The 72,089-nt window shown below is 35.1% G+C and overlaps 4 protein-coding genes, 1 long non-coding RNA gene, 1 other non-coding gene and 1 pseudogene across 7 annotated transcripts in view; 4 read left to right on the forward strand and 3 right to left on the reverse strand.

Annotated features, from left to right (window-relative positions):
* LOC131179170 (uncharacterized) overlaps positions 1-241 on the reverse strand; it is a 41,253-nt gene extending 41,012 nt beyond the window's left edge. For both annotated transcript variants that reach the window (XR_009148156.1, XR_009148155.1), the window contains exon 1: positions 1-241. This exon is cut by the window's left edge and continues 90 nt beyond it. This is a non-coding gene — a long non-coding RNA (uncharacterized LOC131179170).
* Positions 242-8,100: 7,859 nt separating this feature from the next.
* LOC110638411 (uncharacterized) lies at positions 8,101-9,403 on the reverse strand. Its single transcript, XM_021788959.2, has one exon. It carries the CDS (start codon positions 9,097-9,099, stop codon positions 8,125-8,127), a length of 975 nt encoding a protein of 324 aa, XP_021644651.2. The 5' UTR covers positions 9,100-9,403; the 3' UTR covers positions 8,101-8,124.
* Positions 9,404-12,515: 3,112 nt separating this feature from the next.
* Positions 12,516-19,024, forward strand: LOC110638423 (purple acid phosphatase 23-like; annotated as a pseudogene).
* A 1,010-nt stretch (positions 19,025-20,034) lies between these two features.
* LOC110638424 (cytochrome b5) lies at positions 20,035-24,002 on the forward strand. The gene is made up of 3 exons (XM_021788971.2): positions 20,035-20,400; positions 23,275-23,341; positions 23,444-24,002. Exons 1-3 carry the CDS (start codon positions 20,314-20,316, stop codon positions 23,692-23,694), a joined length of 405 nt encoding a protein of 134 aa, XP_021644663.2. The 5' UTR covers positions 20,035-20,313; the 3' UTR covers positions 23,695-24,002.
* Positions 24,003-25,439: 1,437 nt separating this feature from the next.
* LOC110638408 (probable voltage-gated potassium channel subunit beta) lies at positions 25,440-29,963 on the forward strand. Its single transcript, XM_021788958.2, has 5 exons — positions 25,440-25,910; positions 26,629-26,824; positions 28,065-28,208; positions 28,807-28,971; positions 29,552-29,963. Exons 1-5 carry the CDS (start codon positions 25,543-25,545, stop codon positions 29,663-29,665), a joined length of 987 nt encoding a protein of 328 aa, XP_021644650.2. The 5' UTR covers positions 25,440-25,542; the 3' UTR covers positions 29,666-29,963.
* A 9,532-nt stretch (positions 29,964-39,495) lies between these two features.
* LOC131179525 (UPF0481 protein At3g47200-like) lies at positions 39,496-41,438 on the reverse strand. The gene is made up of 2 exons (XM_058146404.1): positions 41,150-41,438; positions 39,496-40,781 (listed from the first exon to the last, which is right to left on the reverse strand). Exon 2 carries the CDS (start codon positions 40,779-40,781, stop codon positions 39,510-39,512), a length of 1,272 nt encoding a protein of 423 aa, XP_058002387.1. The 5' UTR covers positions 41,150-41,438; the 3' UTR covers positions 39,496-39,509.
* Positions 41,439-70,336: 28,898 nt separating this feature from the next.
* Positions 70,337-70,444, forward strand: LOC131179712 (small nucleolar RNA R71). The gene has a single exon (XR_009148599.1). It is a non-coding gene; the product is annotated as a small nucleolar RNA R71 (small nucleolar RNA).
* The last annotated feature ends 1,645 nt before the right edge of the window (positions 70,445-72,089 follow it).

Consider the following 72,089-nt stretch of genomic DNA (forward strand, 5'->3'; position numbering starts at 1 on the left):
TTCACGGTTTTTGAGAAATCTAGCCCAAAAGTCGAAATGGGCGAAAATCTTCCCGAGCAAAAATCGGACAATCCGCTCGATGGATTTCGGCGTTCTTGGTGTCTATGGAAAGCTCTCGCCGAGTAGATGATTTTAGACACAAGACCCGGTCCAATCGGTGGCCGGATCGGCCGGATTTGGCCGGAGAAACTGGAGCGACGCGCGCGCGCAGGGGAGGGGAGGAGAGAGAAAAGAAAGAGAAAAGAGAGAGACGCGCGCGGGAGAAGAAAAAGGAAAGGGAGCCGGTTCGATTCGACCGGTCCGATCCGGTCCGGTTCGATTCGGCCGGTTCGATTCGAAATACAAAATTTTAAATTTTTACTCTGCCTCGGGACCGAAAACGAGGTCCAAAAATTCCGAAAAAATTCCAGAAAATTCAGAAAAATACGTAGACTCCAAATATATTTTTAGTTTTGCCACGTGGTCTTTAAATTAATTTTTAAAAATCATCAAAGTTTATATTTTCGGAAAATCGAACCCGATTTTTAAAATCCGAAAAATCTCAAAAAAATTCCTAAAATTTAAATAAAATTTAAATATCAAAAATACTCATAATTAATAAAATTTTGGGGTGTTACATTCTTCCCCCCTTACAGAAAATTCGTCCTCGAATTTTTACACAAGGCAGAATAAAGTACATGATTATACATTGAACAAATAAGAGTACTTGCTACGCATGTCCTGCTCGACTCCAGCTGCACTCTTCCACTGACTGACTCCTCCACAAAACCTTAACCATAGGGATCTGTTTAGATCTCAGCTGTCTCACTTGGTAGTCCACTATGGCTACAGGCTGCTCCTCAAATGTCAAATTTTCCTTTAGTTCTATCACATCCGGCTGCAGTACATGAGAAGGATCGGGAATGTATTTCCTGAGCATGGAGATGTGAAACACGGGATGAACGTGAGAGAGGTTGGGTGGTAGCTCCAACCGGTAGGCAACTGCTCCAACTCTATCAGTAACCTCAAAAGGTCCGATATACCGAGGTGCCAACTTGCCTTTCTTTCCAAACCTCATGACTCCCTTCATTGGAGAAACCTTCAGGAATACATAGTCGCCCACTGCAAACTCCACATCCCTCCGTCTGGGGTCTGCATAACTCTTCTGCTTCATCGAAAGCCGCCTCGATCGTTCCCTGATTAAAGGAACTACCTCTGAAGTGTACTGCACTAGGTCTACATCATGCACTTTCGCTTCCCCCATTTCTGTCCAACATAGAGGAGACCTACACTTTCTTCCATATAGTGCCTCATAGGGTGCCATCCCTATGCTGGAGTGATAACTGTTGTTGTAGGCAAACTCCACTAAAGCTAGCTGCTCATCCCATTGACCTCCAAAATCCAAGACACTCATGCGAAGCATGTCTTCCAGTGTTTGGATTGTCCTTTCGGACTGTCCGTCTGTTTGAGGGTGGAAAGCTGTACTGAAGTTCAATTGTGTGCCAAGTGCCTCCTGCAACTTTCTCCAAAATCGAGAAGTGAACTGGGGCCCTCTGTCAGATATTATGGAAGCCGGAACTCCATGCAATCTGACTATTTCTCGAATGTAGAGCCGGGCATACTGTGCCACAGAGTAGGTAATCTTTACAGGTAAGAAGTGAGCTGATTTGGTCAAGCGGTCCACAATTACCCATATCGAATCATATCCTCGCGTGGTACGAGGCAACCCAGTCACAAAATCCATAGTGATCATTTCCCACTTCCATTCTGGGATAGGGAGCTCTTGCAGCTTCCCTGACGGTCTCTGGTGTTCAAACTTCACCTTCTGACAAGTCAAGCACTTGGACACAAGGTCTGCTATGTCTCTCTTCATGCCATTCCACCAGTAGCTATCTTTCACATCATGGTACATCTTGGTGGAACCTGGGTGGATACTGTACAGTGTGTAGTGTGCCTCTTGCATGATTTCATTCCTGAGATTGTCCACATCGGGCACACATATTCTAGAACCTTGCACTAGGGCGCCATCATTGGCAAATCCAAACTCACCACCATCACCCTGCTGTACTCTTTCTATGATCTTCATCAATTGTTGGTCTCTGTGCTGGGAAACTCTAACTCTGTCCCTCAAGTCTGGCCTCACTGAAAAGTGAGCTAACAGTACCCCATCATCCGATGGATCTAGGATTAAACCTTGATCCATCAACTCATGTACCTCTGAATCGGTGGTCTCTTCTCTCGAAATGTGCGCCAAACCGCGGAAGATTTTTCTGCTCAAAGCATCTGCTACAACATTGGCCTTCCCAGGGTGGTACTGGATGGTGCAATCATAGTCTTTCAGAAGCTCCATCCATCTCCTCTGTCTCAAGTTTAAATCCCTCTGTTGGAAGATGTACTTCAAACTCTTGTGGTCGGTGTATATCTCGCACACTTCACCATACAGGTAGTGTCTCCAGATTTTTAGTGCAAAGACTACAGCCGCCATTTCCAAATCATGGGTGGGGTAGTTCTGCTCATGCCTCTTCAGCTGCCTTGAAGCATAAGCCACTACCTTTCCATTCTGCATCAAAACACACCCTAGGCCAACTCTGGAGGCGTCACAATACACGGTGTATCCTTCACCACTCACGGTGTAGTGTCAACACGAGGCGATGAGTTAGACACTCCTTGAGCCTCTGGAAACTCACCTCACGATCATCTGTCCAAATGAATGGAACATTCTTCTGGTCAACTTAGTTAGGGAGCCGCTATCTGGAGAAATCTTGCACAAATCGCTTTGTGTAGCCACTAAACCCAGAAAACTTCGCACCTCGGTGGATTGTAGGCCTAAGCCAATCGATTCTGACTTCAATTTTCTTGGGATCCGCTTGAATACCGTCACTAGAAACCACGTGTCCCAAGAATGAGATGCTTTCTAGCCAAAATTCACATTTTGAAAATTTGGCGTATAGCTGGTGCTCCCTCAAGGTTTGCAACACCATCCTCAAGTGCCACACGTGTTCTTCCTCGGTCCGAGAGTATACCAGAATGTCATCTATGAATACGATGACAAAGCGGTCCAAAAATGACTTGAACACCTGTTCATCAAGTCCATGAAGGCTGCTGGTGCATTAGTGAGTCCAAAAGACATCACCAAGGACTCATAATGACCATATCTTGTCCTGAAAGCCGTTTTGGACACGTCCTCATTCCTGATTCTCAATTGATGGTAGCCTGACCGCAGGTCTATCTTGGAAAAGAATCTAGCTCCTTGGAGCTGATCAAACAAATCATCGATCAGGAAGTGGATACTTATTCTTCACGATCACCTTGTTCGGTATGCGTAGTCAATACACAACCTCAATGACCCATCCTTCTTTCTCACGAATAGAACAGGAGCACCCCAGGGTGAAGTGCTCGGACGTATGAAACCCTTGTCCAAAAGCTCCTGTAGTTGCTCCTTGACTCTTTCGATTCTGCTGGTGCCATTCGTAAGGTGGCATTGAAATGGGGTTTGTACCCACACAACATCGATGCAAAACTCTATCTCCCTTCTGGTGGCAACCACGAAGCTCCTGCAGGAAGACATCCATATATTCTCCGACAACAGAACATTTTCCTTACGCGACACCTTCCACAGAGGTATCTCTCACCAATACCAAATACCCTTGGCATCCACGCCTCAACATTTTCCTAGCACTAATTGCCGACACCAAGTTATATGGAGCCACGCTCCTGTCACCATCAAAGCTAACCTCGTCCACACCAGGTATGTGGAAGTACACCTTTTTGTTCCTGCAGTCTAAGGTGGCGTAATGAGTTGCCAACCAATCCATCCCCAAGATAACATCAAAATCCATTACTGGTAAAGGAACCAAGTCTGCTGGGAGGATCTTTCCATCCACTACTCTTTGGGCTACCGGAAATACCATGTCTACTTCTATGTTGTCACTAAGTGGGGTAGCTCTTGACAAAGGGCACTCTAAAGTTGTAGGGTTTCTACCCAATCTCATGGCAAACACGGGGAGACAAATGAGTGCGTAGCACCGGATCTATTAAAACACGAGCCTCATAAGAATGACTGGAAGAATACCGCCACTCGCATTTGAAGCTCGAGCATCTGGTGGGTCAGGGTGAAAAAGCGAGATTGACCCCTACCCTGAGTGGCGTAACCACGTCGACTTCTACCTCCGACCGCCTCCAAATCCACGTCACCGTTGTCCTCGGCCCTGTTGGCCACTGATCTGACTGCCTGCCATGTTGGAAGCACCTGATACAATTGTCGAGGAACATTTGCAATGTAACCACTGTGACCCCATCGTGGCTCATCAGCAGGCGATCTCTAGCAAAGTGGCCGGTTGGCCACACACAAGCATACTCCTGACCCCATCAAACAAGGTCCTGAATGTCCTCTTCCACACTGTGCACACGGTGCCAAAGAGGATCTGAACGAGCAGGCGCCTTGCCTGAATCGTACCACTTCTGGATCCGTACCACAGTGCGAACCCTCGGATTTGTGTCTAAAACCACTCCTCTTATTTACGCTTCTTCCTGTAAGTAGTTTGACCACCACCGTAGTAGCCATGGGTGGGACACCCGAGAACCCTACGCTTTGTTCTTCTTGGCTCTTCCGCTGTCATCCACAGCGTAACTGATCTCGATCTGTTTGGCTCGATCAACCACCACATCAAAAGACTGATCAGACATCATGGCCAGGTTCGCATACCTCCTGTCAAGCCCCTTTAGGAATCTTTTCACCTTCATCTTTTCTGTAGCTACTGCTGCAGGGGCATATCTGCTCAATTCCAGAAAAACTGTAGCATATTAATCTACATACCTGCCGTTCTGTCTTAAGGCCTCAAAGGCCCTTGTTTACGATCTCTGAAGCTTTACGCGCACCGATTGATGAAAAGTTCCACAAACTGAGCCCATGTCAAACCCTCCATCCGAGGTAACACGTAGTCATTCATCCATTGTCTAGGCATGGGCCCCATGACGTGCTGCATACACTCTATCAGTCTTCTATCAGTCAACTGTAATTACATTTCTGCTCTGCGAGAATCCAAAAACCGATATGCATCGTCTGACACATCATAGGTACCAGGCACCAACTTCTTGAAGTTGATGATCTGTTTGTAAGATTCCTCTCTTGGTGCTGTGGACTGCTGCTGCTGTGGAGGATGGACCATATACTGAGCCATCATGTCGATGGTTCTCTGACCAGCTAGAGTAGCTGCCATGGGGTCCATGGGACCCTGTGCCATAAAGGACTGTTCCTGTACTGGGGTTGGCTGCTCCTCTACTTGAGCAGCTCTAGGCCTCCTACCCCGCCTCCTCGGGGCAGGCGCCTCATCCTGTGCCGACACCTCGTCAGGCACATGCAGTTCAGTGCGATGGCGGCTCTCTCACCTTCTACGCATTTTCCGAAATTCAGCAGATTAGCCCACAACATTCAAAAGCGCACATTATACTGACTCTATAGACTCATATTTATACATAACATATGGAGCGAAACTAGAAGCAAAGATGACAATGCAAGACGAATGTGGACCCTATATTTCGCATGTGACTCCTATTAGACTCTTCCCAACACTTTAGACAACATTCCCTAAGAATGCGGAGCCTAAGCTCGATACCACATTTGTCACGACCCAACCTATGGGCGGACTGGCACTAGGACACAGGCGACCTAAAGCCCCGAGGCCCGTAGTAAGCCTTAACTGTTCATTTACCCACTCGAGGCCCATTGGGCCCAAATTCAAGAAACCAAGCGGACAGTCCGCCATAAAATGGACTTTCCAACGGGGAGTTTTGACTCACCCGACACTGTAAACACAATAAATACTCAATTGGGGAGCTCGGCTCACCCTCCACATACTCATCAACATAAAATAAAGGGAGCTCGGCTCCTCATCCAATCCATCAAACATACATAACATATTTAAGTTTACGGTCCAACATGATAAAAATATTACGGACCAAATTCAAATAAATCTCGCTAACACATGCAGAAATTCTAGGAGTAATTAAAATTACACAAACATGGATAAACAACTGCGAAGGATAAGCGAGTTAACCTGAACAAAATATCCTCCGTGGCTGTAAAAATTTTTGAACAGAGTGAGCGTTCGACTCGAGAGTAAAATATCAATCTTAACTATAATCTCTATAACTATCTCAAACTAATGCAACTTTGTAGAGTGAAATGCAACATTAACATCATATTCACGTCATAGCATCAAAAAGGTAATTTGGAGCACTCACACACCTGTAACATCATTCATAGTATATGGGCCGATCCTATCTGACTCTCTTAAATCCAATCGGTGCCGTGAAGAACTCATTTCGGACTTCCACTTAAATACCAAATCGGGGTCCCGTGAAGAACTCAAGCCGTGTCTACCCGAAGGACCCGGTCCCAGAAGAACTCAAGCGTGTCTACCGTCCTATCCATAGTCCACACCACATCACACGCACGCCAGCATACGCTGCTGCTCCAAATTACCACAACAACACTCATGGCACATTAATGATTATCAATGCAACATAATTCGTGCCTAGAGAGTTTAACTACATAAATATATGCATATAAGTGATGCATGGGCATCTTGAACATATAATAATATCGAAATTACAGTTAAAATTAATATTTTACTCACAAACTTGACGACAAATTACTGTGACGGCTGGGCGGAGGAAGAAGGCTGTCCCGGCTCACCTGACAATTATATTACAGTTATTTAATACAGTCTGACTCAATACAAACAAAGAAAAAGATCAAGTACGTCCTAAGTCGTTAGAAAATCACAGAGTCTCCCTATACCTAGGACCTACCCAACTGAAAAAGGGCTAAAAACGCACTTCTATATTCACAATCCATATATCAACAGTTCAATCATATCACAGCCCTCCTGGGCCCATCAAATCAATCATCCATCACAATACGAAAAATTTCAATTTAGTCCTTATTATTGATCATTTTTGCAAAAAACTGCCCAAACAAGCTCTAAAAATTATAAAACTTTGCCCCACGGTCCTTAGCAATATTACTAAGCTATTGCAAAAAGAATCGTAATTTTCTAAGCTACCACGAATATTTTATGGATTTTTAATCCTATTTAAGCACTAGAAAATTACGAAAAGCAAGGTTCGGGTTTACCTTTGCCGATTCCGACTTGAACGCGCCGACGTCGACAATGGGGCTAGCCAAAACCTCGGTCCAATTCGAGACTTTTCAGAACGGTGCATGCGGCGAAATTTGCAGACCCGGTCAACTGTCGAATTTCCGCGAATCGAGGATACCTACACGAAGCCCATAACACGGGGGTTAGTACATAAATTTTTCAGAATTTTCTAAGCTCATTTAATGCTCGAAATTACACTGCGAAGTTCCGTGGGACCCACCGAAAAACGTTGTCGGAAAATTTTGAAATTAATATCCCGCGAAGCTCTCGTCGAGTGGAGCGTGCTGGTAGCCTCGGTTTTCTCGTGGGATTCACGGTTTTTGAGAAATCTAGCCCAAAAGTCGAAATGGGCGAAAATCTTCCCGAGCAAAAATCGGACAATCCGCTCGATGGATTTCGGCGTTCTTGGTGTCTATGGAAAGCTCTCGCCGAGTAGATGATTTTAGACACAAGACCCGGTCCAATCGGTGGCCGGATTTGGCCGGAGAAACTGGAGCGACGCGCGCGCAGGGGAGAGGAGGAGAGAGAAAAGAAAGAGGAAAGAGAGAGACGCGCGCGGGAGAAGAAAAAGGAAAGGGAGCCGGTTCGATTCGACCGGTCCGATCCGGTCCGGTTCGATTCGGCCGGTTCGATTCGAAATACAAAATTTTGAATTTTTACTCTGCCTCGGGACCGAAAACGAGGTCCAAAAATTCCGAAAAAATTCCAGAAAATTCAGAAAAATACGCAGACTCCAAATATATTTTTAGTTTTGCCACATGGTCTTTAAATTAATTTTTAAAAATCATCAAAGTTTATATTTTCGGAAAATCGAACCCGATTTTTTAAAATCCGAAAAATCTCAAAAAAATTCCTAAAATTTAAATAAAATTTAAATATCAAAAATACTCATAATTAATAAAATTTTGGGGTGTTACAACAGTAAAAAATTTACAGAAGTTATAAAAATTTTCTTTCATAAAAATTCATTAGTTCTGTATGACTACTGATCTAAACTAAATCGACACAAGGGGCAAAGGTGGCTCTTGTTGAGCCATTCTTTGATGCAGTCTCGATGAAACATGTGAGAACAAGGCAATCTGCTCACATAACTTTTCAGCTCCACTTCTTGTATGCATATTGAACATCGCCCCATTGATTCAACATCCGAACCCTTTACTCTTAAATATTCTATTGCTTTTTCAACTGATGATTCTAAGGATGATCTTCCTCGTTTCTGAGTCCACATAAATGTCTGCGAAACTTGATTCGCCAACGACTCCAAGGAACTCCAGTCTAATGTTGCATTCTTCTCCCTCAGTATGATTCTGAGTCTCAGCAACAATTCAGTTCTTGACAATAACCTCCCCGTTGCAACTTGATATCCAATTATTTCTTTCATCGCCGTGGCTTTGATCATCTCGACACGTTCTTGATCCTCTATACCCTGAGCCATTGTTTCGTATTCCTGTTGAGACAGAATTATCTTCTTTTCAATATGAATATACATCTTGAACTCCTTGCGGCCAGTTTTCTCGAACCCTTTAATGGTGTAACGTGCAAGATCAAGTATGTGGTTCGGTAGATCATCAGGGTTCTCCAATAGAACCCAAGGTTCGCACACATGCTCTCTCCACTGGATGTTTTCCAGAGAGAAAGGGATGTTCATATCAGAAATAATGGAGGACACGGTTTTACCGCCATGGGTGGATATGAAAGAGTCGCATGGGAATCTGAAGGTGTGTTCCGTTTCATGGGCAGTGATTTTCTTGGGTATTGATTTAGTAGGAGCAGAGACGATGGATTTCAGTTTATGGGTGATGATTGTTGAGATAGCTTCTGATTGGTAAGAAAGCTCAACCTTACAAGTAATGAATAAGTAGGAAGAGGACAAAGTATTGTCTTGGACAGGATCACCAATCTCCCAGGCTGAGACATTGATGTGGTAACCATAGCCGCAGTCTGTTGAAGACGCCATTACAAGTATATACCTTCAACTAGAAAAACAGTGTCAAGGGTTTCTAATAGCTTCAGAAAACGATAAGATGGATATAGAGGAGAGGACAAGTCGTTATATAAGGTTTTCCATCTGTATTCAAGGACTTTTATGCTTTAGGAATTAATCAAGGAGAGGGCAACTGGGAAACGGATTCATCGTCTGCCAAGTATTTTAATTTTCTCTTTACAAAATTGTTTGAGATTTGGTGGATTTTGGATTTAGGCGAAATTCCTTATTTGAGAGTTCAAAATAAAAAGAGATTTGAATTTGCACGGAATCTCAAATAAATATGGAGCTCAAAAATTGAAGATATTTTAAATCCTAAATTCCTGATATCTCTCTTGTGAAGCATCTTGTCTCTTCTACCCCTAAGGTAAGGTCTCCAATGTAATGATATTTTAAATTTATTATTTTTCATTTATTAGGATGCCAAAGTTATGTTATGCGTCTGTAATATAAAAAATATTAATTAATTAAAATTTCATGTTAATTTAAAAAAAGTAATTTAAATTTTTAACTTTAGTAATTGTAGAAAATTTATTATAAATTCAAATAAAATTTTAAACTCAAGATTTGAAATTCTCTTTATTAGCTAAATAGAAAATTTTTAAATTTATAAATTATAAATTTTAAATTCAACATTTCAAACTCAAATTTCAAATCAAAATTGATGCATTTAAATTAAAACAGTTGAAGAAAAATTAAAGACTCAACGTATAGATTCTAATTCCAACACATGATTGTAACCTATATTCATATAATCCTAAGTTCTCCACCATATTTAATATAGTTTGTCTATCATATAATCATATGAATAATATGAATTATGTAAATTAATTCATAATTTATATGTATACTTTCTTTATAAAAAACAATTACTCTATAAATAAATAAAAAAATATTATTTTAAATAGCCATGAGTAATGCCATGTACAATCACTTGCACAATTTCTTATCTCACTAATGAGGACAAAACTTGACTATTTATAAAGCTATTATACCTTTTGGTTAATAAGTACATCACTTCACACACACATATATAACTATTAATAAGAGTTGCATATATTCATGTAGTTATATCTTTTGATCATATATATATATATATATATATATAGCTTTTAGATTTTGTGGATTCAAATTGACCCATATGAATGATCAGATCATATTTTCAAGCTCCAACAATATTCTATATATGAATAGAAAAATAAACTAAAGATGGAAAAAAGTTACCATCTTATTAAGAAAAATATCAACTTCATAACTACAAAGTTAATATATCTATAATTTATAATATATAAAAATACATGTATATGGGGAATGGATAAAACTGCCTTTAATGTAATTGTAATATTATTATTATTTAACTATTTATTTAATTATTAATTTTAATAAAATTGTAATAATAAATATTTATAATAAACCTAATTATTTATATTCTCTATTTAATTTAACTTTCACATTCATAATCATTTACAGACTTAGAATTTGCTTATAAATATAAAATTAAAATTTTATGTTTCTATTTAATAATTTTTTTTATAATTAAAAATAAATTTATTTTTAATCAATCATTATAAAATTAATTACTTGTGAAACATTAATATACCATTTTTTTTTTCATTAGCACGATACAAATGCGGTTCTTATTAAAGCATTATTATTATTATTGAAAAAAATGAAGAAATACGTTAAGATTTTGCATCCATAAGTGAAAACTAAATATTATATAATAATCATTAATATATTAAAAATTAATTATAGCGTTTTTCATATTGTGATAAATGATAGATCCTCCATACATAATTATATTGAGCCATTACCTATTCAACATATAATAAACATTTGTTTAATAATTATAATATAATAAAATTTGAAGGTTTTTTATTCGTTTCATGTTTTTTTTTTTTTTTATTATCTTCTATTTACACAGTGTGTGATTATTATTATTATTATTATTATTATTATTATTATTATTATTGAAAAAATGAAAAAAAAAATATGTCTAAGGTCAACATTCTTTCATTAGAAATTTTTATCATAATTTTATTTAGTAACTATTATTAAATAAATTAATAAAGTCTAATAATATGATAATTAAAGAAATAAAATATTTTTAACATTATTATATGTTTTATAAAATTATACATGATGATATATGAATTAATAAAAAAAATGTATGTCCAAAAACTTGAAATTATAAAAATATAAATTTTAATTATAAAACTTTTAAAATAAAATTAATTTTCTCTCATATTTATTTATAGACTTATAATTTCTTTTATTTAATTGATATATATACTATCTATAATAGTGTATTTTAAATTCTACATAAAACTTATATAAAAACTTGTTCTCATAATAATTTATAATTTTACAAAATAATCTTCTTTTTATTTTAACCTAACAACTATAGTTTCGTGAGTAAAGATATATTAATAGTTTTAAATTTTCATGCAACATTAGAATATAGATTAATTTTAAAAATATAATAATATTTAATTTAAATAATTAAATTTAATATATATATATAAATAAATAAAATAATTGTGTAATATTTAATGCACACACTTTTAATTTTTTATATTATTTATAATATCAAAAAATTTATATTATCTTTATATATATATATATATATATATATATATAGTAAATTATTTACAAATCCCAATTTTTAAACAGTATTTCCAAAAATAATATTAATTATATAATAATTTTTATTTTATTATATTGTATTTAATAACAATATTAATATTATATTATATTAATTAAAACATAATTATTTTAAAAAATAATATAATTAAATATATAATAATTCATAATCTCTATAAATCATTAGGTAATCTTATTTATATGATTTGTAATCTATCCATTGGTCACCAAGAGGTCTGATCTTGTCACGTGTAGCTGCCATAACTAATAGCTGTTTGACATTGTTTTGAATGCTAAAATTATTTTTATAAATGAAAGTATTATTTTACGTACAGTTAAAAAAATAATTTAAAAAAAATAATTTTATTATTTTAATATTATTATAATTAAAATTAATTAAATTTAATTTTAATATTTTTTAATATTTTTAATTAATATATTTAAAAAAAATAATTTTCTCAACATCCATTCTAATAAAAATGTCAAATGGGCGTTAGGAAGCTTATTTCGCCTGCTGTAAACTTAGGCCTTTTTAATAAAATTAAAAATAATTTAAAATTAATTTTAATAATATTATTATTATTAAAATAGTAAGATAATTTTTTTTAAAATTACTTTTCCATAGTTTCGTTTGTTTGAAAAAAAATTTATGTTTTAAATTTTTAAATAAAAATATTTTTTATAAAAAAAAAATCATTTTTAAAGAAAATAGTTTGACTCCAAATTTTCATATATAAATTATTTTTTGCGATCACCAGCATATTCCACTGTCGATTTTGCAGATGCCAAATCTTATTATCAACCCATAAATACCCGCCACCATTGTTTTATAGTTTCACTAAGAAAACACAACTAGAAATCACAAGCCCAGATGAATTACTTAAAATTATGGATACCTGTAACCCTTTTCTTCACAATTATTACACAGACAAAGCTTGCTACGAGTCAGATTCCAACTACTCTTGAAGGCCCATTTAAGCCAGTAACTCGCACATTTGATTCTTCATTGCGGAGAGGCAGTGATGATTTGCAATGGACCATCCACTTCTTAAGAAGAATGTGACGGGAAACTTTCCAGAGCAGATAGCACTGGCTATCTCTTCACCAACTTCAATGTGGGTTTCTTGGATCACTGGTACTTGTCTTTACTGTTTCCTGCCAAAATTTGCTGATTTGTTTTAACGATTGCTTGGTTTGTTAGAATTCTCGAATTGGGTCATCTTTACTATTTATAGATTCTTGCTTGTGTTTTGGTAATTGTATTTCAGGTAAAAGAGTAATTTTCCGGATTCCTTAATTGGTTTGGTTTGTTTTGTTTGCATTGTTTCAGGGGATGCACAGATCGGTTCAAATGTAACTGCTCTTGATCCTGCTTCTGTGGCCAGCGAAGTTTGGTATGGGAAGGAAAGTGGAAAGTATACAAGCAAACGGAGGGGGAATTCAACTGTTTATAGTCAATTATACCCATTTGAGGGACTTATGAATTACACTTCTGGCATCATTCACCATGTCAGAATTGACGGTAAAGAAATCTTTCCGTTTTGATTTCTTAAGTCATCATGATTATAATGATTGAAATTCAACTAGGAATTTTGATAACTGACTGAATTTGGGATAATTTGTTGAGACAATAAGGTTAATAGTGGTTTATCCAGATTCAAATTGATGCATTAACCATTTCATGGAAATAATATGATTGTACCTGCCGCGAAAATAGATGATTAACTTGCTATGCAGATAATGTTAATGGTGGCATCAAGTAATGCTCATCTCCTAGTTGCAAACTAAATAAGCATGTCTTTTTTGCAAATGTTGCATTTAGAAGTTATTTTCCTTGCAGGTCTTGAACCTGGGACAAAATATTATTACAAGTGTGGAGATAGCTCTATCCCAGCCATGAGTGAAGAGCATGTCTTTGAAACTTTACCATCATCTAGTCCAAATTCATATCCTCGACGAATTGCTGTTATTGGAGATCTTGGCCTTACAAGTAATTCCTCTACAACCATGGATCATCTGATCATGAATGACCCGTCATTGCTTTTAATGATTGGAGACTTAACTTATGCAAATCAATACCGTACAACTGGTGGGAAAGGAGTTCCATGCTTCTCTTGCGCATTCCCTGATGCACCTATCAGAGAGACATATCAACCCCGCTGGGATGGCTGGGGAAGGTAATCTCTCTGGTGTCTTTAAATCATAGTATGTGGATGGGCATGACTTGGAATAAAAAAAAGTTGATAATTTAAACATGATTAAATCTTTTACTTAGAAATTCAAAATTTTCTTCTTTCACCAATATGGTTGATTGTATTATGGATGTGTGTGTACCTTGATGAAATGAATTTCACGATGTTTTATTGTTGAAATAGCTTAATGGGAATTGCAGGTTCATGGAGCCGCTGATATCAAGAGTTCCTATGATGGTTGTTGAAGGGAACCATGAGATTGAACCTCAAGTTGCTGGGATAACTTTCGAATCATATTTAACTAGATTTTCACTTCCATCGGAGGAGTCTGGATCTGGAAGTAACTTCTACTACTCTTTCGATGCTGGTGGCATACATTTTATCATGTTGGGAGCATATGTTGACTATAACAGTACTGGTAATGAAGCATTCCTTTTCTCCATAAATATCATAGTTAACACCAGTTTTGATTTTTCTGCACCATTAGAATTTTGGGATACATGTCTAATTTCTGACACTTGAAGGGCCTTTTTAACTAGTAAGTTCCATTGGTGTCAATTCTAGTGGTGTAGAACAAAGGGAAGAAGAATAAAGAACTAGGAGAAATCAAGGACCAATCCTTGAAAATATAACTAATTCTTAATAATTTTATTTAATCTCAATAATAATCGTAGTCAAAACTACTAAATAATAGAAAATTAGTTCTATTTATAGAGTTTACAACCCTAATCAAATTAGAAATAGAAACCTTAATTTAATCCTAATTAGCAATACTAAATTAAATCAAAATAAATTAGGAAATAACAAAATTCCTAAATAATAAACCTAATAAGATAAAAATTCCTAAATAATAAAACTCTTAAATTTCCTAATTTTACAATAGGATAATTCATAAATTTTATCTTTCTATACTGCATTATTCTCCTATAGTTAGAAAAAATCATCCTCGATTTTTGAAGTGTTGAAGGATCAAGAACCAAGCAAGGAGAATACACAGTACGATCTTCTTGAATGGTAGCAACAAGAATGATTTGAAGAAGCTTGCGCTCTCTTTTGTATTCCTGAAAACATCTAGGCAAATAAAATTAATTAGAATGATAGTTGATACTTGATTGACTTTTTGCTCTAAAATAGACACTTCAATAGGTGAAGGCTCAACAACTACAATTTTGAGTTCTTCAATTTTCCATTATCGGCTTTGTAGCTTGATCATCAATTTCAAGTTGCTCTTCTTCAATTTTATCTTCAACTTGCTCTTTTTGTTCTTCAATTTCAAGCTGCTTTTCTTGCTCCTCTTGTAGTTTCCTTGCATTTTCAAGACTTATTGCTTTTATATTTTCAATACTTTTTCTTGTGTCTAACTGCGCTCTCAATTGAAACACATGTGCTTCTTTCCATGCTTCAAACTCGTCAAGTTCTTTCTCTTAACTTGTTGATGAGCCTGTTCATATATTCTTGAAGTGCTTTCTCCTTATATTGTAAGATTATTTGTATATCTTGATACTCATCAAATAAATTATAACGAGCATAATTAGGATTACCATGTAAATCTATTAAATAAGATATTTCATCAAGTTGTTAATAATAGTTATTGATTTCAGCTTATATTTTTTGAATTATATCCCACAATTCATCTGATTGTACCTTAGAATCAGTAATTTCATTATGTAGTCCTTCATTATTGGTCCAGTGGATCGTATTCAAATTAAAGAAGCATATCTCATTTAAGAAAACACAAATTTCTCCTTTTAGTTGTGGCACAATGTGCTATTGGGGAATGATGTGGGAGGCAAAGGGAGCAACAAAGAAGAGAATCCAGTGCAACACAACTCAGAGTAAGCTGCGTGAGATCTACTTAAAGTTGTGGGGGGTTCAAGAGTTGGATCTGACCCGACTTGGAAATTTCAAGCTAATAGAGTATCAGATAGAAGGTCTGACGGTGGGAACTAAGTCTCTAGACACCGACGAGGTGCTGGGGAGGTTAGATAGCCAGAAAATCTGAAATTCCGGCGGGTTAATATTCAGGTCGAAATTCGACCCATCAGATTTGGAGTTTTGGCTAATGTCTGGCGACCGGAAGGACAACTCTGGACTAGCCACAAGCCGGCAAATCTTCTGGTAAGGGCAGCTGTTAGGTCTGATGACCGGATGGCGATGGGTAGGTGCGAGGGGTGTGACAGCGTACTCTGCTTCTCGCAACTATTTTTCTTTTTTTAATTGGAAAAGTAAGGAAAAATTTCGAAGGACAAAACACATGTGAGAATCTTAAGAATCTTAATTTTGCGGAAATCGATCGAAAGTTGGCTCGATTTTAGGTTCTAATGCCAAATTGATGTAGAACAAATGGAAGAAGAATAAAGAACTAGGAGAAATCAAGGACCGATCCTTGAATAAAGAACTAATTCCTAATAATTTTATTTAATTTCAATAATAATCATAGTCAAAGCTACTGAATATTAGAAAATTAACTATACTTATGGAGCTTACAACCCTAATCAAATTAAAAATAAAAATCATAATTCAATTCTAATTAAGAATACTAAATTAAATCAAAATAAATTAAAAAATAATAAAATTTCTAAATAATGGACTTAATAAGATAAAAATTCCTAAATATAAAACTCTTAAATTTCCTAATTTTACAATGAGAATAATTCCTAAATTTTATCTACCTATACTGCATTATCTAGGTTCTCAGTATGCTTGGTTAAAGGAAGACCTATATCGAGTAGACCGCACGAGGATCCCTTGGCTGGTGGCTGCATGGCATCCACCTTGGTATAATAGCTATTCTGCACACTATCAGGAATTTGAATGCATGAGGCAGGAAATGGAAGCACTTCTTTATCAATACCGTGTTGACATTGTTTTTTCTGGTCATGTAAGTAGGTTCTACTCTATTTTAAACTCACATGATGACTTTTTACTTGCAACTTTATTATAATTTGTGTGCTAATATGATTGAAAGTGGTTGAATAAGATTGATTTGATGCAGGAATACTCAGCCATGTCTTCTCAACTATAAAGCCTTAAAAAATGCGGTCTTATATCATATCTGACTTCTAAACAAAATTTCCACAATATGAGATTCGTCTCGAGTATTTGAAACGTCTAAACAAAATTAGTCCAATATGAGATTGTTCTTGAGTATTTGAAAGCACCGACATTTAATTCAAGCTTATTCTGTCTTGATATTTCACCTCCAATATGAGATTGTTCGTATTTGAATTTTGAAAGCACCTCCATTGAATTCAAGCTCACTAGTTGTTTGAAATTCACATATTTTGTTCATAGTCTATATTCAATTGTTTGGAAACATAAAAACATTGGATAGTTGACTTCTCAGTTGCTGATCTTGTTTGTTCTTTTCTATCAACTTAAAGAACTACAATTAGCCTCACTAGTTGTTTGAAATTCACGTATTTTGTTCATAGTCTATATTCAATTGTTTGGAAACATAAAAACATTGGATAGTTGACTTCTCAGTTGCTGATCTTGTTTGTTCTTTTCTATCAACTTAAAGAACTACAATTAGCTTCTCTAGGTACATGCCAACTTTAGCAAGGTTATCACATTTTCAATAATGGAATGAGAAGGCAAAATTGATTACATAATCTTAGAATTGATACCTTATGAAGTTGCCTTTATGCCAATATTATCTTCTTCCATATCATATGAAATATCAACCATCTGCTTTGCAGGTGCATGCTTATGAGCGGATGAATAGAGTCTATAATTATTCATTGGACCACTGTGGTCCTGTTCACATAACAGTTGGAGATGGTGGAAATATTGAGCAAGTTGAAGTTGATCATGCAGATGACCATGGAAAATGTCCTTCAGCTGAAGATAACATGCCAGAGTTTGGAGGGGTATGCCACATCAATTTTTCTTCTGGCCCTGCTAAGGGAAAGTTCTGTTGGGACAAGCAACCAGAATGGAGCGCATTCAGAGAAAGCAGCTTTGGACATGGAATACTTGAGGTATGGTCTAAGCCTAAAATGTCGTGAACTCCATCTGGTGTCTACCATATAATATATCCCATAGTACACCTGGTAAGTTTCTGTGCTGCATCTCAGACTTATAACTGGATAGAGCACATGGAATTGAGTTTGCTTTGCAGCATCATTCAGAGGTGACTTGTCTTATTATTTTGTTCATATCTAGACAACGTGGACTTGGAGTTAAATCTCAGCTTTATACTTGAGTACATCATATGGGAGTGAGTTTGATTTGCCACATTATTAAGAGATGATTTGTCTTGTGAATTTCTTCATATCTAGGCATCATGAAGTCTCGCAGTATGGATCAAGAATCAAGAAGTTCAAGTTTTTTCTCCTTTTTGAGATATCGGTTTTTGTCACTTGTGATTTTATCAACCTCGAATATTGGTGTTGTATGTTTGTATCTGCAAGACTGAGATATTTATTAGCTAAAATAAGTTCATGTTTGTCTCTGTGCACGTGCACGGATGTGGATGGCTTTCAAAGGATTTCATATATTTGATCTATTTCACTATTTTGCTTAAACTTCATTTACTAGCAGTTTTTACATCTGTCTTGGTTAAAGAACATCTTTTATTTCTGATGCAGGTTTTGAATTCAACTTATGCTTTATGGACATGGCACAGAAATCAGGATATTTACAAAGACAATAGTCATGGTGATCAAATATACATTGTGCGACAGCCTGAACTGTGCCTTCCTTCAACTTCTTCCAAAGTGGTTTCCATATCCAGCATTTGATTCCCCATCAACCACAGTATATTCTTTTCTTTTCCCTAAACCAAGAGAATTGAATACAACATTTTGATTCTACGTCCACCAAAGTATATTCTTACAGTCTTTACTAATATTTTTTCTGCCGCCTTTCTTCGGGTGATAGGGTGATAACAAGACTCAACTGGGAGGAATCAGAAATGAAGCCTCTGACATGTTTAAGCGAGTGTGGTTCCCATCAGTAATAATCATGGTGGCCATTGTTGTAACCTGATCAAAATCATACTGGTTCAAAACTTTATACAATCAATTACTTTTAATAATGCCAATGGTCACATTTTATAATTGTGCTTTAGGTCCTTATTTTTCTTTAATTATTTATTTTTTCTTGAACCCAGAATGAGAATGTGTATGTATATATATAATTAATAGATGTTTTATTTAAAATTTATGATTAATATAATTAAATCAATTTGAAAAGTGAGATAAAAATTCATTTTTCGCAACAATTGTCATCAGAATTTTGTGATATATAAAGAAAAAACTGATCTTAGGCTGCATTTCATACCTAACCTGAAGCCATTGAGCAACTATGAATTTCCATTTAGGCATCATCTGTTGTCAACAGATTGGGGCAAATTAATGCATTGAATACGCTAAAGTTACGCATTTGTTGGTAATAAAACATAGTCAGGTATTTTGGTACATCAACAAAATAAGGTATTTCTATAATTGAATTTTCTCTTTAAAAAAAATAATAATAAAGCAAATCTGATCCACCGCTTACACTAAATTTGGATGAACTTTAGAGTGATAAACACTGGAGGTGACACCTCATTTTTCATGGATGATTCTATATATATAGATTCCAATTAAAAATTAGTAAGAGAAACAAGGAAACAAAGGACAAAAAGTAGAATATATTGGTATAGTAATAGTAAGCACCGGAGAGGAAGCTCAATTTTGTCTTCAGAGTTTGGTCAATGTTTGAAAAAAGAAAAAAACTGATTTTTAATTTTTTTTATTTAATTAATTAACAAATTTCTATTTAAATTTAAATGGATCTTATTTTTTGCTAAGAAATTAAAATAATAATTTTTAATCTTTTAAATAATAAAAGATTAATATATTTTTATATAAAATATATAAAATTTAATTACAAAAATTTTAATTTTGATTTTTTAATAAAAGATTATGCCTATTTAAATTTAAATAAAAAGTTATTTAAGATTAAAATTTAAAAATAATTTATGTAATCATGTATTAAAAGTTGAAGAGCAAATTTGACTTTCATCACAGACAGTAAGCATCTGCTGCTACCAACTATTTTCCAACAAGAGATCTTGGATTCTTTAAAACTTCATAAAAAGTCAGCATCCAGCACACCCACTTGCTACCAAAACTAATTCAATCACCTCACCACTCGTTAAATTACTCAATTCTCTTTTCTCTCTCTTCCCACGCCCACCCTTTCTTCCAATTTCATTGTGCTGCTCAGGCCCAGCCTCCTTTTTGGTTCGCTCTCGAGCAGATCCATCTCCTATTCGTATATCCCTCAAAAGTTGTCTTTTCCTTGATACCAATCGCACCCAGTTTATATCTCACGTTTTCGAAGAAAAGGGAATAGAAAACAGATGGTTGGTGAAGGGAAAGTTTTCACCTTGGCTCAGGTGTCTGAGCACAACAATCCCAAGGACTGTTGGTTGATTATCGACGGCAAGGTGATCTGCTTATTATGATTATTCTTATTTGATCTTTTTTATCCATTGGGATTTTACAATCTTGGCTTGTGATTTGCTTGATGGATACTTTTGTATTGGGTCTTTCATGTATTGGGTTTTTGCTATCTGCTTATCTTGTCTTGTTTGCCCTCTGTATGCGTATCCTTGATGCTTTTTTTTTTTTTGCTATTATTATTATTAGTATATCTTCTGTATCACCTGTTTGATTGTCTGGGATTCCTACTTCTAGCTATTGGATCTTCTACGAATTCTGTATCCCGCTTTATTCATAATGGTTTTTCTATGGTGTATTATATTCTGATCTATGAATATTCTTTGTGTCCATTTTGCTTAATGCCTTCAAATGTTGCTTTCATGTTTATTATTGTAGTACACAAAGGAACTTCTGCATATTGTATGAGAGTCGCATATTCGGACATATCAGCTGGTAAGAGAGGGGAAAGCGGGTGCTTTTGCTATTGATGTAAAATATTTTTTAGCTTATCAGATTTCTGAAGGAATTTTGTTAGCTTGTGCAGCTAAAACTCAACATGATATGTTCGCTTTAATAAGACAGTCTAATTAGGGCTTTGTTAGTTCTACTGCATTCTGAATTGATGTTAACTTCATTGATGGCAATTCATATGTAGTTTCGGAGACCTTTCATTGTCCAGTCTTAAGCCCTCTTGACTTATGATTATTTTTTTTTTCCTTTCAATATTTTGTGGGAACTCATAATCCTTCTACTTTTTCAAACCAGCTATTTGAATATTTTAGTTGTACTGCTTTTAAAGTTATCATTGTTAAGTGAAGTTACCATGACGAACCAATATAAAGATTATTTTTTATATAAAGTCTGATGGTTGGGCTTATTTCAGGATGCTATGCAAATCATATGATTTTTGGAACATCTCACTTGAAGATGACTTTCACCATTGTGTTTCTGGAAGTTTGTTGTTCTCTTTGACTTTTCCATATCTAATTGGTTTAAATCGTAGTGCTTGGCTGTGATCTGTATGTACAAAAAGCAAGGTGTTTATAGAAATTTTGTACCTATGGGCCAATATATAATGTGGAACATAAGGAGGTGGTGACTTATTGTTGAATGTGTTTAACTTCTACCCATATATCTTTCCAATTAGTCCTATACCATTTAAATTTATGGTCCAGGGTCCTTCAAAGGATTAATACCTACATGAATGTTTGCTGTTTTTTGGTCTCTCTCTTCTCCCCTGTATCCGATTGTCAACTCATGTGCTATATAAAGAACCGTAGGATGCATATATCCGTATGTAAGTAGATATAACTAAGATTTATCTCAACACAACCCAATACGTTATCGTAGCCATGAAAGAGTCTAGAATTTTGATTTCTGTGTTGTTTTTCTAGGCTAAAACATCACTTCTGAAGAATTTTGGGTTTGAAGACAGTGAGCAAAATAAGATATGCAACTGCAAATGAGCTTGTTCTGTCTTTGGTTAGCTTGATATATTATATTTAGATTAAAAGGAGGGCAGCATAAAAGGATTGACGTCAATTAGTTTAGGAATATTCTAGTTTTAAGCAAACGAATAATAATTTGAGAAATTATCTTGTGACTTTCTATTTTAGATTACTCTATATGGGGAGCTTGGAAATCTCTCTAAAGTTATTTAACAGGAAGTTATTTATTTTGGAAAGCCTGGTATTTTCTTAATTAGTCGGAGATTTTTATTCTCTAGTTAGTATCGAGGCTGTACCCTATAAATGGGGCTTCCCCGCCTTTTGTAGTTTACTTTTCGGCATCAATAAAATTTGAGAGTTTTCTTCATATTGTGTTTTCTTTCCCTTTTTGGTGGATTTCTAGGGATTTTGAGTGTAGTTGTTCCCTTGGAGTGACCTAACAAGGTGACAATTATGTTCGTGTTCTACCTCTACTTTTCGTGGAACATCCATAGTGGGGTTTTCAACCTTGCTAATATCGGATTCTACCTATAACTGTACCTTTACAACTTTCTATCTACCGACTATAGTTCATAGTTCTAACATTGTTCTACATTTACATCCCATATACGTTCATTCTATATTTTCTACAATTTCACAAGTTTTACCATTTGAAGTACCAAATTCTACATCCAAGACTTTAGTGCCTATCCATACTGGTGTCAGGGATAAAAATAATTAATTATATATAGAGAGGCAAAAAGGAGGGAAAAAAGAATATGCTCATTTAAAGGGCAGGGCTGCCACCTTAATATAGATTTGCCCAATGATTAGTTAGTGCACTGCTTATTCTTGGTCTCCTTCATCTCATGGAAAGTTGGAAATGAGGGCCTTTTAGCTAGTTTTGCTTTCTACTTGATTCTGAGCTTAATCGAGGGGCTCTTCAGTTTTATGAGAATGTTAATCCCCATTGTTAGCTGCTAAGCTAATTTTTGTCAGAATATGGAATTTCTTTTTTTATCTTTGATTGTTGGGAGTAGATGATTTTGTGATGAGAGTATCAAACAGTTTAGTAGGACATCTTGTTTTTGCTTTTGTTAATTAGTATAATTTTCTTTTTTATTTTTTCTACATTTCAGCAATAGCATATTGTTCTGCGTTCAATATTTGGAAGAAATAGGTGTTTCCACTACTCTGCTGTCCATTCAATTTATGTTTCTCCTCACTTCCTATTTCAGATGATGGGTATCTTTCAGGCCAACTAATGGGAAAGCTTTATCCTTTTTACATCTGTCCAAATTTCTTCTGCGCCTATCCATTTAATCTTGGGGAAATAATGCTAACTTTGAAAATTTTGTATGCCCAGTAGTTTTGCAAATTTAGATGTTACTTCAGGTATGATAGAAACACAGTATTATCTCATCTCTGAACCATTATGATTTATTGAAACAGGTTTACGATGTGACAAAGTTTTTGGAAGACCATCCTGGTGGTGATGAGGTCTTGTTGTCTGCCACAGGTGCGGTCTCAGCAGTACCCCTTTGAAGCAAACTACAAATAAGATTGAGTCTGTCACTTACCAAGACACTACAGAATATAAAACACTATGCTTGTTTTGCAGGGAAAGATGCAACTGATGATTTCGAGGATGTGGGCCACAGCACGAGTGCTAGAGAAATGATGGATCAATACTATGTTGGAGAGATTGACTCTTCAACCATCCCTAAGAAGGCTGCATATAAACCTCCAAATCAGCCTCACTACAACCAGGATAAGACCTCTGAGTTCATTATCAAGCTCCTGCAATTCTTGGTTCCCCTTGCTATATTGGGTTTGGCTTTTGGCATCCGCATCTACACAAAATCAACCTAAGACCATGAATCACCATGGTCTGAAAAACACTTAAGAATTTATTGCTGGTGTTAGAGCCTGTGCCTTGGTCCTAGTTTAGTGTAGCAATTAAAGCTTGTTTCTTTGGTGTCTCTTAGGAATCATAGAGCAGACAATCTGTGGTTGTGATGCCTATCCTGACTTCTGTGCCCCCGTTGTGCTATTTACAACTGAGTTATTGAAAATGAAAGACGATGATAGGTGTTATTTGTCATTCTCATGTTTGTTTTTTAAGTTGTAATTTGCAGACTCTTCCATATCAAATTGCATTATTTGACTTTTTGCTGTGATTTTTTTTAATAGATGATATTCTTTTAAATGATCATTATTTAAAAAAAAATAGTAAATCATATAATTATATTGTCTAACTAGTGGTTACTATGGTAGCAAACGTGGCTTATGGGACTTTTTGCTTTTTGTGTCACTTTCAAGTTCTAACCAAATGAAACCAATTTGATTCTGATTAGTCACATCTCGCATCACCTTCGAACCACCACTTTTTTTTTTTTTTTTTCAATTTTAGTTAGTTAATTCAATGGAATCAGAGATTAATTTTTGTGGGCAATTACCATTCTTGTTTGATTGCACGACATGATGATTAAAAGAAAGCTTTAGCACCTCCAGCCCTCCAGGTTTCGTTGGCGATTGGCATTGGTTTGATTCTCTGACACAAGCATGCACCCTCATGGAACCCACTTGCTGCTTTTGTTATTGTATCTCATATAATCGTCTGCAACCAAACTCACTGCAATAGAAGAGATTTTTTTTTTTTAATTTTCAGATTTTGTTTCAAATCAATAAAATTACATTACATACTATAAATTATGAAATAAATATTTTAAATCTATATATCATAAAGTACTTTGATTTCGTTTTGAAATTGAAACCATTTAACAATTAAAATAATTTTTTATTTTTTAAAATTTGTATCATATTAATTATTGAGTTAAATTGCCAATTCTGATTCAAATTTAATAAGAAAAAAAAATCACAACTTACCCATTTCAGTATTTCCTGATTTGGAGCCAATTCAAATCTATGTTTTAATCCTAATTATGATCATGACAAGTTTGGCTCAAATTGAACTGTGGTCAAATCTAATGTATTAAATAGCAAAATCTTGAATTTAAGTTTCTTTGATTATTAATTATAAATTTTTTATTTTAATGGTAAGAATTGTTATAGTAGGAAAATTACTTTTTCATCATTCAATCTCCTATCGATAAAATAAATAATTTTTTTTACTATAATATAAAAATTTAAAATTTAAATTATTAGGTTACCATAAAAGTTTCATATCATGTCAGAGAAAAAAAATTACTATCTCTGTCTATTTAAATAATATTTAAATTTTTATCACTTTATTTATCTTTTAAAAAATTAAAGAAGCATTAATTATTTTTTTTAATTTTATTCTTATTTATTATCTCAATGTATTTATCTCTTTTTTATAATTATTTTTTAATTAAATATAAGAGTAATTATTTTTTTATAAAAATGAAATTATTTAATTATTTTTTAAAATTTTATGAAAAATCTTTGAAAATACTTAAAATGAGATGAAAAGGATATATATTTTTGATAAAATTCTTTAAAAAAATAAAGAACAAAAGAGTAATTGTGTTTGGGGTTATTTATTAATTTCAAGAAAGTCAGACTTGCCAATATCAACGTAAGGAAATACACCAAACTCAACATAAACATACTACCAACCGCACACAAATATTCCCGGCTCACTTCTCTGCTGCAGCAAGTGTTGCCGCTTCTCTGTTTCATTTTAAAGCATCTCTCATCGATCTCCATCTCTCTCTCCCTCTCTACAAAAGAAAAATGCAGTACAGGAACTTGGGTCGCTCAGGCCTTAAGGTGAGCCAGCTCTCCTATGGCGCCTGGGTCAGCTTCGGCAATCAGCTTGACGTCAAGGAGGCCAAATCTCTCTTGCAGTGCTGCCGTGACAATGGTGTTAACTTCTTTGACAACGCAGAGGTTTATGCCAATGGAAGGGCCGAGGAGATAATGGGTCAGGCGATCCGCGAGCTTGGATGGAAACGCTCTGATATTGTCGTCTCCACCAAGATCTTCTGGGGAGGTTCCGGTCCTAATGATAAAGGCTTGTCCAGAAAGCATATTGTGGAGGGTGCCAAAGCTTCGCTCAAGAGGCTGGATATGGATTATGTCGATGTGATTTACTGCCACCGGTCAGTATTTAGTGCTGCTTTTGCCTTTTTTTTTCTTAATTTATTTATTTCACCTTCATTTCGTTTTCTTCTTATCCTTACGTAATTTGTTCCCCTCTTCGAGGATTCTATTAATGTGATTGACCGTCACATATCATTAGATTTTATTTTTTTTAGTTGTTAAGTTGTATTTCTATATATAAACGTATTTTAATGATTTTGCGAGTGGCTTTGGTCGATGATTTGTGGTTTGTTGTCTTTGTCTGTGTCAATGGAGTCTTGATAGGTTCATTTTGGTGGCTGTCTTGATTATTTTATTTTAATATGAAATGGGGTTGGCGATTTTCGTGATTTAACTAGAAAGAATCTTGATACGAAGGAATTCGTTTGATTTACGTGGTGTTTTATTATTGATTTCTGTTTGTGGTGTAATGGTTGTTTTGGATTTTTTGTTATCCTTTAGCAAGTGGGAGTATTTATTGATTAGCGTGGGATTTTTTGAATATGTACGGATATGATTTGATGCAACACTGGTGGTGGTTATTTCTGATTTTCTGGTGTCTATTCCTTGTTTTATCATTGAAATGTATTATATGCGGCTTCTTCTTCTTAAAGTTTGTTAAACGAGTATTACTATCATTGTTAGTTTTGCTGTACTTGTTGATTAAAAAATCATAAACGATTGTTGAAGAGGTCTTATGTGTAGAATGTGAATTGTGAATGTAATTTACTATCACAGGCCAGACTCCTCAACACCAATTGAAGAAACAGTAAGGGCAATGAATTATGCAATTGATAAAGGTTGGGCATTTTACTGGGGGACTAGCGAGTGGTCGGCACAGCAGATCACTGAAGCGTGGGGCATTGCAGAAAGATTGGACTTGTTGGGGCCAGTTGTGGAGCAGCCAGAGTATAATTTACTCTCTAGACACAAGGTGAGGGATTTTCTCTGTATTCAAATGTGAAACATATTATTTTTGTTTTTGGTAGTCAAAATCTTCTTTTGTATAGTTCTCACATATTAATATTTATTTCAGTTAGAAGGAAATGGGTTAAGGGGTTTTTGGGTTTGCAAACATAGCTTATCGTCTATGTTTAATTGTCATTTTAGCTGCATCTGAATTAGATATGAATATCTTGTTAGGCTGTTCTTATGGTTCTCTTTTGAAAGAAATTAGCCAAACACCTTCATCCTGAAGAATTTTCAAATCCAATGAATTCACCTTAAGTAGCAAGGAATTGTGTTTTGGGAGATCAGAAATACGGCATGGCATTTTTTTGAAGGCAGTTCCATCACGTAGTAATGCACGTTTATTTAATATTTTAAAATACATGAACCCCCATCTTTTTGGTCTTTTTCTAAAGGTGCTTTATAATTGCAGAGACTATGTTGGGATAGAGTGAAAGATTCTGGTAATGTTTTGGTTAGTTAGTCGAGGAGTTTTGCATCTAGTTTACCTGCCTCTTTTTTACTCTTTAGGGCCATAGGCTTAAGGTTGAACTCGAAATATTCCCTTGAGAAAGAAAATTCTGGGGAATGGTGCAGATTTTTCAATGGGGTTAAAATAAAGAAGTAGCAGCAGCAAAGTATAAAAAAGAATCAAGGAAGATATTTGAGGCTGTTGACCTTGCAGTTTTGGTTGCTCTTTAACAAAGCTATTGCAACTGCAATGCCTAACAGATCATGTAAGCTTCAGGAGGTGCCTATTCTTTGAAAGCTGCTGGTGGTTTTGGATATTACAGCTGATGAAATTGTAGATTCCTTGTTAATAACGCACAACTTTTGACTTTCTAAGGGAAAGTAACTTGTTGTGTGATGTGTCATTGTATGGAATGTGCTTCACAATACAAGGAAGTGCCCAAATTTTGGTGTTAGTAACAGTTATTCTTTATTTCTAGACCAAATAGGTCATGGTGTGTAATTTATAAATATTCTCTCTTTCATTTTTTACTTGACTCGCCTTATAAGCGAAATTTCTTGTCAATTTCCGCATGTTAATATATGTATCCTTAAAATGGTAATAAGATTATTATTATTATTATTATTATTATTATTATTATTTTTGCAGCTCCGGTTTATACCATAAGAACTAATTTTTGTTTTTTTGCCTACACGGGATTTATAAATCTCGATCATCTTGGTTTATAATTTACATATATCTTGTATGGGTACAGGTTGAGTCAGAGTACCTTCCTTTGTACACCAACTATGGCCTGGGTCTCACCACATGGAGTCCACTTGCATCTGGGGTGCTCACTGGAAAGTATAGCAAGGGAGCTATACCTCCTGATAGTCGGTTTGCACTGGAAAATTACAAAGTAAGACTTGTTTGGATTTATGTTTTTGATGGCTGAATTTTCCAGTTATGTTATGGTCTTATCAATAATCATCACTGACTGCTTTGAACTAAATTTCTGGCTCCAGTAGTTTTAATTTTGCTGTTCTCCTCGTTGATAGTTGGCTTCGTTCTTCAATTGATTGTTTGGTTTTTAGTTTGTGGGTTACTGGACATAGGCTGCACTTCTAGCAATGCTATATTGGCGTGTATTAAAATCAATTTGTTCTGCAAAAGGCATGGAGGGACCATGGTCATTTGTCTTCCTTGTGATGGATTTTCCTTTCACTCTGCTAATTGTTCTGGGCATCTACAGGATAAAATTAATATATTTTGCCAGTATGGAAAGCCTTGAACGCCTGCATTTGGTTGGATGGAGGTGTCTAAAAGTAATACCATTTTGTTTCAATGATTTCTTTGTCCAGCTTAGACTTAAATAATTTCTTTGTGCAAATCTTAGTAACATTGTGGTGCTTGATTTGTAAAATTCAGCTATAATTGTTCTTTTTTTTTAATTTTTTGTCTTTTCATCTGTATTTTGTTTTTGCGTACAACTCTAAATGATATTTTATGCTTTGTAGAATCTTGCCAGCCGATCACTAGTTGATGATGTTCTGAAAAAAGTTAATGGACTAAAGCCAATAGCTGACGAACTAGGTGTGCCGTTATCTCAACTTGCAATTGCATGGTGTGCTGCTAATCCAAATGTCTCATCAGTTATTACTGGTGCTACGAAGGAGTCTCAGGTTAGTTTCAATTCCATAACTTGTTTTAAGCAATAAATCATTAGACAGAGTTCTCTATAATATGTAAATCTCTAAAGTACCTTTAGTACAGTTGGGAGTCTTTGGACTTTGCAAATGATCTAAATAATTTTAAAAATTCAACCATAAATGACTGATGCTACTTTTCTTGACCCTGGTTTTTGTTATTGAAAACTTGTAATTTTGAGATTGTTTTGAGTTTGTATTGAATAAAACAATTCGGGTTTGGAGATTTTATTATAAATATAAACCAAAGAAATTGCTTACATGTATTACACAAGAACAGTATGCTTGTATTTGGGAAAAACTTCACCAACTAAACCAGGAAAACGATATTATTTTCATCATGATTGAGATGAGAGATCCAGTTTCCTTGTAGACCTATTCTTTTTGTGCCTCCTCAACTTCCTAGATTTGTTTCCCCTTCTAAATGATACTTCTATTAGATGATTAGAAAACTTTCCTAATCTTCAAGTGCTGCTTGACCATAGACCATAGAACTTTAAGAACCTTTAGCTCTATTTGTGACATGGCTTATTGAATGTTGTTTCCCACCTTGCAGATTCAAGAGAACATGAAAGCTATTGACGTCATCCCCTTGTTGACTCCTGCTGTGATGGAGAAGATAGAGGCTGTTGTTCAAAGCAGGCCAAAACGTCCGGAATCATATAGGTAAGCACTGGGCATGCATGGCTTCTAGGATTTCTGGGAATTATGTTGGAGATTCATTGTTTGGATTTGTAATGGAAAAGCAAAGCTCACGCCTTAGTTCTGTTATCATTCAAGTGTGTCTGGTGTATTGTTTTATCTAGTTTCATTGCCTTGGAGCTTTTGAATTCACAATTGATTTTTGGTGTCTCATTTTATTTGATGATGTTATCAATGCTGAATTAATGAGATGAGAATTGGTAGTCTTGAATTTTGTGTGTTAAAGATATCAATATTTTTCTATGTGAATGCTTTGTTTTGCCTTATTATTATTATTATTATTATTATTATTATTATACAGGGGCCGGCTTTGGCATGTGTTGTTTTATTTTTCCTTGATTAAAAGTCTTCATTAAATTATTCATGAGGATGTGAAGTTAAGCCCACCCTTATTTATTATAAATTTGTTTTAAATATGCTTAATTTTGTGAAAAGTTATTTATAATAGGAGGTTGTGACATTATAGAAAAAAAAAATGATCAAATAATATATATTTTACTACTTTTTTATGCACTCTTAATATTGAAAATTTTGAAACTTCATTTTTAAAAAAAGAAATTAGAAAAAATAAAATTTTAAAATATAATAGTTTGTAAATAATTAATTTAATCACAAAAATCTTGAGTTTTAACCATTAATTGTTAAAAAAAATAGTCATTTAGATCACAAAAATTAAGATAGTAATGTTAATAATAATGATACTTAAAAGAAAATTAAATTTAGTATAAAAATATAATAATTACTAAATAAGGTAAATTCTTTATGGAGAATGCAATGTGACAATATCACAGAGAATATTATGTGATAATATTATGAAAAATAATTTCATGTGTCAGTATCTTGAGAATGCCTGTCTATTTTTTATAGATAAATATATTATTAAGTTAAATTCTTTATGAAAAATGAAATATGTCAATACAAAAGAGAATGTCAAGTGACAATATTATGAAAGGATATCTGCATGCTTTTATAAATGGATAGATAGATTAGAGGACTAAATAGTTTGAATTGAAAAAGAAAATGTTTGCTTTAAAATAATGGAAGGTACTATAGTGTGCAGATTAAAAGGTATAAGAATTAAATAGTTTATTATTCAAATCAGAGGAATTAAGTATTTAATTTTCTTAAAATATAAGATTTTAAACAATAATTTTTCCTTTAATTATTATAGTAAACAATGTTTAGTTAATATTAATATATGAATAATATAAAAATTATCATATTTTGTCTAATTCATTAAAAGGGCCTTTATTTATTTATTTATTTATTGGTTACAAAAAGAGGGAGCTAAAGCTCAAGAAAGACTACAAAGAAATTACTCTAAATAACGTATCCCACGCTTATCATGAGATAACCAAGTGACCAGAACATCAGGAGGATGCTGTAATTCTAGAAACACCAGGGGAAACTTATTTTGCAAAATTAGCTAGGCAGTCAGCTGCAAAATTGGCCTCCCTCCAAATGTGAGACTGACAAACACCAACTCGCCCTTATTGCACCAACCAAAGGCAAAGCACTACGGGGCGGAGACGCAACTCCCGTCACACACACAGCAAGGAGGTTGTTACTTTCAACTCCAATTCTACCAAAACCCTTGCGTTTAACCCTCATAAATTGCCCAAAGCTCTGCCATTAGAACAAAGCAGCGACCCCAATTAGCAGCAAATCCCACAACCCAATTGCCACACTTATCCCGTCCCAGACTGGCACCATGAGCCAACCTACTACCACCACAGACTGCACCATCACAGTTAAGCTTCAGATAATCATGTTCAGGTGGAACCCAGCATAGCTATCTCCTAACTAATGGCACCAAACTTGCAGAGGGCCAGCTAAACTATCTCCTAACTCATCATATCATTTTCCAAAATTGGAAGCAGATTTCAAAATCTCATGCGACAAAGAAACAACATCAATGATTTCATTGTAAAATAGATATAAGCTGATCCCAAATCTTCCACACAATGACTCCAAAAACACCCCTACTTAAATTATTATCAATCCAATCAGCACAGCAGTTCCAAAAAGGTCAGCCGCGCAATTTTGTGGAACAAGAGAAATTCAAACCTAATTGGCATAAGAGCAATCACGAAGCACAATGTAAACTATCTCTTCATGACCCACACACAACTGACATTCTCCAACTTCACACAAATGACGTCGGGTTCTTTCTATATTAGTCACTAATTTATCATGTGCTGCTAACCAAAGAAAGGATCTCCCATTGTGGACCTTTCTATCTCCACACATCTCCGCCAGCAGGAACTAGAAGAAGAAGACACCCTTGTAAGCAAATTATATCCCATTTTAACGGAGAAATTCGCATAGAGGTGAGACTTCAATAAAACTCATCCTCACCCCTGTCCTCATCAGGAGGTAAAAGTGCGGCAGTAGCGAGTCATATGGAAAGGGAGAAAGTTGAAACTTTACATCCCCTTGTCCACATCCAGTATGTAACTCCAGTTTTTCCAAGTAGATTCATCTACTTGCAGAAAAACAAAAACAGTATAGTGAAAAATTAACCAAAAACTGTGCTAAATTTTTCTTATAGGCTAATGGAAAAGTGAACAGTTACAGAAAATAGCTCACAACAAATATATCAAGCATAACCTGCTCTTCAACCAGACTTACGAACTTTTTAGCATACATGTATTATAGGAACTAACACACTTTTAGTGCACAAGCTTGTTGGGCTTGGGTCCCTCCTATGTGGAGAATCCAATTCTGTTGAAGCCCATATGTTTGGGGCCCATTAAGGCTGCATATATATATATATATATATATATATATATATTGTTTTCTATCACACTAATTAACAGCAGCCCTATTCTCACTTTTGATTGTCTAAAGACATTAGAAAGGAGGAGAGAACATAGAGAACATTTTGCAGAATTTTTCAAGGACAGTTTACATTTTTGAGATTTGACAGCTTGTTTACTGTTGGATCTAGCTAAAATTTGGTCTACAGTATCTTTACATCTAGTTCTTCACCGTAAACAATGGAGACCTTGTTTGAAGCTTTGTTTCTACTATTTTTGGTTACTTAAATAGCTGTTATTTTTCAAAGATTTTCAGCATAGACCAGTTTCATCATTTCCAGCAATTGGAAAGTCATTTGTGTTTTGATGTGCACAATAAGGACATATTGTTCTTAAATCTGAACGGTGGAGATCAGGTTTTGACAATCAAAAGGTGGTCATTTGGATGGACAACAGCTGTGTTTTGGTGAATTCTCTCCAAAACTTTATTATCTCTTATTAATTTATCTGAATTGTCTTTAGATTTTTTATTGAGAATTGTTTATAGTGTTTTTAATTCCTATAAACCTTTGTTGTGATAGTGGAGCTATTTTAATTGGACCAAGAGAGGTCCCGTGGTTTTTATCCTTCACTTTGAAGGAGTTTTCCATGTTAAAATTTGTTGTATTTTTGTGTGATTGAATTATGCATCTTTTGAGTAGCCTATTATTGTGATTATTTGCTACATATATACTCAATTGTTATTCTTCATAGGTTCACACAAGTAGGAAGAATTTGTTGGTTTAAACTGTTGTCCAATTTACTTCCTATCAAATTGGTATCAGAGCATGGCTCTTTGAGTTATTGTCTTGTGTAGGACAATGGAAGTTAATACAAGTAGAATGATTTGTTTGAATGGCACAAACTATCACTTGTGGAAAAATGAAATGAAAGACCTTTCGTCACGACCCAACCTATGGGCCGGACTGACACTAGGACCTAGGTCAGCCTAAAGCCCCCGAGGCCCGTAGTAAGCCCCCCCGAGGCCCGTAGTAAGCCTAACTATTTCTTAACCCAATTCTAAGACCCATTTTAAGCCCAAATTCAAGAATTCAATCGGACAGAGTCCGGCCATAACATGGACCATACAATGGGGAGTTTTTGACTCCCCCGACCTGTAAGCACAATATATAATAATTTGAGGAGCTCAGCTCACCCTCCAATACTCATCATGTCATAGAATTAAAAAGGAGCTCAGGTCCCTCATTCAATCCACTCACACACACACATACATGCATTTAATATGCTTACAAATTCAATATAACAATATATTACAGTCCCAATTTAATTAAAACACTCCTAACACATATGGAGTTCTAGAATTTAGCTAAATTATACAAAATACTTTAAATATTACTAATTGACCTGCGAAGAAAAGGAGCAGGTTAGTCATAACAAGTAATCCTCCTGTAGCCTAGAAAAATAAGGTAAACAGGAGTGAGCGTTCGACTCAGAGAGTAAAATACCAATTTTAACTATAATTTCTATAGCTATCTAAAGCTAATGCATCCTAAGAGTGGAATGCAACACCATCATAATTTTTATACAAATCACATCATAACAGCAAAAAGGTAATTTGGAGCACTCACACACCCAGTAATGATCAAACAGTATATATATGGGAGTTAATCCTCTAGACAACTCTCTTAATCCAACCTCTACCAGCGAGTGTCTCTCAAGCTGGACTTTCACTTGATAAACCAAATGCAGGGGCCAGCGAGATCATCTCGAGCCATGCCTACCCTGACTTATCCATAAAGGATCGGGTCTTAGTGAGTTAAGCTCCAGCCGTGTCTACTTGTCCTGTCCATAACCAATACCACACACCACAGGCACGCCAATTCATACACACTGCTCCAAATTACCATAAAACAACATCCATAGCACTTCATCAATTAAGAATACAATATAAAATGTGCCTAGTATTTAACTACATAGATACATATTTATAAGTGATGCATGGCATGTCTGAACATATAGTAATATTGAAATTATAATTAAAGTTAATGTTTTACTCACAGACGTGAACCGAGGTTACTGCGGCGGCTAAGCGGAGGAGGAAGGCTGTTCCGGCTCACTTGACAATTTCATTACAATTATTTAATATATTTGACTCAATACAAGTTTAAAAAGGATCAAAGACATCATAAATCGTGTTAAAAATCTGACAGAGTCTCCCTTATACCTAGGACCTACCCAACCTGCCAAAGGGTTCAAAATACACTTCTATATCTATAAGTCACACAACCACAACTCAATCACATCACATGGCCCCTCTTGGGCCTATCCAAACAGTCAACAATCACAATTTGAAAAATTATCATTTAGTCCCTACAATTAACCCTTTTAAAAAAACTGCCCAAATGAGCTCTAAAAATTCTAAAACTTTGCTCCGCGTTCCTTAGCAATATTATTAAGCTAATGCAAAAGGAATTATAATTTTCTAACCCACCACAAATATTGTATAGATTTTTAATCGAAATCAGGCACTAGATAATTAAGAAAAATTAGGTTTTGGGTTTACCTATGCCAATTCCAACCCTTGAGACGCGTCCGGGACGTTTGGAAATAGTGGGGTAGCCTGTATTCTCGACCCAATTCTAAAGCTTTCCCGGGAGCCTGCCTACCCAGCCCGAAATTGCAGACCCGAGCAACTATTGAATTTTTGCGAATCGAATGTACTTACGCGAAGTCAACAATACAGGGGTTAGTACATAATTTTTACGAAATTTATTAAGCTCATTTAATACTCCGAAAAATACTGCGCAGTTCCGTGGACCCACAGAAAAACGATGTCGAAAAAATTTGAAATTGGTATTGCCGCGAAACTCTCATCGAGGGGAGTACTCTAGTACTCTCGGGTTTTTCATGGAGTTCACGGTTTGTGAGAAATCTAACCCAAAAATCGAAATGAGCTAAAACTTCTCGGACAAAAATTGGACAAACCGCTCTATGAATTTTTGTGTTCTTGGTGTCTATGGAAAACTCTCGAGGTGTAGATGGGTTTTGGGACAAGACCCGATCCAATCAATGGCTGGATCGACTAGAATTGGCCCGCGAAGCTGAAGCAGCGCGCGCGCAGGGAGGAGTTTGGCGCGACTTTCTGACTAGCTGGGGCATCGGCCGACCGCGGGGAGGCGTCCTGGAGGTGCGCCGGCAACTAGAAAAGGCTGGGGTGGTGGCTGGCTGACGAGGGGAGGAGGGAGGAGAGAGAAAAAAGCAAGGGAAGAGAGGGAGTCAGGATGCGCGAGGGAGAAGAAAAGAAAAAGAAAAGGGTCAGTTCCATTCGATCGATCCAACCCGGTCTGGTTCGATTCGGCCGGTTTAATTCAGGATACCCGAAATTGAATTTTTTACTCTGCCTTGGAACAAAAAATGAGGCCCAAAAATTTCGAAAAAAAATTTCAGAAAACTCAGAAAAATTTGTAGAGTCTAAATTAATTCGAAAAATTTTAGTTTTGCCACGTGGTCTTTAAATTAATTCGTAAAAATTAATAAAGTTTATTGATTTTAAAAAAATCAAACCCGATTTCTGAAATTCAAAAAATTTCAAAAAAATTCTCAAATATTTAACACGATAAAATACTAATATTTACATATAAATTAATTTATTTAAAATTTAGGGGTGTTACACCTTTTATTTGTAAAGTCACTGCATTTGCATGTATTTGCTAGTCAAAAGCCAGATTCTAAAAGTGATGAATAATGAGATTTTGAGCATGAGCAAGTATGCGGATTTATTCGGCAATTTGTTAATGATAATGTTTCCAACCACATTTGAATTGAAAAACATGCTAGAACCTAGCTTCAATCATTGTATGCTTCAAAGAGTGGTAATAACAAATTATTTTTGCTGAACAAAATGAGGCAATTAAAATTTAGAGAATGTAGTTCTATAGCTGACCATTTGAATGAGTTTAGGGGAACTATAGATCAGCTGTCTAGTATGGGCATAAAATTTGATGATGAGATTCTTAACCTCTGGTTGCTTAATACTTTACCTAATTCTTGGGAGACTTTTCTAGTATCACTTACTAATTCAATTCCTAATTGTGTTGTCTCCTTCGAAGCTGTTGAGGGAGGTGTTCTAAATGAAGAAATGAGAAGAAGGTCTCAAGCTTCTTCATCACATACAAAGGTTCTAGTTACTAAAAACAGAGGGAGAAGTAAAAACAAGAGTCAAGATCAGAATATCAGAGGCAGAAGCAGGAGTAAATCAAGGTCAAGGTATAAAAACCTTGAATGTCATCACTATGGTAAAACAGGGCACATCAAGAAAAATTGTTTCAAGTGGAAAAAGGAAAATGAAGCTAACAAAGGAAAGCAAGAAAAGAAGGACAATAATGATAATAATGATCGTGTCAACACTACTACTTTAGATGATTTGGTTGTTGTTTATCATGAAAACATGGTTAATGTTGCCAGCAATGAAGTCAGTTAGGTATTTGATAGTGGTGCTTCCTTTCATGTTACATCAAGAAAGGAATTCTTTACATCTTATACTCTAAGTGATTTTGGGTCTTAAAGATAGGTAATGATGGAATGTCAAAGGTAGTAGGCACTGGAATTGTTTGTTTGGAGACCAACATTGGAACAAATTTACTGCTCAAGGATGTTAGACATGCACCAGACGCTCGATTGCATTTGATCTCTGCTAGTAAACTTGATGATGACAGATATTCTGGCATGTTCAATAATGGACAATTGAAACTCACTAAAGGTTCACTAGTTGTGGCAAGAGGAAAGAAGTCTACAGGCTTATACTGGTTGCAAGCTTCAATCTTTACCAATCTTGTGAATGCAGTGGAAAGCAATAGTTCTTCAGAATTATGGCACAAGAGGTTGAGTCACATTAGTGAAAAAGGGCTTGATTGTCTAGCCAAGAATAATTTGCTTTCAGGATTGAAGGTGCAAAGATAGATAGATGTGATCATTGCTTGATTAGGAAGTAGAGAAGGGTCTTTTTCAAACATCATCTTCATTTTAAGAAAAAGGATTTGCTTGAGCTGGTACATTTCGATATTTGTGGTCCTTTGAAGCTAAAGTCATTTAGTGGTGCACTTTATTTTATGACTTTTATTGATGATTACTAGAGGAAACTTTGGGTTCATGTCTTGAAGTCCAAGGATCAAATGCTTGGTGCATTTAAAGAATTTCAAGCTTTTGTTGAAAGAGAAACAGGAAAGAAGCTAAAATATATCCGAACCGATAATGGTGGAGAATACTGTGGGCCTTTTGATGTATATTACAAAGAACAGGGTATTAAACATCAGAAAACACCTCTTAAGACTCTTCAGTTAAATGGTTTGGTAGCAAGGATGAATAGAAAATTAATGGAGAGAGTCAAATATTTGCTTTCAAATGCAAAATTGCCTTGGTCTTTTTAGGGTGAGGCATTGTACGTTGTTGCACACGCAATCAATTTAACTCCTACTGTTGCATTGGAGGCTGATGTTCCTGACAGGGTGTGGTATGGTTGGGATGTTTCTTATGACCATTTATGTGATTTTGGCTACAAATGCTTTGTGCATGTCCCTAAAGATAAGAGATCCATTGAGATATTTTTACGCTACTTCTAGTTTAAAGCTATGTTTTGGAATTGACAAACCTATTCTCATTGGTTATTCATTGATTCAAGGAAGTTTACTTCTAGGTATTTTATCACCTTTGCAGGGAGAGCTGTGGCATGGCAATCCAGATTGCAAAAATGTACTGTAGTGTCTATTATAGAAGATGAGTTTATTGTAGCTACTGAAGCTTGCAAAGAGCTACATTAGATGAAGAAATTTGTGAATGAGCTTGGATTCATACAAAAAATGTATGTCTTATTTTGTGATAGTCAAAGTGCTATTCATTTTGGTAAAATCCTACCTTTCATGGTAGATCTAAACATATTGATATGAGGTATCATTGGATTCGAAATGTTTTGGACTCCAAATTGCTTGCACTTGACAAAATACACACTAATAATTATGGTTCTGATATATTTACAAAAGTTCTGCCAAGAATGAAATTTGAAACATGTCGTTTGATTGCTAGTTTGGCAAATTCTTTCACATAGTCAGGAAGGGGAGAATTGTTGGGCTTGGGTCCCTCCTATGTGGAGAACCCAATTCTGTTGAAGCCCATATGTTTATGGCCCATTGGGGCTACACACACACACACACACACACATATATATTTGTTTTATGTTACACTAAGTTACAACAACCCTATTCTCATTTTTTATTTTCCAAAGACATTAGAAAGGAGGAGAGAAAACATAGAGCACTCTGCAGAATTTTCTGCAAAATTTTTCAAGGAGGAAAGTTCACATTTCTGAGTTTTGGGAGCTTGTTTACCGTTCAATCAAGCTAAAATTTGGCCTGCAGCATCTTCACATTTGGTTCTTCATTGTGAACGGTGGAGATCTTGTTTGGAGCTCTGTTTTTAATGTTTTTGGCTACTTGAATAGTTGCTATTTTTCAAAGATTTCCAGCACAGATCAGTTTTATCATTTCCAGCAATTGAAAAGTCATTTGTGGTTTGATTGAGCTGAATTTTGGTGGGCATAGTAGGGACATATTGTCCTTTAATTGAATGGTGGAGATCGGGTTTTGACAACAAGAAGGTGGTCAATTTAGATGGACAGCAGTTGTGTTTTGGTGAAATTATCTCCAAAACATTATTATCTCTTATTAATTTATTTGAATTGTCCTGAGATTTTTTGTTGAGAATTGTTTATAGTGTTTGTAATTGCTATAAGCCCAGAGCTCTTTTAATTGGAACAAGAGAGATCCCGTGGTTTTTATCCTTCACTTTGAAGTAGTTTTCCACGTAAAAATTTGTCGTGTTCATGCGTGATTGAATTGTGCATCTTTTGAGCAGCTTATTATTGTGATTATCTGTTGCATATATACTCAATTGTTGTTCTTCACAGGTTCACACAAGAATAATTTATTAGATTAAATTGTTGTCCAATTTACTTCCTATCAAAGCTTTCATCCGTGACAACATGAATCAGAAACATGGCATTTATTTATAATAAGAAAGAACTGAATACACAGTTTGAGTCCAGGTGAGAAGGAGCAGCATTATAGCTGCCAAAACAGAAATGAGAGCCCATGGGGTGTTAAAATAATCATGCCTTAACTTGGCCATCCACAGATTCCTTCTCTTTTTGCAATGTTCGTCTACCTTTTTCGCTATATCAGCGTAGAGAACTCTATTGCGGACGACATATTTCCCAATCTTGTTGAATAGAGTTGCAAGTGTTTCATCGTCACCCAACCTGTTTACAATGATCTCCCGGCGACAAAGTAGCTCCACATCCTTTGCAGAATCGATGAGGCAATCCATGAATACCATATAATCAGTGAAGTAATATGGATTTTCGTAAGAAGTCAACTGCTCATAGGCGATGAGATTAAGCAAGACAAGCTCTGTATTATCTGCAATTTCTATTTTTGGGATTTCAAATCTTCCGTGTTCAAACTTTATATCGAACAAGTTACATCCCTTAACACTCTTGAACTTAATCCCTGCCTCTTTGAGCTCTGTGGCACAGCGTATAAATTTTTGCACATGTTCTCTCTGTTCCGAATAAGCCTCTATTCTTGCACGGGAAGGTTTCCAGTAGTCATGTAGTAATCCCAGTAGATTCTTGATTTGCGTCATCTCTTCTGGAGTGTATATATGACATGGAAATGGATCACACCCAGGGCCTGGTAGATAACTGTCATAGACCGACAAGATCAGTCCAATGAAGTTGTTTTCTGGGTTTTGAATCACAGCTCTCGTGACAAGCAACTCCCGAAGTATGAAGAATGGAAGTTGATTTTCAAGTAATAACAGGTCCAGCATTACCCCTCTCAATTTATGATCCGAACCTATAATAGGGTCTTCTACATCACGGGCAGCCAATTTGAATATAAACTCAATAATAAAGCAACCATCAAGAAGCAACATTTCTACAAATGCATCTCCCGGAAGACAAAAAGGTTCTGCATAACATTTACGAGCACTTTCTTCTAATCCTCTTATGAGCTGGACATACCTTGATACGTCATTCTTATCTCCTCCTCGAAGGAAGCTTTGGAGATATCGTATTTTGTGCTCTTCCATGGCAATTAAATGATCTTTACCGTGGTGATATGGACCAATTGCAATCATCTGCGGTTCATATGCCTTTTCATTCACGCTTCGTAGATCACTAGGCACTTTAAAAATGCAACAATCAGAGGATACATGACATTGGTCTCTAAGCTTTTTATTAATACGAATCGTTAGTGGGTCTTCAATTGCCATCTGCTAAAAAAAAAAAAAACTGTTAAATGTTTATAACATGAATTAAAATTATTCTTAACAATAACAGGCATAAAAATTTTAAAAAAAAATTACAAGTGTTTTTTCTTAATTTTTTAATTAATTGATTTTAATTTTATTAGTTTTAACTTAACCAATAATATGGGCAACAAACTGGTTTCGAAAAAAGAAGAAAAGTAGAGATGTTAAAGAAATGCTCCAAATTAAATTTAATCGATTTGCACATAAACTCAATAATAAAGCAACCATCACGAAGCATCATTTCTACAAAAGCATCTTCGGTAAGGTCTAAAGTTTCTGCATAACATCTTCGAGCATTTTCTTCCAACTCTCCTATGATCTGGACATACCTTGATACATCATTCTCATTTCTTCGTTGAAGGAAGCTACGAAGATATCGTATTTTGTGCTCTTCCATGGCAATCAAATGAGGTTTACCATGGTGATGAAGGACCAATTGCAATTATCTGCGGTTCATATGCCTTTTCATTAACGCTTCCCAGTTCATTAGGCACTTTGAAAATGCACTGATTAGAGGACACATGGGGTGATTGACCTATAAGCTTTTTATTAATACTATTCCTTACGCGGTCAATGGTCTTTAGAGCACACATCACTTGTCATCGCCATCTATAAATAAAAAAAAAATTAAAAAATATATATATATATATATGTAAACTCTGTTAACCGAAATTTTAAATGTTTATAATATGTTTCTCTTAAAATTATTCTTAACAGGTATTTAAAAAAAAAAAAAAAAAAAAAACCGCAAAGGCATATATTAGTCCCTTAGTGTATACCCAAAAGGTCAATTTTACGCTTAAAAAAAATTTGGGCTCAATTAAGTAAATCGTATTTCAATGTTAGTTAAATGAACCTTTTATATTATAATTTTAATTTAATTAAGTCCAATTTAAGTGACCGTTATCTAACAATTATATAGAAATGTGAGACCCATAAATAATGATATAGTATTATTTAATAAAAAATAATTCATTTAAAAATTAAAAAAATTTTCAACCAATCACTCTCCCTATCTCTCTCTCTCTCTCTCTCTCTCTCTCTCTCTCTCTCTCTCTATATATATATATATATATGAGCATTCAGTTCAAATCGAAAGCTGAATTTTCTATTAAAAAAAAATGTAACCAAATCAAACCGAATTATCTAAGTTATTCAAAACTGTTGGTTTGCCCTCAAACTCAAATGCCTAATTTCTTTTCCAAATTACAAATCCCTAATTTCTTCCCCAAATAGCATATCCTAATTTCTTAACTTATTGCTCAAATACAATTACACAAATCATCCATAACAAATTAACATGAAAAAAATGCAAACATATTCAATGAATAATTAACATATTAACAAGATACAAATTCATTACACTAATGTGAAACTACAAATCAAAAGGCAAACATAATATAAATACCCAGATCAGATGCCAGATCATCATAATATATTCAACAAATCAAAGAAACAAACCGAATTTTCCATCAAATTTCATTGACAGTACAGACTTAATGTTCTTCAAAGCCCAAAAAAGTGAAGCCAATAGCACTATTTGAAGAGTTTCTAGGCAAAACGATACCTAGATCTCAAATTCAAATGGCATCTTGACTTTACCTATTTGGGATTTGAGTGTGTCGATTAAAGATGTAGAAGATGATGCATGAGTGATCATTGGACAATGGTGATGGTGCTAGCATGTTGTTAAGAAGACAAAGAACAAGAAGAAGATGGGTGAAGCTGGGTTGATGGTGATGCGAAGAAGAAGAGAAGGAGGAGAGTCATGTTTGAGAGCATAGAGAGAAGAGAAGGCTAGGTTACTAACTCTTTGGTGGGGGCGGCCAAGAGAACGGGTAAATGGTTAGGGTTTAAGGATAACATGTTATATTTATATATATATATATAGGGGGATTAAAACGATTCGATTTAGAGAGGGAAAACGGTTTGATTTACACTTTACAGAGCGAAATTTGTGTAGTTCAATTTTTTTTGTTTTTCTCTATAAAAATCAAACTGAACTGAAAAACTAAAAATATTAAAAACTCAAAAATAAATCAAACTGAACTATTTAAAAAATCAAATTGACTAAATCAAACAGATTCAATTCAATTTGATTTTTCATTAAATTCAGTTTTTTGGACAGCATACCAAGGTCTAGTGCACCAAGCTGCCTTCCCACTTGATGCTATGTTTGGATTGGAGGAAAATAAGGAAGGAAAATTGTGAAGAAAAATAAAAATATTTTCTCTTTTCTTTTATTTGGGAAAGAGAGAAAATTGAGATGAATGAAAAATAAGGATGGAAAATAACAAAATAGTGCTACTATTCATTTCCTCTCTATTTTCAAGAGAAAATGAGTGAAAAATAAATAAAATTATTTTTTTATCCCTATAATTATTTATTTTAATTTCAAATAAAAATGATAAAATAAATATTTTATTATTTAAAAAGTTGTTTTCCCTCCTTATTTTCCTCTCTAATATCCAAACAAAGAGAGGAAAATAACTTTTACGTTACTTTATTTTCCTTCCTTATTTTCTCTCCTTTATTTTCTTTCCTCCCTACTAAAGCTCCCAAACACAGCCTCAGTGTCGCATGAACGATGGCCTTGAAGCACTTGTAATCCTTTGGATCTCCTTTGATCACTTTGACGGTGGTTGACAAGTTCACATCATCTATGGCTTCAGTTATCTCCATGGCAATCTTGGGAGACCCATCATGAGAGCTAACATCAGAAGCATTATTACTCTTGATCAACTTTCCAATGACTAGATAACAAAACTCAATGGCGTTCAGGACAAGACAGCCACTGAGATTGGTTAGAGAAAGAAGAGTAGAAAAGGAGAGAAATTGAAACAATAGTGCTAAACAAGATATCACTAGCTTTAACCATAGGAAAACTAGAAATTTCCAAGAATTGAAAGGGTCATGAATTGTTTCCCTGGGAGAAGACATACCTTTTCCAAGAATTAAAGGGTTGTTGAGAAATGATTAAGCCTGGGTTTGCAAGCTCTGGGTTTTGTATTTGTAAATAATTAACTTTAAAAAAATATATATTTTTAATGACTTAAAATGTAAAAAATAATATTTTATTTATTTAAATCGACTTTAGCAGCGGTCAATTAACTCTTTTAATTTGGGATTTATTTGGCCAAAATTAAAATATGAATGATTTGATTCAGCTCAAAATTTTTTTAGGATTTAATTTACTTTTTGAGTATACTTTGGAGACTTATTTGAACCTTTGAAAAAAAATAAATAAATTTTACAATTTTTTTTCAATTTTATAATGAATTTATTTTAAAATTGGTGTAGAAAAAAGAAGAAAAGCAGAGATGTTAAAGAAATGATCCAAATTAAAGCAGAAAGAAGCTAAAATAATGAAACGCATTAACTAAAATTATTAATGCATAGATTTGCAGTAAGGAGAGGAGGAATATATATATATATATATATATATATACCAAGGACGTACCGGGGTCGAAAGGGGGATGAGCTAATAGGGAAGAAGCAACAATCTAGATCTTGAACAATATATAAATAATTAAAGAAATAAACAAAATGCATAATAAAGGGAAATCTTCAGAAATGAAAATTAAATTTATAAATTAAAGATTAAATATATATATTCTATAGGCGGCAGAGCCAGTCCGTTAAGAATATATATACTTAACAAAAATAAAAATTAAACTTAAAATTTAAATATGAATATACATGTATATATTCAATAGGCGGCAGAGCCAGTCCGTTATGAACATATATACATATATTTATGCAGATCAGGCGGTTGAACCGACCATATGCATGCAAAATAAATTTAAAATTCTGTAAAAGAAATTGAAGAAAACTTACTTCAAAATCTTATAAATTTTGTAAGATTTGTACAAAGGTTTTGGAGATATAATTCCGGGTAGGACTTACAAAGGTTGCTCAACACATGAGCTTCCTAAGATCTACTACAAGGAAGTTACAGGGTTTGTAGGTTTGTAGGTGAGGTAGAGGTAGGGCAGGATGGGAAGTGACCTTCTTGCTCCTTTCTTCACCTCGGGGTGAAACTCCTTCAGGACCTTCTTCGGTTTCTCTCGACTTGAGAAGCTTGAAAGGGAGAAGCTTGGGCTAAAGAAGCTTGAAGAATGGTTTGAAGTAGCTTCCAATGCCTTGGATAGGTGCCTCCTTATATAGAAGTGACCAGGGGCAGTTTTGTAAATTTTTAGAATCTTGAACAGTATCCGCCACTTACTTTTTCACGTGTGAACAGTACTTGAACAGTGTCTGAACAGTTCTTCCTGTCGGGAGAACAGTGCTTGAACAATTCTTCCTGTTGTCTTCACATGCGAATAGTGATAGATGAACAGTATCCTGTCAGTTTTTTTGTATGAAAGAAAAGTAAAAGTGCAAAATTACAAAGAGTAAAAATAAAAGCAGAATGAAAAATAAAGAGAATGAAAAGCAAAATGGATAATTTTACCGCCATAAATTTCTTTTGCGGGTCTTAAATTTTTTCTTTCTCTTTTTCTTTTTCTTTTTCTTTTTCTTTTTCTTCTTTTTTTTTATTTTTTTTATGGAGTGGAGCTGGGACCACTTTTTCATCCTTCCATCATGTTTTGTAAGTTGTGCCATGTCTCCCAGCTCCACTCCATAAAAAAAAAAAAAAAAAAAAGAGAAAGAAAAAATTTAAGACCGGCAAAAGAAATTTATAGCGGCAAAATTATCCATTTTGCTTTTCATTCTCTTTATTTTCCATTCTGCTTTTATTTTTACTCTTTGTAATTTTGCACTTTTACTTTTCTTTCATACAAAAAAACTGACAGGATACTGTTCACCTATCACTATTCGCATGTGAAGACAACAGGAAGAATTATTCAAGCATTGTTCTCCCGACAGGAAGAACTGTTGACATCGTTCAAATCGCTCACACGCGTGAAAAGTAAGTGGCGGATACTGTTCAAGATTCCAAAAATTTACAAAACTGCCCCTGGTCACTTCTATATAAGGAGGCACCTATCCAAGGCATTGGAAGCTACTTCAAACCATTCTTCAAGCTTCTTTAGCCCAAGCTTCTCCCTTTCAAGCTTCTCAAGCCGAGAGAAACCGAAGAAGGTCCTGAAGGAGTTTCATCCAGAAGTGAAGAAAGGAGCAAGAAGGTCACTTCCCATCCTGTCCTACCTCTACCTCACCTACAAACCTACAAATCCTGTAACTTCCTTGTAGTAGATCTTAGGAAGCTCATGTGCTGAGCAACCTTTATAAGTCCTATCCGGAATTACATCTCCAAAACTTTTGTACAAATCTTACAAAATTTATAAGATTTTGAAGTAAGTTTTCTTCAATTTCTTTTACAAAATTTTAAATTTATTTTGCATGCATATGGTCGGTTCAACCGCCTGATCTGCATAAATATACGTATATATCTTCATAACGGACTGGCTCTGCCGCCTATTGAATATATACATGTATATTCATATTAAAATTTCAAGTTTAATTTTTATTTTTGTTAAGTATATATATTCTTAACGGACTGGCTCTGTCGCCTATAGAATATATATATTTAATCTTTAATTTATAAATTTAATTTTCATTTCTAAAGATTTCTCTTTTTTATGCATTTTGTTTATTTCTTTAATTATTTATATATTGTTCAAGATCTAGATTGTTACTTCTTCCCTATTAGCTCATCCTCCTTTCGACCCCGGTGCGTCCTATATATATATATATATATATATATATGATAGAATTAAACAAATTGGCATGCACTGAGAAAAGTAAAAGAGGAGCAAGGAGCAGCTAACTTACTGGTTAATTTGAAGCATATAACTCATCCACTTAAGTGTAAAGTAGTGAGACTTTTAGGATTATTTATAATGAATTTATTTTCTACAGGACGACGACCAACACCACCAAGTCTTCTCTGATCGGTCCCTCTCAGTTGGTGCTATTTGAAACCGTTGGATCAGACATATTGAAAGTTTAAAAGGACGATTCGTATAAAAATAATTATATTATAAAATTAAAAAAATAAATTCATTGGGTGTACTTAATCATTTACTCGGATATGACACGAGTTTTTCTCGTATTAATTGTGGAAATTCTTTTGTTTTTAAATTGTGAAAAAATTTTGGCTTGAGTTGAAAATGATATCCTACCTAGTCAGCGTACTAAATTCCTCATAAAGTCGGTCCCCATGGCATCATCATCGTCTTCAAAGCAAAAAAGGAAAAATTATATGCTGAACCCACTATATCCTAGTTAGCATGGTAAACCAATTAGATTTTAATATGTGTGTTTATTTTAAAATAATATTAAAAGGTAAATTATAGAATATATTCGATATATTAAAGAATGATGCATCAATTATTTTTTGAAAGTAAAACGATAAAATTTATTATTTTCTGAGTAAAAATATATATACATTTCATTACATATAAAACATTATTTTATATGTAAAATAACTTTTTACATAGATGAGAATGAACCAAATATATGAAAGTGGTCTGGAGATCAAATGAGTGAATGGAGATATTGTCCGTGAAGCATAATTCAGTGGCGATTCTTCTATGATGCCAAACAATCCAAAGACAGATCAGACCACTGATACAAGTTTATGAGGAAGGTAGTCCACTGTATTGCAATATCTCACCCGCTGCTGCTAAACGACAAGCCCAATTGTCCCAGAAATTATCCAAGATAGATAATTTTATGGATGATAATTTATATAAATGATAAACTATAATTAAGTCTTTTAGATTTTGTTAAATTTATAATTTAGTTTCTATAATATTAAAATTAAGTAACTTAATTCTTAATATTTTAATAACTCTATAACTTAATCTTTACTATTAGAATTTAAGTTAAGTTATTATTAATTATAGCAAAATGACTAAAATGTCTTTAATTCTATTTTGTAAATAATTTAATTCCTAGTTTCGACTAAATCTATAACTTAATTCTCATAGTTTTAAAACCAAATAATTTAATTATTGACATTTTAATAAATCTATAAATTAATTCTTACAATTAGAATCACCATTAATTTCTCATTAAATTTAGCAAGAATGACCAAAATGATTTTAACTTTATTTTCAATCCAAAAATAATTTAGTGGCCAATGATTTATTTTAATAACAATTTGCATCTATATTCATATTTTATTATATATATATATATATAACAATATAATATAATGTATTAAATATTATAAATTAATAAATATATATTTATATTTATATATTATTAAAATAATAATGACAAATAGAAATTTACAAAATTATAAGGACTTATTTGTAAATGGTTATAATATTTAAGAATCAACTTTTAAAATATATGGATAATTTTTTTAATTAATCAATATTTTTAAGGACCTAAAAGTAATTAATTCATATTTTTAATAATCATAATTTAACTTTAAAATTTTTTAATTTAATGGACCCACATTTTAAAAATACAAGGACTAAAATGTTAATAAAATAAAATCTTAAAAATTAAATTATTAATAAAATGAAACCTCAATAACTAAATTATTTTCAAATTGAAAATAAAGTAAGGGTATTCTTATCATTTTTGCTAGATTAACTGTAAATTAATTGAAATTTTAAAATATATACTAATTGTATGTTTATTAAAATGTCACAAGCTAAATTAATTAATTTTAAAAATATAGAGATGAAATTATAGATTAAAACAAAACTTATGAACTAAAATATAATTTACTTTTAAAGAAGTTTGGTATAACGTTAACAAAAGGATAATTATTATCCTTATAACTTTTAAACCTTCATAAATAATATGTGAATATTTAAAAAAATTAATTTCTTTTGAACGTGCGACACACTTATTAACACTTATTACTCATTAATTTATTTTCGAATAATTTTTTATTACTTTTTATATATGATATTATATTATTATAAAATATTTATTTTCGATAGCTAATTAAATTTAGTCATTTATTATCATAATAACAAATGACAATGACTATATTTCACTTAATTAAAGTTAATTGTATTTTTAAATTCTTTTATACATTTAATTTTTGTATTTTTCAGATCATACTCTTTGACTCTACTTTTTATATAGTTTAGGATTTTTTCAATATATATATATAACTTTAATTATTTTATCTCTACATATTTTCTTTAAAAAAATATATAATTTATTAGATGATTAATGTCAATAAATTTTTAAGTTTTTACATTACTATCAACACAAAAATGCAAATTAACTTTAATTAATTTTAATTTTTCTTTTATTTTAATTTTAAAATATTTTATTTTATTTAAAATGTAATGATTTTCCATAACCAATTAATTTTCGTTGTTCATTCTTATAATATCAAATTGTCGTGATTACTTTTATCCATCTTATTGTCACGACCCAACCTATGGGCCGGACCGGCATTAGGACCTGGGCCAGCTTAAAGCCCCCGAGGCCCGTAGTAAGCCTAACTATTCCTCAAATTCATAACTAGGCCCACAATTTAGGCCCAATATGCATATAAAATAATTTAAATCAAACTGTTATATTTTCATTTCGGGCCAACTTAGCCCACAAATTTTTCAGAAACTAAAATCAGGAGAGCCCAGCTCAACCCTATTACCTCATTTACAAACGGTTTAAATACCATACAAATCTTCACTATTAATCTCAAAAATTTAAATTAACACAATTTCTAACAAGGCCCACACTATTACTAATACATGCGGAGTTCCAGATTTTAAATTTAGAAAAGATAGTAAAACAATTAAATAATTGACATTAAACCTGCGAGGAAGAAAACAGGTTGCTCTGTAAAATAACTCCTCCTGTGGCCTGGAAAAATATATTGAACGGGAGTGAGCGTTCGACTCAGAGAGTAAAATATCAATTTTAACCATAATCTCTATAACTATCTAAAACTAATGCACCCTGTAGAGTGAAATGCAACATCAACAACATTTTCACATCATAACATTAAAAAGGTAATTTGGAGCACTCACGCACCATGTAACATCAATCATAATATATGGGAGCTGATCCCCTATACAGCTCTCTTAAATCCAACCTGGTGCCAGCGAAGAACTCAGCTCGGACTTCCACTTAATAACCAAATCGAGGGTCCCAGCGAAGAACTCAAGCAGTGACTACCCCTCGAAGGATCGGGTCCCAGCGAAGAACTCAAGCCGTGACTACCCGTCCTATCCATAGTCCACACCACATCACACGCACGCCAACGCACGCACACTGCTCCAAATTACCGCAACAACATTCATGGCACTTTAACAGTTATCAATGCAACATAAATCGTGCCTAGAGTTTAACTACATAATTATATGCATATAAGTGATGCATGGGCATGCTTGAACATATAATAATAGTAAAATTACAATTAAAATTAATATTTTACTCACAGTACACCGATGACTATTATGGCTGCTGGATGCAGAAAAATGGCTGACCTCGATCACCTAATAATTAAATTATAAATTTATTAGCACTAAGTTAAGATAAAATTCTAAAGAGACAATAGATAGCCTAATTCATGCCGGAAATCCGGCAGAGTTTCCCCTATACCTGGGACCTACCTAACCTGCAAAAAGGCTCAAATAACACTTCTAAATTCTCAATTTCCACAATCACATCTCATCAATATCACATGGCCCCTCCTGGGCCCTCCAAATCAGACAATACTCAAAATCTCAAAAATTACGTTTTAGTCCCTATAATTGACATTTTTCAAAAATCCACTTAAACAAGCTCTAAAAATTCTAAAATTTTGCCCCGCGGTCCTTAATAATATTATAAGGCTATTGCTAAATGAATTGTAATTTTCTAATCACCTATGAATATTTTATTCAAGAATTTTACTCGATTCCATAAGATTCCAACATCTAACATATTCTTAATTCAACCTAATTAAATATTTACATATTTAAACCTCCATCCTCAAGCTTCAACCAATTATATAAAATTTAATTATCTTAATTTCAAATAACTTTATATGCCCATATGCTAAAAATCTAACTAAAATCCATCTATATTTTCAAAAATATTCTACAATCACTCAAAAATTCAACTAACACCATAGAATATCTCCAAATAATTTACTTTCATCATATATTTTTCTTAGAATTTTTTCTCCAATTTTTCCTGTTTAAGAAACACTGTATTTATGCTCCACAGACAGAGAAATAATAAAAATTGTCTTACCCGAAGTTTATCTGTGTCTCAAAAATTTCAAAAATTTATGAGGAAGCCTCTGGAAGTTGAATTATCTCCATAGCTCACCGGAGCCACCGCCGGAACCACCGCGCACGGTGGCCGGCCGCCGGTCGCCGGCGACATTTGCCGGATCTGATTATACCACCATGTTCCTCTCCTCTTCCTCAGTCCATATGTGGTCTCGGATCGTCGATCCAACGGTCGGATCGTCGTAGATCTGACAAAAAAGCTTGAAAAACCCGAAACTTCTCTCCTCCATATCTCACTCATCCGACCTCCATTTGCTTCAAAATTGGTATCAAAAGAAAGCTCTCGGAACAAGCTTTCCAACGCCACCGGAATCGCCTCGATCGGACGTCGGACGAAGCCGAAATCGCGCCGGAAAGCCGCTGCCCACTGTGTGTGCGTTTTCTCTCTCTTCTCCCTCTCTTGCCGCCGTTTCTGGTGGTCCTGGACGTCGCCGGAGGGTCGCCGGCCGGTGGGGAGCTGCTTGGGACGTCGCGGCCGGTCACCGGAGAAAGGAAGAAGAAGAAGAAAGGGAAGGAGAGGTAAAGAAGAGAAATGGGGGTTTCCTCCTCCCATTTTAAAAATTTTTTTTTTTTTGCTGTGACAGTGGAAACCCACTGTCACACGCCAACGTCACTTTCATCATCATTATTATTTTTTTTTTTGTTACACTTATTATTTACCCTTATTACTTTTATACATTATAGATTATAAATATAAATAAAATTTTTAATTTAATATATAATAAATTACATTTAATATAATTCTCATTGTATGTCCTGTTTTACTCATTATTTTTTAAAGTATATTTAAATTACTTTCCAAATTATAATAGAATTACACTATAAAAAAAAATCAATATTTTATTTTCCTTGTAATATTGTAATATTTTCTATAATTTATATGTATTGTACGATATTAAAATTATAATATTGTAGATAAACAAATTTTTAAAAATATAATATTTTATTTTATATTTTATTTTTTATAAGAAACTTATTTTTTTCCTTTTGTTTTCAAGTAAAGCTGATTTGTTTTTTATAATTATAATCGTTAGTTTAATTGTATTTAAATTAGGATTTATTAGTATATTTTTATTATAAATTTTCTATTTTGATCAGTCTTATTCGCTTGTAATATATTAATTTATTTATCAAATTAAATCTCTTATAATTAATACAGTTATAATTAAAACATATTAGAAGAGTAATATTATAAAAAGAATAAAAATTATGCGGTAAACATTAAGATTTAATAATTGTAGGATTTTGTTCTTAAAATTTGAAAAGAAGGGGGACTTTAAGTTATGAAATTTGTAATAAATTAAAAAAAATTATGAATTAATAAATAGGATCACTCTTACATAACATCTAAAAAGTGGATTTTTGCCGTGCTTTAAAGAGTTCGAGTCATATTTTGCTTACATTTCATTTTCAAGCAAATTAATATTCTTAATAAAAAAAAATAAGTAATTAATTTTTAATAGCCAATTAAGTCATTTATTTAATAATATTAAATTACTATGATTTAATAATGCTTATAAGATTAGATTATAGAAAAATTATATTAGAAATTATAATATGATTTATGGTAAAAGTATAATTATTATTAAATAATATTAAATTTTTATTTTATATTAAATATAGTAATATTTGGGATTGTAATTATTGATAGATTTAGCAATGAATTTACTGTCGTTAAAATTATTAGCAACAAATAGTACAAATTATTTGATAAAGTTATTAGCAACGCTGTAATATAAATTAGCGACAGTTCTTTGTCGCTAATATGTATACACTAAATTAAATGATAAGGCTTTCTCAGAAAGATTTCTTATAAATTATGAATTATTCAAAGTTTGAAAAAGGAGGAATTAATAAATTAGAATAGTATGTTGCATTGTCATGATCAAGCAATCTAGCCATTCATAAATTCTTATTTTTATTTATTGTTTTCTTTCCAATTTTGGTAAGTTGCGATCTTCCTAATTGCGACTTTTTTTTAAATTATTCATTAATGTTAGTTGCCCAAAAGCCTTAATTATGAAAAAAAAAAAAAAAAGGAAAGACAAAATCTCAATTGTTTGATTTATAAGCTCTTGCTTGCTTAGAAGTCCATCCTTGATTGTTTTGTTGTCACTCAAAGTCTGGTCAAGACTTTATATAGATCCAATTCTAATATACATTATTCCCTTTCCATTTCTTGATTCCATCTTATCTTGATTTCATCTTATCTTGATTGGTTTATTCGAACACCAAAGATCACGCGGGATACTTTTTAATCATAATTACATTAATTATAATTGAAATTGAAATTAGATAAAATTAAAATATATTTATAAATAATAAAATATAATAATCTAAACCAATAATGGCGAGAACCTTAAAACCTTTTATCTAAATCTATCAATACCTCATCAGCATATTATAAAGTTTTTAAAAACTAAAAAGGAAAGTAGTTAATTACATGTAGGGTAGGAAGTTAAGAAGCTTATACTCAAATAAATTATTAATTTCTGATAGATATATATATAATTGAATTATATGTATATTAAATATATTATATATTTTAATATAAAATTATCAAGTTAAGCATTATTTAACACTAATAATTAAATTTATAAAAAATATAAAATAAAATTAGATTTAAAATATTTTAAATTTGGCAAATCCTAAACATTTTATATTTTAAATAAAATTGTTATTTTAATTATGCCATTTCTCAATTAATTGTAAATACAAATGTCAAGTTTTGTCACACACACACATATATATATATAGTGTAATACCCCAAATTTTTAAATTTATTATTTTAGGAGTAAATATTAATATTTTATTTTATTTAAATTTTAGGAAATTATTTGAAATTTTTCGGATTTTAGAAATCGGGTTCGATTTTCTGAAAATATAAAATTTTGATGATTTTTAAAAATTAATTTAAAAACCATATGGCAAAACTAAAAATATATTTGGACTCTACGAATTTTTTTGAGTTTTCTAAAATTTTTTCGAAATTTTTGGGCCTCGTTTTCGGTCCCAAGACAGAGTAAAAATTTAAAATTTTGTATCTTGAATCGGACCGGCCGAATTGAACTGGACCGAATCGGACCGATCTAATCGGACCGGCCTTTTCTTTTTCTTCTTCTTTCTCCCTCGCGCTCGCCCGACGTCCCTCCTTCCCCTCCCATTTTCTCTCTCTTCCCTCCTCCCCACGCGGCGCCGCCGCCACCCAGCCCTCCCCACCTTGCCGACACGCTGCCCCAGTGCCTCCCCATGGCCGGCTGACGTCCCAGGCGGCCGAAAAACGCGAGCAAAAACCCACCTACGCGTGCGGTCCATTTCGGCTTCCCGGCCAAAATCTGGTCGATCCGACCACCGTTTGGGCCGGGTCTTGTGTCTAAACTCATCTACATCTCGAGAGCTTTCCATAGACACCAAGAACATTAAATCTATTGAGTGGTTTGCCCAATTTTTTGTCTGGGAAGTTTTAGCCCATTTCGACTTTTGGGCTAGATTTCTCGCAAACCGTGAACCCCACGAGAAAATCGAGAGTACCAGAGCGCTCCACTCGTAGAGAGCTTCGCTGCAATATAAATTTCAAAATTTTCTGACACCGTTTTTCGGTGGGTCCCACGAAACTTCGTAGTGTTTTTTCGAGCACTAAATGAGCTTAGAAAATTTCGTAAAAACTATGTACTAACCCCCGTGTTGTGGGCTTCGTGTAAGTACCTTCAATTCGGGGAAATTCGACAGTTGCCCAGGTCTATGAATTTCCGATCAGACAGACAGGATACTGAAAAAGTCTTAGAATTGGGTCGAGATTTTGGCTACCCTACTGTTGTCAGGCGTCTCGAGCGCATCCCCGGAGTCGGAATAGGCATAGGTAAACCCAAACCTTGCTTTTTCGTAATTTTCTAGTGCTTGAATTGGATTAAAAATTCATAAAATATTCGTGGTAGCTCAGAAAATTATATTTCCTTTTGCATTAGCTTAGTAATGATGCTAAGGACCGCGGGGCAAAATTTTAGAATTTTTAGAACTCATTTGGGTAGTTTTTGCAAAAGGGTTAAATTATGAGGACTAAACTGTAATTTTACATATTGTGATTGATGATTGTTTGGATGGGCCCTGGAGGGGCTGTGTGATGTGATTGAGTTGTGGGTGTATGGTTTGTGAATATAAAAGTGCATTTTAAGCCCTTTTGCAGGTTGGGTAGGTCCTAGGTATAGGGGAGACTCTGCCAGATTTTCGGCACGATTTAGGACATCTTTGGTCTTTTTCTTAGCTTGTATTGAGTCAAATGTACTAAATAATTATAATAAAAATTATCAGGTGAGCCGGGACAGCCTTCCTCCTCCGCCCAGCTGCCACAGTGACTGCGGTTAAGTCTGTGAGTAAAATATTAATTTTAATTGTAATTTCGATATTATTATATGTTCAAGCATGCCCATGCATCACTTATATGAATGTATCTATGTAGTTAAACAATAGGCACGTTTTACATTGCATTCATAAATGTTGAAGTGCCATGGATGTTGTTGTGGTAATTTAGAGCAGTGTGCGTGCGTTGGCGTGCGTGTGGTATAGTGTTGGATATAGACAGGACGGGTAGACACGGCTTGAGATCTTCGCTGGGACCCGGTTCTTCGGGGTAGACACGACTTGAGTTTTTCGCTGGGACCCCGTATTTGGTTTATTAAGCGAAAGTCCGGCTTGAGATCTTCGCTGGCAGAGGTTGGATTAAGAGGGCTGTATAGGGGATCAGCTCCCATATATGTATTGTTTGACAGTGTTGGGTATGTGAGTGCTCCAAATTGCCTTTTTGATGTGATTTGTATGAAATTTATGACGATGTTGCATTTCACTCCACAGGGTGCATTAGCTTTAGATAGCTATAAAAATTATGGTTAAAATTGATATTTTACTCTATGAGTCGAACGCTTACTCCTGTTCATTATTTTTTCAGGCTACAGGAGAATTATTATTGTGGTTAACCTGCTTTTCTTCTTCGTAGGTCTTCTATTAATGTCTGTAATATTTGTATAATTTTGTTAACTCCTAAAATTTTCTTATGTGTTAGAAATATTTATTTAATTTGGGTCTGTAATATAATTTGCCATGTTAGACCTATAAACTTATTATATACATGTATGTTGGACTGGATGAGGGAGCTGAGCTCCCATTTGACTTTATGTTATTATGAGTATGTGGAGGATGAGCTGAGCTCCCCAATTGATTATATATTGTGTGTTATAGGTCGGGTGAGTCAAAAACTCCCCATTAAAATGTCCATTTTATGGCCGGACTCTGTCCGATTGAATTCTTGAAATTAAGCCTAAATGGGCCTTAGAGTTTGGTTGAGGAATAGTTAGGCTTACTACGGGTCTCAGGGGCTTTAGGCTGGCCCAGGTCCTAATGCCGGTCCGGCCCATACGTTGGGTTATGACAAATGTGGTATTAGAGCTTAGGCTCCAAATTCATAGGGAAAAATTGTCTAAAGTATTGAGAAGAGAATAGGAGTCACATGCAGAATATAGGGTCCACATTTGTCTTGCATTGTCATATTTGCTTCTAGTTTCTGCTTTATATAATTGTGTGTAAATATGAGTCTATAGAGTTGTGTAACATGCCGTTTTGAAATTTTGGGGGCTAATGCTATTGAATTTTAGGAAAATGCGTAGAAGCAGAAGAGCTGTCACTGCACCAGAACCAGATGTGCTTGACGAGGTGTCGGCACAGGATGAGGCTCCTGCCCCGAGGAGGCGGGGTAGGAGGCCTAGAGCTGCTCAAGTAGAAGAGCAGCTGCCACCAGTTCAGGATCAGTCTTTTATGGCATAGGGTCCCATGGACCCAATGGCAGCTACTCTAGCTGGTTTGCAAAGAACCATCGATATGATGGCACAATATATGGTCCACCCTCCCCAACAGCAGCAGTCCACCGCACCAAGGGGGGAACCTTGCAAACAAATAATTAATTTCAAGTAGTTAGTGCCTGTTACTTATGATGTGTCAGATGATGCTTATTGGTATTTGGATTCCTGCAGACAAGCAGGAATGGAGTTGCAGTTGACTGATAGGAGGCTTATAGAGTGTGTGCAGCATGTCATGGGGCCTATGCCTAGACAATGGATGAATGACTACATATTACCTCCGATGGAAGGTTTGTCATGGACCCAGTTTGTGAAACTGTTTATCAACAAGTTTGTGCTAGAAAGTTTCAAAGATCAAAAGCAGTGGGCCTTTGAGGCCTTAAGGCAGAATGGTAGGTCTGTAGAAGAATATGCTACATAATTTCTGAAACTGAGCAGATATGCCCTTACAGCAGTGACTACATAAAGTATGAAGGTAAAAAGGTTCCTAAAGGGGCTAAACAGGAGGTATGCAAACCTGGACATGATATCTGATCAGTCTTTTGATATGGTGGTTGATCGAACCCGACAGATTGAGATTAGCTATACAGGAGATGACAGTGGAAGGGCAAAGAAAAATAGAGCAGAGAGTTCTTCAGGTATTCCCCATATGGTTACTACGGATAGCGGAGGCCAAAGTCATTACAGAGGAAGAAGTAGGAATAAGAAGAGTGGTTTTAGACACAAATCTCTAGGATTCGGACAGTGCGAATCCAACGGTGGTCACGATTCGGATCTGCAGATTATGGAGTGCAGTTCAGGATCTTCCTTGGCACCTTGCGCACAGTGTGGAAGAGGACATTCAGGACCTTGTATGATGGGTTCAAGAGTATGTTTCAGATGTGGCCAATAAGGTCACTTTGCTAGGGAATGCCCCGTGTTCCGCGAGCCACAGATGGGGTCACAGGGTTCTGTTGCAAATGTTCCTCGTCAGTTTTATCTTGGTGCTTCGGCATGGCGGATCGATTCGATGGCCATGGTGAGGACAAGGAGGACATGGATTTGGAGGCAGATCAGGAGGTAGAAGTCAATATCAGGGTTCTGCAATGCAGGGTAGGGGTCAAGCTCGGGTTTTCACCCTGATCCACCAGGATGCTCAGGCTTCCAATGCAGTTATGGCAGGTATTCTTCTAGTCCGTTCTTATGAGGCTCGTGTTTTGATAGATCAAGGTGCTACGCACTCATTTGTCTCCCCAGTGTTTGCCATGAGATTGGATAGAAACCCTACAACTTTAGAATGCCCTTTGTCTGTAGCTACCCCGCTTAGTGACAACATAGATGTAGATATGGTTTTTATGGGTAGCCCAGTAGTAGTGGATGGAAGAATCCTCCCAGCAGACTTGGTTCCTCTGCCAGCAATGGATTTCGATGTAATTTTGGGAATGGATTAGTTGGCAACTCATTATGCCACTTTAGACTGCAGAAACAAAAAGGTGTATTTCCACATACCTGGTGTGGAAGAGTTTAGTTTTGATGGTGACAGGAGCGTGGCTCCATATAATTTGGTGTCAACAATTAGTGCTAGAAAAATGTTAAGGCATGGATGTCAAGGGTATTTGGCATTGATGAGAGATACCTCTGTAGAAGGTGTCAACATGGAAAATATTCTTGTCATCAGAGAATTCATGGATATCTTCCCTGAGGAGATTCCAGGGTTGCCACCAGGAAGGGAAATAGAGTTCTGCATTAATGCTGTGCCGGGTACAAACCCCATATCAATGCCTCCTTACAGGATGGCACCAGCAGAATTGAAAGAGTTAAAGAAGCAACTACAGGAGCTTTTGGACAAGAGTTTCATACGTCCGAGCACTTCACCTTGGGGTGCTCCTGTTCTATTTGTGAGAAAGAAAGATGGGTCATTGAGGTTGTGTATTGACTATAGACAGCTGACCAAGGTGACTGTGAAGAACAAGTATCCACTTTCTCGGATCGATGATCTATTTGATCAGATTCAAGGGGCTAGATTCTTTTCCAAAATAGACCTATGATCAGGCTATCATCAGTTGATAATCAGGAATGAGGATGTATCCAAGACAGCATTCAGGACAAGATATGGTTATTATGAGTTCTTGGTGATGTCTTTTTGACTCACTAATGCACCAGTAGCCTTCATGGACTTGATGAACAGGGTGTTCAGGCCATTCCTGGACCGTTTTGTCATCGTATTCATAGATGATATTCTGGTGTACTCTCGGACCGAGGAAGAACACGTGTGGCACTTGAGGATGGTGTTGCAGACTTTGAGGGAGCACTAGCTATATGTCAAATTTTCAAAATGTGAATTTTGGCTAGAAAGCATCTCATTCTTGGGACACGTGGTTTCTAGTGAGGCATTCAAGTGGATCCCAAGAAAATTGAGGTTGTAACTGATTGGCTTAGGCCTACAATAGTCACTGAGGTGCGAAATTTTCTGGGCCTAGCTGGCTACTATAGGCATTTTGTGCAGGATTTTTCCAGGATATCAGCTCCCCTAACTAAGTTAACTCGGAAGAATGTTCCATTCATTTGGACAGATGATTGTGAGGAGAGTTTCTAGAAGCTTAAGGAGTGTCTAACCACCGCTCTTGTGTTGACATTGCCGATGAGTGGTGAAGGGTATACCGTGTACTGTGATGCCTCCAGAGTTGGCTTAGGGTGTGTTTTGATGCATAATGGAAAAGTAGTGGCTTATGCTTCAAGGTAGCTGAAGAGGCATGAGCAGAACTACCCCACCCATGATTTGGAAATGGCGGCTGTAGTCTTTGCACTAAAGATCTGGAGACATTACTTGTATGGTGAAGTGTGCGAGATATACACCGAGCATAAGAGTTTGAAGTACATCTTCCAACAGAGAGATTTAAACTTGAGACAGAGGAGATGGATGGAGCTTCTGAAAGACTATGATTGTACCATCCAGTACCACCCTGGGAAGGCCAATGTAGTAGCAGATGCTTTGAGCAAAAAATCTTCTGGCAGCTTGGCGCACGTATCAGCGGAGAAGAGACCGTTGATTCAAGAAGTACATGAGTTGATGGATCAAGGTCTGATCTTAGATCTTTCGGATGAGGGGGTATTGTTGGCTCAATTTTCAGTGTGGCCAGACTTACGAGACAGAGTCAGAGTTTCCCAGCACAGAGACCAACAACTGATGAAGATCCTAGAAAGAGTACAGCGGGGTGAAGGTAGTGAGTTTGGATTTGCCAGTGATGGCGCCCTTATGCAAGGTTCTAGGATATGCGTGCCCGATGTGGACAATCTCAGGAATGAAATCATGTGAGAGGCACACTATACACTGTACAACGTCCACCCAGGCTCTCCCAAGATGTACCATGATGTGAAAGATAGCTATTGGTGGAATGGCATAAAGAGAGACATAGCAGATTTTGTGTCCAAGTGCTTGACTTGTCAGAAGGTGAAGTTTGAACACCAGAGGCCGTCAGGGAGGCTGCAAGAGCTCCCTATCCCATAATGGAAGTGGGAGATGATTACTATGGATTTTGTGACTGGGTTGCATCGTACCACGTGAGGATATGATTCAATATGGGTAATTGTAGACTGTTTGACTAAATCAGCTCATTTCTTGCCTGTGAAGACCACACATTCTGTTGCACAGTACGCCCAGCTCTATATTCGAGAAATAGTCAGATTGCATGGGGTTCCTGCTTCCATAATATCTGACAGAGGGCCCCAGTTCACTTCTCGATTTTGGAGGAAGTTGCAGGAGGCACTTGGCACAGAGTTAAACTTTAAATCGCTTTCCACCCTCGCATGCACGGGCGATCGAAAGGACAATCCAAACACTGGAAGACAAGTTCCGCATGTGTGTTTTGGATTTTGGAGGTCAATGGGATGATCAGCTACCCTTGGTGGAGTTTGCCTACAACAACAATTATCATTCCAGTATAGGGATGGCACCCTATGAGGCACTATATGGCAGAAAGTGTAGGTCTCCTCTGTGTTGGACGAAAATGGGAGAAGCGAAGGTGCATGATATAAACCTAGTGCAGTACACTTTAGAGATAATTCCTTTAATCAGGAAACGATTGAAAACAGCTTTCAGTAGGCAGAAGAGTTATGAGATACTAGACGGAGGGATGTAGAGTTTGCAGTAGGCGATTATGTATTCCTGAAGATTTCTCCGATGAAGGGAGTCATGAGATTTGGAAAGAAGGGAAAGTTGGCACCTCGGTATATTGGACCTTTTGAGGTTACTGATAGAGTTGGAGCAGTTGCCTATCGGTTGGAGTTACCACCCAACCTTTCTCACGTTCATCCTGTATTCCACATCTCCATGCTCAGGAAATACATTCCTGATCCTTCTCATGTGCTACAGCAGGATATAATAGAGCTGAAGGAAGATTTGACGTTTGAGGAGCAACCTATAGCCATAGTGGACTACCAAGTGAGGCAGCTAAGATCAAAACAGATTCCTATGGTTAAGGTTTTGTGGAGGAGTCAGTCATTGGAAGAGTGTACCTGGGATTCAGAGCGAGACATGCATAGCAAGTACCCTTTATCTATTCAATGTGTAATTCTGTACTTTGTTTTGCCTTGTGTAAAATTCAAGGACGAATTTTCTGTAAGGGGGAAATAATGTAACACCACAAATTTTTAAATTTATTATTTTATGAGTAAATATTAATATTTTATTTTATTTAAATTTTAGGAAATTATTTGAAATTTTTCGAATTTTAGAAATCGGGTTCGATTTTCTGAAAATATAAAACTTTGATATTTTTAAAATTAATTTAAAGACCACGTGACAAAACTAAAAATATATTTGGACTCTACGAATTTTTCTGAGTTTTCTAGAATTTTTTAGAAATTTTTGGGCATCATTTTCAGTCCTAAGGCAGAGTAAAAATTTAAAATTTTGTATCTTGAATCGGACCGGCCGAATCGAATCGGACCTGCCTTTTCTTTTTCTTCTTCTTCTTCTTTCTCCCTCGCGCGCCTCTGACGTCCCTCCTTCCCCTCCCATTTTCTCTCTCCTCCCTCCTCCCCACGCCGCCGCGCCACCCTGACCCTCCCCACCTCGCGCGCCTTGCCAATGCCTCCTCACCGCCGGTAGACGTCCCAGCGGCGAAACGCGCACGAAAATCCACCTGCGCGCGGCGCCGTTTCGGCTTCCCGGCCAAAATCCAACCGATCCGGCCACCATTTGGGCCGGGTCTTGTGTCTAAACCCATCTACACCTCGAGATCTTTCCATAGACACTAAGAACACTAAAATCCATCTAGCGGTTTGCCCAATTTTTGTTCGGGAAGTTTTAGTCTATTTTGACTTTTGGACTAGATTTCTCGCAAACCGTGAACCCCACTAGAAAACAGAGAGTACCAGAGCGCTCCACTCGTCGAGAGCTTCGCGGCAATATAAATTTCAAAATTTTTCGACACCGTTTTTCTGTGGGTCCCACGAAACTTCATAGTGTTTTTCCGAGCACTAAATGAGCTTAGAAAATTTCATAAAAATTATGTACTAGCCCTCGTGTTGTGGGCTTCCGAAAAAGTCTTAGAATTAGGTCGAGATTTTGGCTACCCCACCATTGTCAGACATCCCGAGCGCATCCCCAGAGTCGGAATCGGCATAGGTAAACCCGAACCTTGCTTTTTCATAATTTTCTAGTGCTTGAATTGGATTAAAAATTCATAAAATATTCATGGTAGCTTAGAAAATTATAATTCCTTTTGCATTAGCTTAGTAATGATGCTAAGGACCGTAGGGCAAAGTTTTAGAATTTTTAGAACTCATTTGGATAGTTTTTGTAAAAGGGTTAAATTATGAGGACTAAACTGTAATTTTACATATTGTGATTGATGACTGTTTAGATGGGCCCAGGAGGGGCTGTGTGATGTGATTGAGTTGTGGGTGTATGGTTTATGGATACAGAAGTGCGTTTTAAGCCCTTTTGCAGGTTGGGTAGGTCTTAGGTATAGGGGAGACTCTGCCGGATTTTCAGCACAACTTAGGACATCTTTGGTCTTTTTTTTAGCTTGTATTGAGTCAAATATACTAAATAATTGTAATAAAAATTGTCAAGTAAGCCGGGACAGCCTTCCTCCTCCGCCCAGCCGCCACAGTGACTGCGGTTAAGTCTGTGAGTAAAATATTAATTTCAATTGTAATTTCGATATTATCATATGTTCAAGCATGCCCATGCATCACTTATATGTATGTATCTATGTAGTTAAACAATAGGCATGTTTTACATTGCATTCATAAATGTTGAAGTGCCATGGATGTTGTTGTGGTAATTTGGAGCAGTGTGCTGATGCGTCCCAACCGCAAGTGCACGGGTCGTACAAGTAATATAGAAAAGATATCGATCCCACGAGGAGTTGTGTTAATGATTGAATTTTCGATATAAAAGTTGACTAAATTGAAGTATTCATGAAATTAAAATAATAAATTAATGGGTAATGGAGTACGAAATCTAAATGTGCAAATTTAATATTCTATTCAACAATGTATTAATTAAACTAAAATTGCATCAAATTGAAATAAGCAAGTTCAAATATGGCAATATTTAAAATGGCAAATGATTAAATTCGATTAGAAATTAACAATGGTAAAAAGGCGATTCTGGAGTTCGGGATTTCATATTCAAGCTATTTTGGGATTTTCCCTAGCTAGCCCAATCCATGAAATTTATGGGTTTAAAGGAGATTAATTCTAAAATCCTTTGAAAACTCTTTCGAGTGAGACAAAGAGTGCCTTAATTAACTTAATCCTACTTTCGTGGAGTTAAAATTAACCAAGACCCATTAGGTTCTTTAATCAATCTATTAAAACCCTCTTAACCCTTAGTCTATTTCTAGATCTAAGTTAATTAAGTCCAATTTCTTGATTAACTATCACTTGGTTTTCTCCTTTCGGTGCTTCAACCAAGGATTAAGAACATAACTTAATGGGGCCCTTCATTAAGCATGTGAATAAGCACACAAGAAATGGATTAAACCTCATAAATTCATTAAATTGGGACTAACCCAGTTCAAATCCACAAAAATAACTAAAATATTACATCCCTTACTCCAGAATCAAAAGTAAACTACTCACTATCCATAATGCTTACAAGATATGATGAGTTTAAATGGAAATAAAGCTTTAATCTAAGCTAACAAGTAAGAAATTAAACACTAGAAATGTAGAAAAATGTAAAGGAAGAAAGAAATCTGCAAATCTTGGTTAAAAATGGTGTGGAAGGTGAAAATGACTCCTCAAATTCTGCCTCTCTTCTCCTCTTCTTCTTTTCTCCTTGTCCCCCTTCTAAAATGAGAAAATGGGACTATTTATAGCATTTTTCTGACATGGAGCCCTAAAATGGTATGTTCTAGGAGGAATTATTTGAGGGAATCTCACCCGACTCATTAATGAACTCTTCATGGGAATTTGCATAAGTGGTGCATAAGTTATGCGATCCCTTATCTGATTTTTCTGATTACAGGTCACTTATGCGTTGCATGACTTAGTGCATAGGTTATGAAAAATTTCGTGAATGTGCATAAGGGAGGCGAGAATGTGCATAAGCTATGCAGTCTCCTTATGCACATTTCGGCTGGTTCTGGAACAGTGATCTTTCTCCTTATGCAGATCTGCATAGCTTATGCGGCAAGTTATGCACAGTTTGGTCAATGCATATTTCAGCTTGAAAACTTGTTTTTGACATCTTTTTGCTGTAGAAGACACTCCTCAATGGCAAAATTCTCTTTAGTCCTTCAAAAACACCATTTTTCCTACAAAACAAAGTAAAAATTACAAATTAATCCAAAATCGACAATTATGAAAAACTAACTAATTAACTAATAAAATTAGCTAAAAATGACTAATAATCAAATAAAAATGGTTATGAAATTAAACCTAAATGATTATGCAAAATGTATGCATCAAATACCCCCAAACTCAAGCTTTTGCTTGTCCTCAAGCAAACTTTAAAATGAAATGCAAAAAATTTTTAGGGGTGCCTTATCCAAAGAACTATGAAAATCACCTATTAAAGTAACTTAACACACCTTCAGCCATACCAGCAATCCATATACCCATCCTTCAAAATGCAAAGAATCTAATGCTTATCCAAGCTTTCACCGCTTAGCCATCAAGTCAATTATCATTCAAAATCCCCAAACCAACAAATCAAAAGAGATAGTCATGCTCAAAAAGAATTCTAGGACAATTGATAACCAAAGTATCTCAACATAGAATGATAGAATTGAATGAATAGATGAATAGTTTTCCAATCCCATAGGCAAATTCCCTACTCCTATCTCCACTAATGTAGCAAGTACTATCAAGAGATCAAAGGTCTTTTTAGGGATGTAATGAGGCCATGGGGTTTAAAATGAGGCTAAGAAGAAAGATGGGTAAAAAGTATTCAAAGCATGAGAATATTTTCAATTTTTAAACATAAGGTACACTTCTTATTTTATTATAATTTTTTCTTTTTCTTCTTTTTTTCTTTTTTTTTTATATATATGGAGGAGAGAAGTACACAATGAGAATTGTCAAGTGCTAGCATAGTTTACAAAACACATAAAAATGGAGGGACATTTTGATACTTTAGACTTGTATTTTGCATTTTCTTTTGATGATTGTCCCTAAAAATGCCACCCCCAAACTCATTTCTTTTAATACTTTGGGTGGATTTCTTTCATTTTGAATGGCAATAGTGAAAAGCACATATACTAGCACTTTTACAAGATGACAAGCACTTCTTCTCCCTTTTTTTGTATATATATATTTTTTTATTTGGATTTTTTAGAAAGTGTACCTAATATTCAATATTATTCTCATGAAAAGGGTTGGAGTGTTTGGTTCATTGGCTAGGTAGCAATAAGGATTTCAAGAAAAATTAGGGATAAAAAGGCTCAAAGGGGTTTTCAAAGGTCAATTTTAATTAGGAAAAAGGGTCAAAGGTTTAAAATGAGAAGGTTTAAATCAAAGAATGCCTAATCATCTCTCTTTTCAAGTATAAGCTGATATTTCGCCTTGAAAGGTTTAGAAAATTTGTTCTAGGATTGGTGAGACATCATTTGACTACCTTATATCCAATAACTCCCTCTAAACACTCCAATCTCTAAAGGACTAGTTGGGTGGCTTTTTGGCTAAGAAGATATAGGCAAGGGATAGACACTTCAAAACTTTGCACCTCTTAGGAAACTTTCAATCCACAAACCCAACTAAAGGTAAGTCAAATCACTCTCATAGGCAACTTTTCAATACTCAAGGGATTTGGCAAAAGATTTTAATGCATGATGCATGATTCCTAAAAATGAGCAATGCATTAACTAAATGGAAGAAGTCTATTTGTGTGCAAAGTGTATAATTTCTAAGTGATGTATAATGTGTGTGTAGATGTGTTATGTATATATATGTATGGATGTATATGTAAAATATTTACAATATATGTAAATGAAATGGGATGAGATGTTCCTATACTCAAAATGTAAAAAAAATGAAGCAAAAATCAAAATGAATGTGCACCGCCAAACTCAAAATTGGACATTGTCCTCAATGTCTCAAGTAGTGCATTATCAAAATTCAAAGTAAAGAGAAATTACCAGGAATTGTGAAATTTAAGAGCAAAAGGAAAGAGTTACCTGGTATAGAGCAGATGAGAATTCAAGGAATAATGGTGATGCATAAGAGGCTGTACAGGTTATGCAGAGTAAAGTGCTGTCCAAAACATGTGCATAAGTAGGGTGCATAAGCCGTGCGGTTCTGCATGAGTGGCAATAAGGGTTGCATAGGCTATGTAAAATATTTGCAAAAATTTTTTTTTTTTTTTTTTTTTGGTCATGCGGAAGTGCATAAGTTATGCACTCTCCTTATGCAAGTCTCGTGAGTTTTAACTTTTCCAGAACATGTGCATAAGTAGGGTGCATAAGCCGTGCGGTTCTGCATGAGTGGCAATAAGGGTTGCATAGGCTATGTAAAATATTTGCAAAAAAAAAAAAAAAAAAAAATTTTTTTTTTTTTTTTTTTTTTTGGTCATGCGGAAGTGCATAAGTTATGCACTCTCCTTATGCAAGTTTCGGTGACCCTTGAAATTTTGAGGAGCGAAGTCATGCGGGAGTGCATAAGTTATGCACTCCCCTTATGCATCTCTCGGCAGAAGTGGTTGTTCAGAAAATCTGGTCATGCAGAAGTGCATAGGTTATGCACTCTGCTCATGCAATCGCTCGGCAATTTTGGAATTTTGGGTTGGTGGTCATGCGAAGTGCATAGGTTATGCACTCGCTTATGCACCCTCGGCAAGTTTGAATTTTGGAGTTCTTGGTTATGCGGAAGTGCATAACTTATGCACCTTCCTTATGCACCTCGGCAGTTTGATTTTTAGGTTTACGGTCATGCAGTGCATAGGTTATGCACTCTGCTTATGCACCCTCAGAAGTGGAAATTGAGTTTTGGTTATGCGAAGTGCATAGGTTATGCACTGCTTATGCAGTTTCAGAGAGAGAAAATGCAGAATTTGAAGTTGTGCAAATGTGCATAAGTCATGCACTCACCTTATGCAAGTTTTGGAGATATGAAATTTGACAAAATGAGGTTATGCGAAGTGCATAAGCTATGCACTCTCCTTATGCACTTGCAATAAAGGTGGAAAATGGCAAGAATTGTGGTTATGCAGATTGCATAAGCTATGCGATTCTTATGCACAAGTTAGCAAGATCAAGAATGCAATAGAACATGTATTGCAAGTGTGAAAAATACCCTAGAATGAGGAAATATAATTCCATGAAGCATAAACCATGAGAAGTTTCACCAAAAACACATCAATATATACAAAGTATATCAAAAAGGCATCACACAAGCATGTAAAAAATGGATCCTACATAAAAGACCTTTGAGAACTATGCCATTTTAAGACAAATTCTGCAAATCAACATTTAGCACATCAAACTCCATAAAATTTGCATGAAGTTGCATCTAACCACAAATGATGAAATGAAGTCTCCAAGTTTTGCCAAGAAAATGCAGCATTTTTACCTTGAATCCTACAACCCAAAGAAGCTCAAAACTGCAAAAATGACTCACTTACCACCATATTAAGATTAAAATCACACATACTTAAAAGTCTCACACCCAACCTCACCAAAAACACAAGCCATCTGCTGCAAACACCCTCTTTCTTTGCAAATTTCTTCTTCCTCTCTGCATAAACCAGTTGCGGCTCAAGGAATGAATCTATCTGCTGCAGACTTTTCCTTTTCTGCAGATTGCATTTTCCTCTGCAATAACAGATTACGGCTCCCAATAGTTCACCAGCCTTTCTTCATTGATATACATCTACAAGGGACAAGATTTAATAATGTCAAAATTGAATTTGAGGAAATTTAAGATAAAAAACAAAATTAATGAAAATGAAAGTAAATCAACAAAAGCAAAATAAAAGGACTTGGGATGCCTCCCAAGAGCGCTAATTTATAGTCCTTAGCTAGACTCTTTTCATGTTTCATGGTGGCTGAAATTGGAATTTGTTGCCTCTGTTTCCAATAGGTGCTTCAATGAATCTATACTTCATTTTCTTTATATCACATGAGAAGATCCTTGTTGCTTTGTCTAAAAATCCGACCATTTCTTTCTTGACAACCTTTGGTGCATCTTTTTCTTTGAGATATTGTTGCTTTACTTCACTTTTCTCCACTTCCTCAACTTGAAAGATTGGTGCCATAGGACAAGGTGGATTACTATTCAAATCTTGTGCAAATGCAGCATCTTTTGGATTTTCATCATTGATACTCCCTTCATGGATAAGACAACTTTCAAGAGAAGCCTTCGGATAGCTCTTTCTAAAGTGCTCTTTTACTAACTCATCAACTATATCAATTCTCAAACAAGAGTCTACATCTTCATGTTGCTTCTTCTTATCATTGCCAATATTGAAGACTAACTGATCCTCTCCGATTCTAAGAGTAAGCTTTTCACCTTTCACGTCAATCAAAGCACCGGCTGTAGCCAGGAAAGGCCTCCCCAAAATGATTGGCATATGAGAATCCTCTTCCATGTCCAAAATGACAAAGTCAACTGGGATGTAAAATTTTCCAACCTTCAGTGGTATATTTTCCAAGATCCCTTCTGGATATTTAATTGATCATGCATGGCTGAAGAGAAATGTGGGTTGGCTTAAGATCTCCCATGTTAAGCTTCTCATAGATGGAGAGGGGCATAAGGCTTACACTCGCCCCTAAATCACATAAAGCTTTTATAGACCATGATTCCCCAATATGGCCTGGAATTGAAAAACTCCTGGATCCTTGAGCTTTGGAGGAAGTTTCCTTTGGAGGATAACCTGCATTCCTCGATTAAGGCTCTGATCTCATAATCTTCAAGTCTTCTTTTGTTTGAGAGAATTTCTTTCAAAAACTTAGCATAAGAAGGCATTTGGGAAAGAGCATCGATAAAGGGCACATTTATATATAGCTTCTTCAAAACCTCTAAGAACTTCCCAAATTGCTTATCAAGCTTGGCTTTTTGAAATCTCTGTGGAAAGGAAGTTGCATGGCTTGTAAGGCTCGGAGGTATATATTTCTCTTCTTTCTCTCCAACCTCCTCTTTACCTTTTCTTGCACTCCCTTTTTCACTCTTTTGTTTTTCATCTCCCTCAAAATCTTCCTCATTTTCTCTCTTTTCAACTTTTTCACTCTTCTCATTATGCACTATTTTACCACTCCTCAGTGTGATGGCATGACATTGCTCCCTTGGATTTTCTGTTTGACTAGGAATTTTCCCCATAGAATTGGTACTTGATGAGCATGCTTGTTGTGCAATCTGATTTTCTAGCATCCTATTGTGTGTTTGCATTTGTTCCAGCCTTGCTTTCATCTCTCTCAACTCTTCATCACGCTTAATTTGATTAGCAAGAATTTGTTGTAATAAAGCCTCTGTGGTGGAACTTTGTTCTTGCTGTCTTGGTAAAGGTGCAGGATTTGCATTCTTTTGCTGAAAACTAGGTGGTGGTTGCCTAGGTTGTTGGTATTGATGCTCTTGTTGTTGTGATGGAAAGTTCTGAGTTGAAGCTTGATTTTGCTGATTCTCCCATGAAAAATTGGGATGATTCCTCCAAGCATATGAAGGATAATCTACTCCACAGCTCATTGTTCCTTCTGCATAAGTAACTTGTTGAGAACTTCCAGAACATGATGATGAACTGACTAGCATACTTAAATCCTCCATTTTCTTAGCAAGGACATTAGTGAGTGCATCAAATTTGGCATTGATCATGTTGAATGGATCAAGCTCATACATTCCAGCAACTTGCCCTTTTTGAGTTGGAGTTGTCCCTCTTGGACTACTCCATAGATGACTGTTCTTTGCTATTTTCTCTAACAACTCATAAGCTTCATCTTCATGCTTAATGATGAATTCCCCTCCAGTTTGAGCATCAATGATTCCTCTGATAGCAGGAGTGACATTTGTGTAAAAATTCTGGTTTATCATCCATTTAGGAATGGCATGATGTGGACATTGTCTCTCCAACTCCTTCCATCTCATCCATGACTCATAAAGAGTCTCATCTTCTCTTGGTCTAAAAGCAATCATTTGATTCCTCAACTCTTGAGTTTTCAGTGGAAAGTATTGGGCAAGAAATGCATCGATGGTGCTCCCAATTTGTAATTGAGTTGTGAGGTAAAGAATCAAGCCAATCCAATGCTCTATCTTTCAAAGAGAATGGAAACAATTTTAGCCTTGCTGCATCATCAGACACTCCTGGTTGCTTTTGCATGTCACAGATCATAACAAACTTTTTAAGATGAGTATGAGGATTTTCTGAAAGATGACCTCCAAATTGAGAATTCTGAATCATTTGTAGTACTCCAAAATCCATCTTATAACTATTTGCATCAATTCTTGGTCTTGCTATACTCTCTCTTAAGTCATCAAAATGAGGAAATGCATGATCCATCATACTTCCCTTAGGAACATTAGCATTTACAACTTCTTCACCATGAGCTGCATTTTCATTGTTTCGATTATTTCCAGCATTACCACCACCAATTCCAACTCTTTCTTCAGCCATTTCTTGTTGATTTAATGCTCTCAATGCTTCTTTTCTTCTTCTAGTTTCTTTCTTGTTGGCTCTACAAAACTTCTCAATTTCAGGATTAAATAATAAGGATGTGTCACTTGTGCTTCTAGCTCTTCTTATAAAAGATTAAGAGTACCTAAAAAAAACAAACAAACACAAAATGAAAAGATAACAAAGATAAAACTATAAACAACTAAAATAATCAAGAATTCAATCTTAAACAAACAACTCCCCGGCAACGGCGCCAAAAACTTGATGTGGCCCAACCGCAAGTGCACGGGTCGTACAAGTAGTATAGAAAAATATCGATCCCACGAGGAGTTGTGTTAATGATTGAATTTTCGATATAAAAGTTGACTAAATTGAAGTATTTATGAAATTAAAATAATGAATTAATGGGTAATGGAGTATGAAATCTAAATGTGCAAAATTAATATTCTATTCAACAATGTATTAATTAAACTAAAATTGCATCAAATTAAAATAAAGCAAATTCAAATATGGCAATATTCAAAATGGCAAGTAATTAAATTCGATTAGAAATTAACAATGATAAAAAGGCGATTCCGGAGTTCGGGATTTCATATTCAAGCTATTTTGGGATTTTCCCTAGTTAGCCCAATCCATGAAATTTATGGGTTTAAAGGAGATTAATTCTAAAATCCTTTGAAAACTCTTTCGAGTGAGACAAAGAGTGCCTTAATTAACTTAATCCTACTTTCGTGGAGTTAAAATTAACCAAGACCCATTAGGTTCTTTAATCAATCTATTAAAACCCTCTTAACCCTTAGTCTATTTCTAGATCTAAGTTAATTAAGTCCAATTTCTTGATTAACTATCACTTGGTTTTCTCCTTTCGGTGCTTCAACCAAGGATTAAGAACATAACTTAATGGGGCCCTTCATTAAGCATGTGAATAAGCACACAAGAAATGGATTAAACCTCATAAATTCATTAAATTGGGACTAACCCAGTTCAAATCCACAAAAATAACTAAAATATTACATCCCTTACTCCAGAATCAAAAGTAAACTACTCACTATCAATAATGAATACAAGATATGATGAGTTTAAATGGAAATATAGCTTTAATCTTAGCTACGAAGTAAGTAATTAAACACTAGAAATGTAGAAAAATGTAAAGGAAGGAAGAAATGCAAATCTTGGTTAAAAA

Source organism: Hevea brasiliensis, chromosome 4 (assembly GCF_030052815.1).
Source record: "Hevea brasiliensis isolate MT/VB/25A 57/8 chromosome 4, ASM3005281v1, whole genome shotgun sequence".
Lineage (NCBI taxonomy): Eukaryota > Viridiplantae > Streptophyta > Magnoliopsida > Malpighiales > Euphorbiaceae > Hevea > Hevea brasiliensis.

What these genes read in the sequence shown, in the direction of transcription:
- LOC110638411 (XM_021788959.2), bottom strand. Translation starts at nt 9,099, where the DNA reads ATGGCGTCTTCAACAGACTGCGGCTATGGTTACCACATCAATGTCTCA.
- LOC110638424 (XM_021788971.2), top strand. Translation starts at nt 20,314, where the DNA reads ATGGTTGGTGAAGGGAAAGTTTTCACCTTGGCTCAGGTGTCTGAGCAC. An exon ending in GGTTGATTATCGACGGCAAG is followed by an intron (nt 20,401 to 23,274) that starts GTGATCTGCTTA and finishes TTATTGAAACAG; the next exon opens with GTTTACGATGTGACAAAGTT. An exon ending in GGTCTTGTTGTCTGCCACAG is followed by an intron (nt 23,342 to 23,443) that starts GTGCGGTCTCAG and finishes CTTGTTTTGCAG; the next exon opens with GGAAAGATGCAACTGATGAT.
- LOC110638408 (XM_021788958.2), top strand. Translation starts at nt 25,543, where the DNA reads ATGCAGTACAGGAACTTGGGTCGCTCAGGCCTTAAGGTGAGCCAGCTC. An exon ending in GATGTGATTTACTGCCACCG is followed by an intron (nt 25,911 to 26,628) that starts GTCAGTATTTAG and finishes TTACTATCACAG; the next exon opens with GCCAGACTCCTCAACACCAA. An exon ending in TTGCACTGGAAAATTACAAA is followed by an intron (nt 28,209 to 28,806) that starts GTAAGACTTGTT and finishes TATGCTTTGTAG; the next exon opens with AATCTTGCCAGCCGATCACT.
- LOC131179525 (XM_058146404.1), bottom strand. Translation starts at nt 40,781, where the DNA reads ATGGCAATTGAAGACCCACTAACGATTCGTATTAATAAAAAGCTTAGA.